At 35.8% G+C, this 72089-nt stretch overlaps 1 protein-coding gene across 1 annotated transcript in view; it reads right to left on the bottom strand.

Moving 5' to 3' along the window:
- Positions 1-800, bottom strand: part of LOC141674324 (uncharacterized) — a 1550-nt gene extending 750 nt beyond the window's left edge. The window contains exon 1 of the mRNA XM_074481052.1: positions 129-800. Coding sequence (XP_074337153.1) covers positions 129-800 — 672 coding nt within the window. The remainder of the gene's footprint in view (positions 1-128) is intronic.
- Positions 801-72089: the final 71289 nt, after the last annotated feature.

The following is a 72089-nucleotide window of genomic DNA, read 5'->3' on the forward strand; positions in this document are numbered from 1 at the left end:
GTTTTAAAGGAAAGTATGTCGTCACATTTGCTGGAACCTTACTGATCAACTTGGCCGGATCATTAATAGCAGCCGAGCCTTTTTTTTTCTTGTAAAATCCACCTCGAAACCCCATAAGTATCACAAACTTGTTTATCTTCATTTTCGGCCCAGTATAACATGCAACTATTTGGACATGCATGTATTTTCTTATAATCAAGACCTAGGTCTTTGATTATGTTTTTCGCAGCGTTGAAGGATAATGGCACATTGGCTTCTGGAAAGGCATCTTTTATTAATACTAATAAATCCCCGAAGGCAGACTCGGTAATCCCATGAACGTATTTTAGGTGATAAAGTCTGATCATAAAACTAAGTCGAGAAAATTTTGTGCAGCCCGGATATAGCGATCGCTTTCCCTCTTCGACAAGAAGATAAAACTTTCTAGCCTCCGGATTTGGTCCTTGTTCGACATTTTGAAACCCCCTTCCCGTAGAATCAAACATCGCTCCTAAATTATCTTCGAAACTGGTCCCCGTTTCACAACCCTTAAAATCCGTAGATTTTTTTACTTTGGCTTGTGAAATCTTACAAATCCACTGGACATGTAAGAAAGAAGGCCCTCTGTAAATTAGATGATTGTAAATTACATCTTGACGATGCCACATACGATCATTACAATCTTTGCAGGGGCACTTCATTTCATCACCTTTGGAAAAAAGAGAAAATGCATTTTCTACAAACAATTGCATCCCCTTTTTATACTCTCTGCTGGATCTTGGAAGTCCTATCCAGTTATTCAGATCATTATCGGGTTCCATTTCTAAAACCTAGGCCCTTTCCAAGATTGCACCTATAAAGCCGAATCAATTAAATATATACATCATACCGATATTCATTGTAAAATAGCAATACAAACATAACAAAAAAAATTATATATACAATATTTAACATTGTATTCCTCTTTTTCATGATACATGACATATATATAAACATTATTAAATATTTTTAAAATAGAAATATATAAACATTATTAAAATACACTTATACCACTATATATCCCTAATCATTTACACTACATTTTCAATTTAATTCAATAAATACTATCACTGGTTAAAATATAAGTTTTAAGGTTAGAATTATTATTTAATTTTCTGATTTAGTTAGCAATATAATTCCCTACACAAAATATATATAATTAAGTATGGTTATTGCTCGTAATAAAAAACAAAAAAGTAGACCCGGGCCATTAGATGACCTGTTCTATCTCAAATCGTACAAAATTTAAATAATCGAATTTAGTCTATCTCAAATCGTACAACACACCTATAAGGGTAGACCAGGGCCATTAGATGATCTGCTCTATCTCAAATCGTAATGGTGGTCGTAGTTTATACAATGTACAACGTACACACCTATAAGGGTAGACCAGGGCCATTAGATGACCAGTGCCATTGTAATTCTCAGTTCTCACTTCTCAGTCATCTTAATCCATCTTAACTTTTACTCCAACTTTTACTTGTTTTATGACAGGGTGGACGATACTCCTGAACTCCACGAGATAAGCATGTAATGGTGGTCGTAGTTTATACAACGTACAATTTTCAGATTGCAAAATTAACTGCTAGATTATCACTCAGCATTTTAAATAGACAACAGCTTTTAATTCAGTTATTAAAAAATACTTTTCAGCTCATATTATTTGTAGTATTATTTTAACTCAGTTATTTTTAGCTCTTTTAAATAGATAGAGCCCTAATTTCAGAAATGCCATAATAATCTCAGACTCAGTCCAGACTAGCTAATAACATTGCATCAAAGGTCAAAGTATCAGTTATTTAGTTATTCGGTGGTACTGAAATTAGCATCTCTATGCATCCACTGTACGGATGGGATAGAACTTAGAATTAACATAACAACTTTCTCACATTTAGATATGGTCAACAAAATAACATAACAACTTTCTCACATCAGAACAAGAAGCACATTTTGCAATGTCCTAATTTACCTCATCAGTAGGAGGAATATCAAACAAAACATAGTTATTTGAATTGACATCAAATCGCATTACATTAACATTTTTGACACTTTCATCGAACAATAAAAAAATAACAAAACATACTAAATATCAACTTAACAACAAATAAAAACATAAATCAAGTAAACATATAAATCAATTATGATAAGAAAAATAAACAATACACACATGCATGCGACTAAAGACCCAAGTGAATATCAAAACCCAAGTATAAGTACATACCTTACTGAAAGCTTTAACTCCCGACTCTAAATGAGGAAAAGCCCCAATTGGAAAGCCCTAATTGACTAAAAATTCACAATGAAAGAAAACATATTAGTACGGGCAAGTAATATGTTTAAATTGGAGCAATTTAATAATGAAGTATGTTAACAATTACCGGTTAATCGGAGCAAAAACAGAAAGGCCCCAATTTCAAGACCTACAAAAAAATAAAGAAATTAGTGCGGGCCTTTAAATTAGAGCAAAATAATGTGGGTATTCAAATACCAGATCCAAGAGACTGCAATTTTTTCTTCAAGAGACGAAGAAATTTTGTAATTTGTAGGTAATTTGTAGTTTAGATCGAAGAAATTTCAGAGAGAGAGAGAGGGAGAAAGTGAGTGAGTGAGGGATGGTTGTGTTAGTTTTCTGTCTAAGTCCCGACATTATGTGTAATTTGGGGGGAAAACTGCCGCCTCTTTTTTCACCTAAAATATTATCAACTTTTATTTTTTTTTAAAATTTCTATTATTATTTATTAAATAATGAACCACCAAAATTACTTTTTTTATTTATTTACAATAAATTTCATAATTTGTAGGTAATTTAAAGTTACATTCCCGATTAATTAATAATTCAGAATATAGTTTTACTACTACTTTTGTAGTAATATTTCCACTTTAAAATATTTAAAAATTAAAAAGTACCTAATGTAACACCAGGTGCTAGTGTTACATGCTGTGCAACACCAGCATTTCATTGTAACAGTAGATTCATCGCTATTGTAACACTACAAGCGAGGTGTTACAATAGGCCAAAAATCTCTTAGCTAATGTAACACTCCTTGTAACACTTGCATTACAGTAGCCCACTTATGGCGTAGTGTTATGCACTTCCAAGTCACCATATATTACTCGCAAAATATGTTTGTCAATACTTGGTTGTTTGTAAATTGTGTCTTATAATTTGTTGGTTTCGGAATTTTGGAACCGTTCGATTCGATTCGGGTTTGATTTTTATCAAAAGAATTTGGTATAATTTTGATTTTTGTCAAATTCGAACCATACTTATTCATCAATATCTTTAATAGTTTTGAACTGCAATAAATGTTTATATTGATAGACTTTGACCTTTTTTTTATAAGATCAGATTTTTTTATAAAAACAATATAACTTAAAAACTAAGAGGAAATGTCTTAAATGTCCCTATTTTGAGACAAATGACCCTCAATGTCATTTATGAAAAAATGACCCAAAATGTCATTTGTTGTGCAAGAAATGCCTGTACAATAACAAGACTAAGTCAAATTGACAACCCTAAGTAAGTTGTATTGTAATCTTAGTTTGCGTTTTGTATTGTAACATTTAAAGTCTATTTGGAAGAAGATCAAGAAGATCATGCCTCATAATCTTAGCAGACTAGAGTCTTTTCTGTAAAAAGTATCAAGCCTAAAAATTCTATCTGGAAGAAGATCAAGAAGATCATGCCTCAGAAGAATTATGAAGAAGCTTGGAGTTAAATAAATCGGTTCTGAGAAAAATGTTCTAAGTCAAAATCTCTATAAGTCACAGATTTAGTGTTATAGAGAAGTCATTCGAGAACTCCAGAATGACTTATAGATAAGTCAGGAAAGCTACTATAGAACTCAGAGATATCAACAAGGCAAATTGAAGACATGAATATTAGAGATATCGACTAGTCATTTCTTCACAGAGAACTAAGAGATATCAATAAGTCAAAATTCACTAGAGAACTCTGAGATATCGACAAGTCAAATATCACTAGAGAACTCTGAGTTATCGACAAGTCAATTAGTCACTAGAGAACTCAGAGATATTGATAAGCCAAAGTGAAGACATGAAGATGAGAGACCTCGACAAGCTAAATTCTCTTATAGAGAACTCAGAGACCTCTACAAGTCAAAACAACTATAGAGTAAGGAGAGATCTCGATAAGCCATTATACTTATCGAGATGTCAAGTTCTCTATATACCAAACTGGAGATCTCGGGGTAAAACTCAAAATAAAAAGTGCAGACCAGTTCAATATCCAAGATCAACAAAAAATAATAAACAATCCAATCAGTTGGATTGACAAGTCTACAAAAAGCAGTTTGAAGAGTACAAGATCAAATGCCAAGATTAATTGACAGAGTAAAGTCACAGGCGTGAAAGATTAGCAAAGATACACTAAGCCAGAAATAGAAAGATTTGATTATCTAAAAATAGGGTTTACTACATGTTGTTGCATGCTGTGTAATAACCAGTGTTTACTATTCTATAAAGTAAACACTGGATGCTTTGTCAGTAGTAACAATTTAGATATAAAAAATCTTGTATTCTCTCAAGGAAGAAGCTAAGCTCTTTATCAACAAAGAGCCTAGAAATTTTGTAGCAAAACATTCTTAATTTTAATATAAAATTAAGTGAGTTTTGAAAGATTTGTGTTCACTGTTATTGCTTGTTTAATTTCAGTATTAACACATCTCACTACAAGATTTAATTTACTTTGTTCATAACCATAAACACTTCAAGAAAATCATAAAAATACAAAAACACATTCACCCCCCTGTGTGTAATTCATTACCTAACAAGTGGTATCAGAGCAAAATCTGAAAGTAAACAGATTCAAGATCTTGAAAGAATGAATACACAGGAAATCAGTAACATCAGAATCCCTACTTTTGATAAAACTAAATGTGCTGTTTATCAGGATGGCCAATCCATTATATATTAAGATTCTCAAAAAATGGGCCTTTCACTCCTATGGTTAGAGTTGTGGAATTTACAGATGAAGACGTGGTCATCCCAAATTATTATGCTCCTAAAGATCCTTCTGAGTATACTGAGCCTGAAAAAGAAAAAATTACCCTAGATAGTGGCTTACAGCTGATCTTGATAGAGTCACTTGATAATGTAATGTACAATAATATTGTCAACTGTGACACTGCTAAGCAGATCTGGAAAAAGATTGAAATACTCTGCGAAGGAACTAAGGAAGTTAGATCTAATCAAAGAGGGATACTGATTTCATAGTATGAGGGTTTTATGGCTAAGCCAAAAGAAAGTATCACTGATGTGTTTGAAAGGTTTAACAAGCTGATAAATGACTTGCAGTTGCATGACAAATACTATAAAGCTGAAGAAGTAATGTTAGGTCACACACACTGTAGAAGGGGGTTGAATATAGTGTTTATCACAATCAAATCGAATTAAAGAACACAAGTAACAGAAAACAAGCTTTATTAAACTCTGTTACAATATAGAACTGTCCTCTCTCAGTGATGAATAATTTATCACGAGAGCTGCTAGGGTTACAATAAATAATAACTTCGATTATGATAACACATATAGTGTAAACCCTATGTCTGTGTTTATATACTACACAGTTACAAGATAATCTCTAATTGATATGGAATATAATTCTGCTTCTTAAAATATATCAACTAGTTATGTTTTCTTCCAAGTATTCTATTCTTCATAGAATTCCTTCTTCATGCATATCTCTTCTTGTGTTTATCTTGATCTTCTTTCCTTTCAATCAACCGCCTTCCTTATCTGAAAGTCTCCTTAAGTCCTGATATTATCTCCTGATAAATATCTCCTGATAACTTAAGTTCTAACTTCAGTATAAGTGCTGATTTCCAGTTAAGTACTGATTTGTCCTGTTTAAGTAAGATCTGAAAACTAAACACAAATCATATTAGACATGATATTATCAAATATATCTAACAATCTCCCCCAACTTGTAAATTAGCATAATATACAAGTTTAACTGATGTTTGATGATGTCAAAAACATTAAGTACAAATGCATGAGAATTTGACTAGATAACTACAACTTACAATCCTTGTAGCTTTACCATCTTTAACTTCTGATAACAGCTTCAGTCTGTATACACATCAGAATTTGAGCAGTTGTAGATCTTGACTTGGCTTCAATTACTGATCTCTTTGATGTCAGGAGTTGTTCTGAGATAGTTCTTTAATAAACATCTCTTAGCATATTTAAGTTCATCAATCATCCTCCTTTTAGCATTCTTCAATTCAACTATAACTTCACCAATTTGAAAGATAGCAGCCCTGAGATCATTTATTCTAGCTTTTCTTATATCCTGATCTAGTCTGATCAAATATGCCTTGTCAGACTCAAGATTGAATTCCACATCTTTATAACCCAAAAATGTAGTTATAATCTTAGCAGAGTTAGGCTTCATCTCGACAATATCACCCTTGTGATCTCTGTACTTGGGACAGTATGTGCTGTCAGACTTTACAGAATAAAGCTTCTTCTGTCTCTGAATTTAAGTCTTCAAATAATTTGCAGCACTATCTGTTAATCTGTTCTTCACTTGAAGTAAAAATTGAACATGTTCTAGTTCCTCATAATACTTCAGTGGTATAGCATTCTGCCTAATATGGTATACCCTTCCATCTGTCATAAAGTATAACAAGATGTGTTCTTTCGAGAATGTATGGTAAACCATCTGTACAGATTCAAGCCGATTCAATCTTTCAGGAGTTGCTTCAACACCTGGTTCACTTAAAGAAGTTGGATCATTGGTTGTGTTCTGTATTCTTCTTTCATCAGCACTACCCAATCCAGATTTATCTCTTGCTTCTTTTCCTGTAACAACTCTTGCTTCAAAACCACTTGTTGCAGTCTTCAAAGATTGAGTCTGTTTAGCTTTGATGAATCCTGGTAGGAGTAACTTTGAAGGTTTAACATGAGCAATGTCAGAGGTTTCCTTTTCCTTATCTTCTGATATCAAGCCAACTTGAGCTATGTCAGAGGTTGCTTGCTTCAGTGTCATATCAGAACTTACTATATCTTGACTCTGAACAACTTGAGCCATGTCAGAGGTTGTTTGAGAAATTTTCCTTGAAATCAGAGTAAGATTAGCATCTTCATCAGATATTTCTTCATCAATAGCAGGCACATAAACCTTTACAGGTTCACCAACTTTTTCTTTGCCCTTGGACCTTGGATCTATCTCCATTTGTGATTTGGCCTTAGTTGCTTCAGGATTTATCCTTTCTTTTATCACAATGCCTTTCGCCTTAGGAATTTCCTTTTCAACAACAGTAGCTTCAAATTTGGAGTTGACTTTTTCTAACTTAAGTCTAGCTTCTTCTTCCTTTAGACTCTCAAAGTCCATTCCTGGATTTTCTTTCAGAAATAACTGTCTTGAAATTTCCTCATCAAGTTCCAGATGTTCATCAGAACTTATCCTTTTACCAGTATCAGAAGTTATTCTTCTCCCAGTATCAGAACTTGTTCTTTGACTTGTAGTTCCAGCTTTACTTGATAAAAAACCTTTACTTTGACCATGACCTCCACCCATTCAAGAGTTTCCCTGGTCATCTTTTTCATCATCCTTTCCCTTCAGTGACTTAACAGTTTTGCATTTGGACTTAATTACTTTCTCCCCCTTTTTGGCATCAGCAGGTAAAAGAAGAGAGAGAAATAATTCCACTGAGGATTGGATCTCATTGAGTTGATTTTGATGAGAAGTTTGATTCTTCAAAATATCATCAATCTGAGCCTGTTGCTTCTCCTGAGTTTTTTCAATGTACTCAATTCTGTCAAAGGTAGGTTTGAAAAACCTTTTCTTGTCCAGCTTGGCAACCATATCTTGCTGATTTAAGGATTCTTGAATCGTGTCTACCTTAGCTTGAATTACAGATTGTTGACTTTGAAGATGTCTCGTACTGAGTGCAGTAACCTTAAGCTGTATCTTGAAATCATCATTGACTAGCATCTCATCAGCCTTTGCCAAGTGCTCAGCAAGTATGTTTGAAGTAGGAACGAAATCAACTTTGTTCCATTCCTTGGTCCACTCCCTTCCTCTAGGAGTTTCACTCCAAGGTACTGGTGCATCTCCTCTAACAAATTTTTTAACAAGATCAGCTTTTGAAGGAGCTTGTAGAGGTGTATGCCCAGTTGGACTAGCTACATCAGCATTTACAGTGGCAGCAGCTTCACCAGTAACTTAATCATTAGCAGCATCAGAACTTATAAAATCAGCATCATCAGCTTCTTCTGATAAAAGAATAGTATGAGTGGCTATTGAGGCTTCAACATCATCCTCTAAGTGCTGATCTCCAACTAAGTTCTGATCAACAGCCAAATCTTGATGCCCACCTAAAACCTGATTTTCATCATCTAGATTCAGAATAGGTTTAGTAGGAATATCTTCATTAAAATCAGCATCCAGAATTGGGGTTGTTGGTGGAGTGATTCGAGCTGGTGGAGCTTCCAAGTACAGAACCTCATGCACAATCAGGTTGTGAATATCAATCTCAGCACTTGTGCCTAGGTCTTCAGTATGTACTGGTTCATTTACAGGAGACACAGGAGGAGTAGGCAGTCTGTCTTGAGTAGTTTCTGGTTGTGCTGAAGGAAGTAATTCAACAACAATTGATTCTGTTGGGATCAGAGATTCCTGACCCCCTTCCTTAGCTCCTTCTTCCAGAGTTTCTTCAGAATGTGATGATACACTGACAGCCCTCTTGGCTCTTTGCTTTTTATGTCTCTTTACAGAATTAGAGACTTTGGGAGCTTTATCAGAATTTAGCTTTCTAAGCCTTTTTAGGGGCCTAGAACTCCCAATTTCAACATCCTTCTGAGAAGAGACCTTCTCAGCTTCTACAACAACAGGTTCTGATACTGGAACCTGTTCCTCACTGTTTGACTCATCCCTCAGAACAATCCTCCTTCTCTTCTGTTTTGTCTGAGGTACAGTCTTTGTCCTCTTAGGTTTGGAAGATGAAGGCCTCACAGGATGTGCTGATGGTGAAGGTTGAGATGTCTGTGATGGTTTAAAATATGTCCTGATGGAGGGTTGAGTAGGTTGAGGTTGGGAAGTTTGAGGTGTAGGTGTGGTATGTTCTGATGGTTGGTGTGGTGGCTGGGATGTGCTGGTGGGTTGAACATCAGGGTAAACAGATGTGTAGGTTTGAGGATCAACATTTACAGGAATCTGTTTTACAGACTGAGGTATCTGTAAGGGTCTAACCACTTTCTTCTTAATGTCAGCATTTAACAAATCATTAAAAGCCCTTTTTGCAAGCTTAAAGGGTGGAATTAAATCAGTGGTAGGTTAGGGTTCATCAGCACAACAAAAAATATATATAAGCTGACAGAATCTAGCAAAGTATATGACATTCCTATCCTCTGTCATCCTATCCCCTATAAATCCTAGCACATCACTTGTAAAATCAAAGTGAGTTTGATGAATAAGAGCATACCCGATTTGCTGACTCATAATTGGAATGGCATCAAAGTTGGAGCACTTATTGGTGAATGCCTTAGTGATAAAATCGAAGAAAAAGCTCCATTCCTTTCTGATATTTTCCCTTTTCAACTGTCCAAGCTTGCCCAAACTTTTCTCATAGCCCAAACTGGCCATGAGTTGCTGAAGAACAGGGTCCTCCACTATTGAGAATATACAGCCTTCTGGTAAGTGAAGAGCTTTACGAACGGCTCCAGGAGTGACCACATGTTCAACATCATTGACTTCAAATACGATGCTTGGAGTACCAGTAGAACCACCATCATAAAAAATCCCAGTTCGCCAAAACGTCAGTACTCGTTGGCTTGAAATGGCTTGAGGTTGGGTCAAAGCATATCCAATCTCACTATTTGCTAAGAAATCTTGCACAAAGTGCAAATCTGATGGAACTTCAGCCTTGTTCAGGATTGCAGCATAGTTGTTTGGTACAAACTTGGCTCCATCAATAATTAAATCCTTCGGTGCCATGAGAAATAAGTGAGAAATAAAATTGCCTTTAAGGTGTTTGATAAAATGTCTGTAAAGAAGCCGTCAGTAAAAAGTGAGAGATAATAAGAAAAGAGAGAGAGTAGAACAAAACTGAAAATAAAAGATTTAAAAGTCTTTTATCTCTTTTACTTAGACACCCCACGTGACAGCAGTTAAAAAGTAGTGGAACAGACCTTTACACCTGTCAAACATGCAGCAGTTAAGGCAAAAATTAATGGGCACGGTAAATAAGCAATTATTACTTATTACATGCAGTTTTTCAAGGAGAAAAACCGTCCCACTAACCAAGTAATCCCATTAAATAAATGATTATTACTGCTTTATCTCTCATAAACCAATATTCAAAAAAAAATAAGACCGTTGGGGTAATGACCAAGAATAAACCAAGTAAATAAATACCGCCACGTTAACATCAGAACTTGATTATTATCAGAATTTAAAAGGTCATCAGAACTTGATTATTATTAGAATTTAACAGGGCATCAGAATATGTGAAAGGCATATGGCATAGCCTATTTGTATATTCGAGGATTTAACTCAACTCAAATAAGAATGTAATAAGTAAATAGTGGATCTATCGTCAGAGAGATCTCACAAAGTAACATCTGTCAAAGGGTTAAGAAACATTATTTATCTACAGACTTGAAGACTTAATTCACTGGAAGAAGCTCAAGAAATTGATCAAGCCTTAGTGATATAAATCAAGATTGTGGATTTAATCAAGTGACAGAGATCTCGTCAGGGTATCAATTAATTACAAGGATTTAGTCTGAAGAAAATCAAGAGTATCAAGGTCAAGGCTTGAAGAAACGTCACGGAAGTTAGTCACTCATGAATCAGACAGTACATCGAGTGTCAATATTGAAGTGGTGGAATTGATTCATACTTGACAGTAATTTTCAGAAGATTTTCAGAAGAATGGTTGCTGCTCAAGATTAATATTAATTCTCTATTAATTAATTAAGTCATATAATTTAATTAAGAAAATAAATTATATCTGTAAAGATTAATTTATTGATTAATTGAATTAATTGATTAATTAATTCAGAATTAATATTAAGGATTTTCAGAATTATTATTAGATTAAAATCTATTAATAATTCAGTAAGACAATTTGATTTGAACTACTATGATAATCAGTATGACAATTGATAGTCATACCGAAAGTCTTGCTAGTTCATTCTGATTGTCTTGCTAGCTATTGGGATTGTCTTACTAGTTCAAAAGGATAGTCTCACCGAAAGTCCTACCAGTTCAAATGGATTGTCATGCCAGTTCATTTGATTGTCTTGCCGAAAGTCTTGCTGATTCAACTGGATTGTTTTGTTTACTTAAACAACAAAACACAGCAGAAATTATTCATGCAATTATTCAACATACAGAACACACAAGTCAAGAGAAAAAGAAGCAGAAAACAAAGGAAAAAAATTTTCATTTTTCATCTGCTTTCTTCAAGATTAAATTTCTAGATTGTAAAGTTAAATCCAATCAACTAGAAATCTTTATCTTGTTCTTGTGTATCAATCTAGCGGATTAAAATCCCTAGAACTTAATCTCAAATCGCATTTAGCATTTGATCTTTTAATTGGAAAAATAGAAAAAGTTCATGTCGAATTTATTCTAGATTTGTAATAATTGATTTGAGATTAATCCCTTGTAACCGATACCGTAGTTGTAACACCTTTCAAGTTTAATAAAAGTTTTATTTAACTTGAATTTTGTTTCACTTTTTTATTCCGCATTTTATTCGCTTAAACGGTATTGTTTGCATTCAACCCCCCTTCTACAAACAAATTGGGACCTAACAATTGGTATCAGAGCCTTCTGATTAACGTACAAATCTAGATCCTAGACTTTTGTGTTTCTTTCACTTCTTGAATTTTTTATTCACTCAAAAATTCATAATGACTACACAAAAAGTTGGAACCATTAAAATTCCACTTTTCGATAAAGAAAATTATGTTATGTGGAAGAAGAAGATGCTACTGTTTTTACAGGTTGCTAATCCCAAATATTTGCAAGTGTTAAAGAAGGGTCCAAAAATTCCTATGGTTATTGAACCAGAGGTAATAGAAAATGATGTGGTGATCACCAAAGCGAGAACTTATGTGAAGGATCCTGAGGACTTCTCTCCTGCTGAAATAGAAGAAGCCTCCCTGGATGCTAGCCTTCAATTAATCTTAGTAGATTCCCTTAATCCCTTGATGAATAGACATGTGATGAATTGTAAAGATTCCAAACATATCTGGGAAACTATTGAGATTATTAATGAAGGCACAGAGGAAGTTAGGGAGAACAAACTAGAAATCCTAACCTCTGAGTATGAATACTTTAAATCCAATCCAGGGGAAGGAATCACTGAAGTGTTTGAGAGGTACAATGCATTGATCAACAACCTGAACATTAATGGTAAATACTATTCCATCAGGGAGGTCAACAAAAAGTTCCTTTTAACACTGCCAACTCATCTCGAACATAGAATCACTGCCATAAGAGAAGCAAGAGATCTGAGTGAGATTTCTTTGGAAAGGCTCTATGGTGTGTTAAAGACTTATGAGTTGGAGCAGATTCAGCAGAAGGAAGTTTACGGGAAAGGAAGAGTGGTCAGCACGTCTACTGCTCTAGTAGCTGATGAACAACAACAACAACCACAATATCAACAACAATCTCAACAGTCAGAAAGAATGGTACAGTCTTCCAAGGTTGAAGATAATGTGATAGTAGCAGAATTTGATTCTCCTACTACAAATCAATCAGGAGATGATTATTATTCCTTGGAAGAACTGGAGCAATTGGAGGATGAGTCAATGGCCCTGATTGTCAAGAGATTCTCAAATGTCAGATTCAAAAGGAATCCCAAGTTCAAGTACAAGTCCAACTACAACAGATTCCAGAAAGGTGGATCTTCATCCTCTAAAACCAGCAGTGGTGGGTATAAAATAGGGATGGTTGATCGAAGCACCATTCGATGTTTCAACTGCAATGAGTTGGGACACTTTGCCACAGAATGCAGGAAGCCAAAACAAGCTAGGAAGAACTCTTACGATTCTAATCAGAAGAGTAAATCTGAAAGGGCTTACCTGGCAAAGGGAAGAAGCTGGGATGATACTGACAGTGAAGATGAAGAAGTTGGGAATCTTGCTCTCATGGCTAGTGATGCAAGCACCTCATCGTCAAGAAAAGAGGTAAAATTTACTGATGCTAAATTAGTTTATCATCTAGAAGGTTCCTTAGATTGTGCTCGTCGTGATAATGAATTGTTAAATCAACAAATCAAAGACTTTGAGAAAGAGGTCAATGAATTAAGACTTGTACACATTAATCAAGATAAATTAAAAGATCAAGTGTCTTTTCTAGAGAATAGAGTTGACTGTTATAGAAAACTTGAAACTATTCTTAAAGACAAGATCACTGGTCTTGAGGCTAAGGTTAAAGCTTACTTTAATTCTTGTTCGAAGTCCAAAGAGTTTTACAATAAGCAAGCTGTTAATCAAACATCTGGTATAGGTTATGATTACAATACTGCTATTGGAAAATTAGGCATAAACTCCCCTCCTCATGTCTGTGCTAAAGGCAGAGAAGTACCACATGTGCTTAAGGGTGTTGATGAACCCCTCTATAAAGAATCAATTGCTGAACCATTTGATGAGACCTCTTTTATTATTCAAGAAGAAATCCGTGCTGAAGATAATGCTAATGAGAAAGCCGTCTCCAAGTCAAGTGTGTCAAAAGTTCCAGTCAAGGTTGTGAAAGCAACTGAGACTAACTCAGACACACATGAGTTGGATAACACAAATGCCATGTCTACCATGCATAAGTTGCCTATTGTTAATCCTTCTCATAAAGCATGCGGTGTTCCTGATTGTATGTCTTGTGCTTTTAATCTGATGTTTGCTTATTTTAATGGTAAGCATGTTTCTAATGATAAGACTACTCCTCGTCAGCATGTGAATAATAGAAAGCATGATAGGTCTAAGACTGCTAGTCCTCCTAAAGCTAGAAAGGAGACATTTGTGCCTAAGCCTAAACAGAAATTTGTCAAGGCTGTTCACAAGGTCAAATGTTCAGTCATTGAGAACGTTGAGAATATTAAAATTAAGAATGTTGTTTTGCCTGATAAAGGCCAATTTTACAAGTATGGCGGACCCAGCCAAGCTTGGGTTCCGAAGAAGGTCTAATCCATTTGTATTGCAGGGCATTAAACAGGTACAACCGGTAGTGTGGATTCTTGACAGCGGATCGTCAAGACATATGACCGGAGATAGAGCCCTGCTATCAAATGTGGTTGAGAAAGCTGGCCCAATGGTTACCTTTGGAGATAACAGCAAAGGTTTAACGGAGGGATATGGCTGTTTGCTAGCTGGAAATGTTATCATTGAAAATGTATATGTTGTGCAAGGACTTGAACACAATCTGCTTAGCATTAGTCAGTTCTGTGACAACGGCTACAATGTTTTATTCGACAAGCTGAAGTGTCAGATTCTGCACAAGAAAAGTGAAAAATCCTCCTTAATGGGAATCCGGAAAGGAAATCTGTTCGTAGCTGACATGAACTCTGGAAGCAATCCTGAAGTCAATTATTTCTATGCAAAGGCATCGTCAGATGAGAGTTGGCTATGGCACAAGAGACTTTCTCATCTCAATTTTAAAATAATGAATTCTCTTGTAAAAAGAGAATTGGTAAGAGGTCTGCCTCAGCTGGAATTCTCTCCAGAAGGACTATGTGAGGCTTGCCAGAAAGGAAAGTCAAAGAAAGCAAGTCACAGAGGCACTAACACATCTTCCATAACTGGTGTTCTGCAATTATTGCACATGGATTTATTTGGACCAGTTAATGTCCTTTCGATGTCAAAGAAGTGTTACTGTCTTGTGATAGTTGATGACTATTCCAAGTATACGTGGGTTTTATTTCTTCACTCTAAGGATGAAACACCACAAGTTGTGATTGATCATATCAAGATGATTGAGTTAGATTCTAACGTCCCTGTTAGAGCAATAAGGTCAGATAATGGGACAGAATTCAAGAATGCACTTCTCAATGAATTCTGTATAGACAAAGGGATTACCAGACAATTTTCAGCTCCTAGAACCCCTCAGCAAAATGGAGTGGTAGAAAGGAAGAATCGTACATTGATTGAAGCTGCAAGAACGATGTTAAGTGAATCCGGTCTTCCAATGTACTTTTGGGCTGAAGCTGTCAATACTGCATGTTATACTCAGAATCGAACTCTAATCAACAAAGACTTCATGAAAACTCCTTATGAGATTTTGAATGAACAGAAACCTTCTATCAAATACTTTCATGTATTTGGTGCCAGATGCTTCGTGCTCAAGGATGGAGATGAGCGTCGTGGTAAATTCGAGGCAAAGGCATATGAGGGTATTTTTGTTGGATATGGAAGAAGATCATACAGAGTGTATATCATTGATCAACACAAAGTAACTGAAAGTGTCAATGTTACATTTGATGACACTAAACTCCCTAGTATCCAAACTGAAGATCCTTCTGAGAAACTGAAGTTTGATGATATGTCAGATTCAGAATCAGAACATGGTCAAGAACCTGAGGTTGTTGCTGGTGAAGAACCTGTTAATCTTGATGATACTCAAGGTAATAGTGATGGAAACTTTGGCAACAATGTAGATACCACTGCTACTGATGGAGAATCTTCAAGTCAACATGGCAACAACTCAGGGGGAGATGCTGAAGGATCATCTAGTAGGACACAACATCACAATGAATTTCAAGGCAAATCATCAAGATCAAATCTTCCAAGACAGACTGTCTGGAATAAAGCTCACCCTTTTGAGTTGATTATTGGTGATCCAGATGTTGGAGTCAGAACTAGACGTGCTACTCAAAATGAGTGTCTGTTCTCAGGATTTCTTTCTGAGATGGAACCTAAGAAGATTGAAGAAGCACTAACTGATCCAGATTGGGTGATTGCTATGCAAGATGAGCTCAATCAGTTTGAAATTCAACAAGTCTGGAAACTAGTACCTAGACCTACACACAAGAAAGCTGTTGGTACTAGGTGGGTATTCAGGAATAAACTAGATGAAGATGGTGTGGTTACAAGAAACAAGGTAAGACTGGTAGCAAAAGGGTATTCTCAAGCTGAAGGCATTGATTATGATGAAACCTATGCTCCAGTGGCTAGACTTAAGGCCATCAGGATATTTCTGGCATTCGCAGCATTCTCAAACTTTAAAGTTTATCAAATGGATGTCAAGAGCGCCTTTCTGAATGGAAAGTTGGATGAAGAGGTATATGTAGAGCAACCTCCTGGTTTTGAAGATCCAGATCATTTGGATTTTGTCTTCTTTCTTTTCAAGGCTATCTATGGGCTCAAACAGTCTCCAAGAAAATGGTATGACACTCTCTCTGAATTTCTTATTGAAAATAGCTTTATTAGAGGTGTCATAGACAAAACTCTCTTTTCTAAAAAAACATAAGAATGATACTATATTAGTCCAAGTCTATGTGGATGATATAATATTTGGGTCTACTAATGATAATCTCTGTAAGAGATTTGCTAAGTTAATGCACAGCAAGTTTGAAATGAGCATGATGGGAGAGCTGAAGTTCTTTCTTGGATTACAAGTAAATCAAAGGTTAGATGGAACATTTATTTGTCAATCCAAGTATCTCAAGGAACTCCTCAAAAAGTACAATCTAGAGGATTCTGCATCAGCAAGGACTCCATCAACTACAGCTGTCAAGCTTGGACCATGTGAAAACTCCATTAAGGTAGATGTCACAAGCTACAGAGGTATGATTGGCTCGTTACTCTATCTTACTGCAAGTAGACCAGATATTATGTATGCTACATGCTTATGTGCAAGGTTCCAAGCGGATCCTAGAGATATTCATCTCGTTGCTATTAAACGAATCTTAAGATATCTTAAGGGAACACCAAATCTAGGTATTTGGTACCCTAAAGAATCTGGTTTTAACCTTGTTGGATATACAGATTCCGATTACGCAGGAAGTGTTGTTGATAGGAAAAGCACCTCAGGAAGTTGTCAATTCCTAGGAAGCAGGCTAGTCTCATGGTACAGCAAGAAACAGCAAACAGTTTCCAACTCAACGGGCGAGGCTGAATATATTGCTGCTGGAAGCTGCTGTGCTCAGATCTTGTGGATTAGGAACCAGCTATGGGACTATGGCTCTGTATTGAACAAAATTCCTATTTTATGTGACAATATAAGTGCAATAGCCATCACCAACAACCCTGTGCAGCACTCGAGGACAAAGCACATTGACATCAGGTATCATTTTATTAGAGAGCACGTCATGAATGGTATTGTTGAACTATTCTTTGTTCCAACAGAAGAACAAATAGCAGATATTTTCACTAAACCACTTGATGAATCCACATTTACCAGATTAGTTGGTAAATTGGGCATGTTGAATAGTTTTAGTGATTAATTTAGTTAATATCTGAGATCTGTTCTTGAATGAATTTACAAATGAATTTTTCATAAATAAAAAATTCATTTGCAAATTTGTTTTATCATTCTATCATATTTCTTGCTTATTTCTATGAAATTTTTATTATCTTATCTGTTTTATTTACTCGACTTGTTAACTTCAAATATCTCAGAATATTTTATTTTCTCTAAAAATATTTTTCTATGAATTTTATTTGCTAAAATTCAACAGAAATCTATTTTTGAATAAAAATAATTAATTCTGAAATATTGTCTTTGTTTTTGTCAATATTTTCTGAATTTTTACTATTAATATAAGACTTTACTTCAGTTTTCCATATTTGTTAATATATTCTGTAAATAATATATATAGTCTTTCTACTGGAATGACAATCGGCAAGACAATTAAAATTGTCTTGCTGAAAATCATTTCAGTACACATGTATATATAAATCTGTTAATACTTATTTTTTCTTATTCTAGAATGACAATCGGCAAGACAATTGAAATTGTCTTGCTGAAAGTCATTTTAGTAATAATGATTGGTTATTTTAAAATCAGATTAATTTTATAACTGGCAAGACAATCGGTATGACTATTGATTGTCATGCCAGTAATAAAATTAATATCAGAATTATATTGTTTTATTTTGTACTGGTATGACAATCGGTATGATTATCAGATTGTCATACCAGTTATTTATTTTTATTTGTTTTGTTTTATTTGTTTTTTTCTGTCTTTAAGCTGGTGTGACAATCGGTAAGACAATCGGTATGACAATCCGATTGTCATACCAGTTATACTACTTAACATGTTTTTGTGTGTGTTTTTAGGTTCATCAGTTCATTTTCTTCAGTTTAAAAAAAAAAAAATTTCAACAGTTTTTTTTCTCTCTTCTCTCTCTTCGATCAAAAACAATTTCAACTACCTTTGATTCTCCTTTGCTCGAGTCTTTACTCAGCAATCTAAATCATCACTCCTGTAATATATACTTACATATATATACATACAGGAGTGCTGCCAAAATTTTTTTCAAATTTTTTTTTAATCATTGTGTTTGTTGATTTTGGGTATTTTTGATTTAAATTTTAATTTCTGTTTTGTGTCTTTTGGCTTTTCAAATCTGCGTTTGTGAGTTAAGAATTTTAACGAGATACATTTCTGTCTAAATTTTTCGATTATAATTAATTTAATTAATTCAAATTTTTTTAATATTATTCTTAAAATTCGGAAAGTGTGTGTCTTATTATTATTTTAAATGGCTCTCAATTTCCAAATTATCGCGCATAATCAGGTTGGTTATTTTAATCCGGAAAAATGTGATGTGGAAAAATTTAAGCCTTGGATTAGATTTTTAAATGACCATTCGATTGTTAGCTCTGCTATTAAATCAAATGTGATTTTTAATGTCGATCTGCTTAGACTGATTTGCACAACCTCTACTGTGGCCGATGATTCAAAATCTTTTTCATTCACCGTGGCAAACACACAGTATGTGGTTGATGAAACAGTAGTCAATCAGGCGTTAAATTTTCCATTGGACAATTTCTGTAATTTACCCTCTGAAAATGATATCACAAACTTTTTCCATGCTATTCACTATCAGGGGGTGATCAATTTAACCAAACTTTCAAAATCCAATTTGGTGTCTGAATGGGATATTTTCTTCGATACACTTTCTAAAGTGTTTGCCAACTGCACTAAATCCAACTTTCACAACATCACTTCCACTCTGCAGTATATTGGTCTTGCGGTTGTTTTCAATCAAAGGATCAATTTTGGCAAACTACTTTTTCCCATTCTCTTGAGACGTCTCACTACTGCTTTACGTGATTATTCTACAAATCGTAGGGTATCATGTTACTATGCTCGTTTTCTCATGCTTATAGCAGATTATCTTCTCACACCTGAGCACAAAGCCCTTTTTGCTAACTCCGCAGTAACCGAACCCTCTCCGGTAAGCAAAAAGATTTACACCCGCCAAGACACAACCTTCAAATTCATACAAGTTCCAGTACTTGTATCTGCTTTCATGGCCACCTATATTCCTTTACCTATTTTCAATCTTCCCGGTCATGAACAGCAACCTCAACCTCCAGTGGTTCAAGCCACCCAGGCTCCTCCAACATCAGATGCTCTTCCATTACAGGTAGTAATTCCTCACCCTCACTCCACTCCTACTTCTGTTGAAAGACCCCCAGTGGTTGATAGGGCTGACCATGAAGTTGTAGAACCACAGCTTCAATCCCAGGTCATAGAGCCAAACACAGAGTCACATTCTATCTCAACCTCTCCCCCACTGTCTAAAATGTTACCCAGAAGATTAATAGGAAGTAGTGCATTGTTAAATATGAGTGAACCCTCAGCTCTGCCTCCTCCAAAGAAAAGAAGAACTTATACTGAGGCATCTAAAAGCCCATCCTTGTCCTCCCAACAGGATATGGACTTTGAAATGGCCAATGAACAGTTACTAGAGACATTCTCTCAACAGGATGAATCTATTGAAATTCGCCATAGGGCCATGGCATCTTGTACTGAGTCAAGCACAATTCCATTACTCACAATGGAACCATACATACCCACCGAATGATACTCAGGACACAGAGCGAGGAGCGCACATAGAGTCTGTTATAGTGCCTGCCATAGTTACGGCAGAAGAGCAGTCACATGCTTCTGAGGGAAAATCTGACTCTCAGCCACCCTTAATAGAATCATTTTCTCCCCTCCCAGATCAAACACCTCTGGCTCCCTCAAGGGATTCTCCACTCGCAGATTTATCTGGAGAAAGTGGAGGGCAACTCGGTCAATCTATCCCTGAAGCAATTCAGACATCTATATCACAAGAAATGATAGGTTTGACTGAGGATCGGGACTCGCGAATTCCCATTGCACCACCACTGACCTCTCTTGAAGAGGCTAGGGTGATTTTAACTGCAGGTACAGAAGAACAGCAACAGGAAGACTCCTCACGAGCAATTATATTGAGAGAAACACAAGCACGTGAGGCGAGTGAACCAAACACGAGTGAAATTCAGGTGAGAGCACACATAGACACTGATACTGTAAACCTGTTAGCTCAAATTGCTGCTCTAAAAGAAGAACTTGCTAAAAGTCAAGCTGAAGCTCAAGCATTCAAAGCACAAGTGGTTGAACGGTCTTCTTCTTCCACCTCTGTCAACAATCAGCTGGCACTCATAAGGAATGATATCTCAGATCTCAAGAACACTGTCACACCAAAGCTCAATTCCATTCAGGAAACTCCAACTTTATCATCTGATGACATTTCTGACTTCTGCTCTCTACATACAAGGATGACTTCTCTTAAAGATTTGGTTGAAATGAATCATTCACTGGATTCCTCTAGATTTCTGAAGATAGAGACAGGTATGGAACATCTGAATGAAGGGATGAAGCACCTGTACTACATGATCAAAAATTCTCACTATCCCAATGAAGAACAAAGGACTTACTTTGAAGGGCCGTCTGGTGGAGGCTTAGGCTCGGGAGGTGATGGAGGTCATGGAGGATCTAAGGGAAAATCAGTAGAGGATCCCTCAACTACGGGGGAGAAGAAAGGGAGTAGTGGAAAGGGGAAAGAAAAAGATACCTCTGCTGGGGACAAAGGAAAGGCTGATGATGTCTATTACAGTGGAGAACATGATGACTTTGATATTTTTGACATTCCCACTGAACCAGTCTTGGAAGATAAAGATGGTTTATTTGAAGCTGAAGAGGAAAGTGATTTTGGAGAATGGGAAGAGGAAGCTACAGTGGATCCTATCTTTGAGAAAGAGTTTCAGCAGCAGCAGTCAGAGATGAAAAGAAAAGAAGCTGAACTCAAAAAGGTCTCCCAGATCATTGACAAGAGGAAAAACATACAAAGAACAGAAACTCTTCAAAAGCAACGTCTTCATGACATTAAGGCTCAAGAAAGGAGAAGAGATGTCAGACTGAAGATTGGTGAAAAATGGGATGAAGCTAGGAGAGTACTTGATATGCCTCAGCTGAGCACTAACAATGATAGACAGTTCCTACATCTTCTTGACAAGATGGAAATCTCAAATCCTAACAATGACATGTACATGAATGCTATCAAGACTGAAGTCTCAAGGATCACAGCTGCTTTTGATAGATCCCTAAATGAGATGAGCATTTTTGTATATTGTCAGAGTGAAGGATCTTTCAAGGTGTCACTTCATCTGTTTGAGAATCGTTCTTTGTCAGAGATTTGGGTTCTTCTCAACAAGGTAAAAAGAAGCTCAGAATTGAATGAAGTTCTTCGAGAAAGGCTTAAAGAGTTTGCCAGCAGGGCTAGTCCTCAAGTGGTCAACAATCCTCATCAGGTGAGATTCTTTAAGTCTGATTGTCTTCAAATCTGTCAGCTAGATGTACAATCTCTTAAAGACTACTCAGCTAAGCATCTGGTCTGGATGGAACATCATTTAAGAACTGCTGGATACTCATCCATGTTGAAGACTCAAGCTGCTGATTTGATTCAAGCTTATTGTGAAAAGAATATTAAAAGGTACAATCAGATCAAGAATAAGCTGAAGTCAGTTGGAGTTCAACCAGTCAGACCAACAAGCTTCACTTCAGAAAAGGATCGTGTCTTTGACAAAGTGTTGCTTCAAGATTTAGAAGAAGGTGAAGTCAGAAGAGAAGACAAATGAAATCAATTAGCTCAAAACTCAATGTAATATGATTAGAGCTTTATGAATCAAGATAGTCTAATGTAGTTATATGTTCAGGCTAGAGGAACATCTATCTTGTATTCACTTGTAAATTTCTTTTGGAATCTGGAAAATGTTAAATATAATCCAGAACTTTTCTGCTATTTACTTTGTATTTCTGTTTATATCTTTTTCTTATTTGTTAGTTGAGTTATCCTCTAGGTATTTGTTGTTAATGTCTAACAAGCAAATAGGGGGAGATTGAAAGGCATATGGCATAGCCTATTTATATATTCGAGGATTTAACTCAACTCAAATAAGAATGTAATAAGTAAATAGTGGATCTATCGTCAGAGAGATCTCACAAAGTAACATCTGTCAAAGGGTTAAGAAACATTATTCATCTACAGACATGAAGACTTAATTCACTGGAAGAAGCTCAAGAAATTGATCAAGCCTCAGTGATATAAATCAAGATTGTGGATTTAATCAAGTGACAGAGATCTCGTCAGGGTATCAATTAATTACAAGGATTTAGTCTGAAGAAAATCAAGAGTATCAAGGTCAAGGCTTGGAGAAACGTCACGGAAGTTAGTCATTCATGAACCAGACAGTACATCAAGTGTCAACATTGAAGTGGTGGAATTGATTCATACTTGACAGTAATTTTCAGAAGATTTTCAGAAGAATGGTTGCTGCTCAAGATTAATATTAATTATCTATTAATTAATTAAGTCATATAATTTAATTAAGAAAATAAATTATATCTGCAAAGATTAATTTATTGATTAATTGAATTAATTGATTAATTAATTTAGAATTAAAATTAAGGATTTTCAGAATTATTATTAGATTAAAATCTATTAATAATTCAGTAAGACAATTTGATTTGAACTACTATGACAATCGGTATGACAATTGATAGTCATACCGAAAGTCTTGCTAGTTCATTCTGATTGTCTTGCTAGCTATTGGGATTGTCTTACTAGTTTAAAAGGATAGTCTCACCGAAAGTCCTACCAGTTCAAATGGATTGTCATGCCAGTTCATTTGATTGTCTTGCCGAAAGTCTTGCTGATTCAACTGGATTGTTTTGTTTACTTAAACAACAAAACACAGCAGAAATTATTCATGCAATTATTCAACATACAGAACACACAAGTCAAGAGAAAAAGAAGCAGAAAACAAAGGAAAAACATTTTCATTTTTCATCTGCTTTCTTCAAGATTAAATTTCTAGATTGTAAAGTTAAATCCAATCAACTAGAAATCTTTATCTTGTTCTTGTGTATCAATCTAGCGGATTAAAATCCCTAGAACTTAATCTTAAATTGCATTTAGCATTTGATCTTTTAATTGCAAAAATAGAAAAAGTTCATGTCGAATTTATTCTAGATTTGTAATAATTGATTTGAGATTAATCCCTTGTAACCGATACCGTAGTTGTAACACCTTTCACGTTTAATAAAAGTTTTATTTAACTTGAATTTTATTTCACTTTTTTATTCCGCATTTTATTCGCTTAAATGATATTGTTTGCATTCAACCCCCTTCTACAAACAAATTGGGACCTAACAATATGAAACGACTCAGAGATAAAATCTTGCAATAAAGTAAAATTTCATTAATATATCAAATGAATACATTTCATGAAACTTAAATTACATGCATAAAATTACAAGATTTCCCTAGTCTAAAATCTCTAACATCAACAGCCTTAGTCCTAGTCTAAAAGACTGACAAAGCTGACAGTTAAGAGAAACAGGAGGATTGCAATTAATCCTTCTTCTTCCCATCTTCAATAGAAAGAATAGCAACACGAATGATTCTCTCCTGCCGATGAAGAGAACGGAGATGAAGATTTCTTTGGACAGTCAACAAGTCATTTTTAATGATTTCTGGAAATTGAATCCAGAGATTAGAAGGAATGTTGTTTATGGGATAACGAGTTGGAACTCCATTGTTCCAGATGGTCACCTTGTCTGAGCCATAGAAGTAAAACCAACCAAACTGAGTCATTGTTTGAGAAAAAAATTGATTTGTACTGAAGGATTATTGGTCAGTTATATAGACAAGGGAAGACCAAGGGATGCATGGAATGTGAAACGAAAAGAAGTAAAGCCTCGTCTCCCTAGACCGATGAGTAATAATGACAACCATTGGAAGCTTAAAACAGGAGTTAATGAGAACATGAAACAAGTAAAAATTACTGTGCATATACGAGTACCACTAACCCAAATTATGTTGACTGTTTATATCTCACCCAAACATATTCTGATTTTAAATATGACTGTTTCAGATTGAACCATAAATAAGTCAAGTAAAGAATCAGGATTTAATATCAGAACTTAGACTTATATCAGAACTTAACAGTCATCAGAACATGACTCCTTAACTCGAAAAGTGAATGCCTATTTATGTAATTCTTCACACAAATACTGATTTCGTTTCTTCAGAACTTAATCATCAGAATTTCCATCATAACTTGTCCTCAGAATTTATGCAACTAACACTTAACCTGTTCATCTAAAATAACATTTATCACCACAGTAATTGTCATTATTCATATGGAGTGTATGTGTGTGCAGTAAGTTAAATATCAGATAAAGATTAAAGTCTGGTTCACTTCAGTACATCTTAGAAATAAGGCATAACTAAGAACTTTGCTCAAAATCTGTCATTATTCTGAAGTCTACTATAGAATGAGTTCATGCATGAGTCCACCTCAACTGTTTTGTACTCATTTTATGCATCCTTTTGAAATTCCATTTTACAACCAGCCTTGTACCAAAGAATCACAATCAAATCTAGTCTTTTCCCTCAATTCTGATTCACACACACTGTAGAAGGGGTTGAATACAGTGTTTATCACAATCAAATCGAATTAAAGAACACAAGTAACAGAAAACAAGCTTTATTAAACTCTGTTAAAATATAGAACTGTCCTCTCTCAGTGATGAACAATTTATCACGAGAGCTGCTAGGGTTACAATAAATGACAACTTCGATTATGATAACACATATAGTGTAAACCCTATGTCTGTGTTTATATACTACACAGTTACAAGATAATCTCTAATTGATATGGAATATAATTCTGCTTCCTAAAATATATCAACTAGTTATCTTTTCTTCCAAGTATTCTATTCTTCATAGAATTTCTTCTTCATGCATATCTCTTCTTGCGTTTATCTTGATCTTCTTTCCTTTCAATCAGCCGCCTTCCTTATCTGAAAGTCTTCTAAAGTCATGATATTATCTCCTGATAAATATCTCCTAATAACTTAAGTTCTGACAACTTAAGTTCTCACTTCAGTATAAGTGCTGATTTCCAGTTAAGTATTGATTTGTCCTGTTTAAGTAAGATCTGAAAACTAAACACAAATCATATTAGACATGACATTATCAAATATATCTAACAATCTCCCCCAACTTGTAAATTAGCATAATATACAAATTTAACTGATATTTGATGATGTCAAAAATATTAAGTACAAATGCATGAGAATTTGACTAGATAACTACAACTTACAGTCCTTGTAGCTTTACCATCTTTAAATTCTGATAACAACTTCAGTCTGTATACACATCAGAATTTGAGCAGTTGTAGATCTTGACTTGGCTTCAATTACTGATCTCTTTGATGTCAAGAGTTGTTCTGAGATAGTTCTTTAACAAACATCTCTCAGCATATTTAAGTTCATCAATTTTCCTCCTTTTAGCATTCTTCAATTCAACTGTATTTTCACCAATTTGAAAGATAGCAGCCCTGAGATCATTTATTCTAGCTTTTCTTATGTCCTGATCTAGTCTGATCAAATATGCCATGTCAGACTCAAGATTGAATTCCACATCTTTATAACCCAAAAAGGTAGTTATAATCTTAGCAGAGTTAGGCTTCATCTCAACAATATCACCCTTGTGATTTCTGTACTTGGGACAGTATGTGGTGTCAGACTTTACAGAATAAAGCTTCTTCTGTCTCTGAATTTGAGTCTTCAAATAATTTGCAACACTATCTGTTAATCTGTTCTTCACTTGAAGTAAGAATAGAACATGTTCTAGTTCCTCATAATACTTCAGTGGTATAGCATTCTTCCTAATATGGTAAACCCTTCCATCTGTCATAAATTATAACAAGATGCGTTCTTTCAAGAATGTATGGTACACCATCTGTACAGATTCAAGCTGATTCAATCTTTCAGGAGTTGCTCCGACACCTGGTTCACTTAAAGAAGTTGGATCATTGGTTGTGTTCTATATTCTTCTTTCATCAGCACTACCCAATCCAGATTTATCTCTTGCTTCTTTTCCTGTAACAACTCTTGCTTCAAAACCACTTGTTGCAGTCTTCAAAGATTGAGTCTGTTTAGCTTTGATGAATCCTGGTAGGAGTAACTTTGAAGGTTTAACATGAGCAATATCAGAGGTTTCCTTTTCCTTATCTTCTGATATCAAGCCAACTTGAGCTATGTCAGAGGTTGCTTGCTTCAGTGTCATATCAGAACTTACTATATCTTGACTCTGAACAACTTGAGCCATGTCAGAGGTTGTTTGAGAAATCTTCCTTGAAATCAGAGTAAGATTAGCATCTTCATCATATATTTCTTCATCAATAGCAGGCACATAAACCTTTACAGGTTCACCAACTTTTTCTTTGCCCTTGGACCTTGGATCTATCTCCATTTGTGATTTGGCCTTAGTTGCCTCAGGATTTATCCTTTCTTTTATCACAATGCCTTTAGCCTTAGGAATTTCCTTTTCAACAACAGAAGCTTCAGATTTGGAGTTGACTTTTTCTAACTTAAGTCTAGCTTTTTCTTCCTTTAGACTCTCAAAGTCCATTCCTGGATTTTCTTTCAGAAATAACTGTCTTGAAATTTCCTCATCAAGTTCCAGATGTTCATCAGAACTTATCCTTTTACCAGTATCAGAAGTTACTCTTCTCCCAGTATCAGAAATTGTTCTTTGACTTGTAGTTCCAGCTTTACTTGATGAAAAACCTTTACTTTGACCATGACCTCCACCCATTCCAGAGTTTTCATGGTCATCTTTTTCATCATTCTTTCCCTTCAGTGACTTAACAGTTTTATATTTGGACTTAATTACTTTCTCCCCCTTTTTCGCATCAACAGGTAAAAGAAGAGAAAGAAGCAATTCCACTGAGGATTGGATCTCATTGAGTTGATTTTGATGAGAAGTTTGATTCTTCAAAATGTCATCAATCTGAGCCTGTTGCTTCTCCTGAGTTTTCTCAATGTACTCAATTCTGTCAAAGGTAGGTTTGAAAAACCTTTTCTTGTCCAGCTTGGCAACCATATCTTGCTGATTTAAGGATTCTTGAATCTTGTCTACATTGGCTTGAGTTACAGATTGTTGACTTTGAAGATGTCTCTGAAAGGAATATGTCCTAAGTCCAATCATGAATTAGGATTTAGGAATAACTTCCTGTGTAATCTGTTTTGATTTCATTGATATTAATAAAAGACTTGTTTTGTTTTTATTACGGGCTCTATCTATTATGTGCTTAAATAAGATATACCATAGTTTAGAGTAAAGCTTTTTATGGATTATGATGAGATCATAATAGTGAGACCTAAAAGATGATAACTCTAAACTTAAATAGTTCCTGGTCGTAGGATTACTAACTGGTAATTAATAATCCGCAGAGATCGGTACATACTATGCTTGCTTCATTATGAAGGATGTCTATTCTCATAGACATTTATGTGGTGACACTATAGCTAGTATGTAGGTGCTTATTATAGAATAAGTTCATTGAACATGACCCGCACAGCTGAACAACTGATGGAGTTCACTCACGTGTCAGTAGTTGTTCACATAGTGATAGTTGTACAAGTATCCTTAGACTTGAGGTCATCATAGTCATCTTGTGTACACTGAACTATGCTTTGGTTTAGTTCTTAGTCTCCAGGGACAATTATTAGGGCTCTACTGGGTATAGGAATTTGTACACGAAGATAGTGTACGATCAATAAAGTATCTACCCCTTCCAGTGAAGGAAGCGAATGTTCAAGGCTGATCCACTTATGCTAGTTCAGGAATCTCTGGCCAGAGTAAATGAAATTAGAAAGGAGTTTCTAATTTGCATAGAACTACGCATAGTAAATGATAAGCAAGTGATTGAATTAGATAGGCTTGACATGAGATCCATGCCTTGTATTTAATCGGGACATTGTAGGGTAGAAGGAGTTTATTGTACGGTAACTATTCACTGAATAGGTTCTTGGTATTCTAAGCAGTGAATTCATATTATCCGGATAGTCACGATATGCTGAGAAGTATCCCTCACGATGTAGAATAAATATGATTAATTAATTAATCATATTTAATAAATTAGAGAATTTATATAAATAATGATAAAATAGTTTTATTATTATTTATTTCTACTACCGGCTTAATATTGAACCTACAGGGTCACACCATAAAAAGAGAATGATTTAGTGGTGGAGGAATTAATTAATAATGGCTAATAATTATTTTTTTGTGAAATAAATAATTAATTGGCAAATTTAATAATTGATTAAATGAGATTTAATTGATTATAAATTAATTAAGAAAAGTTCTTAATATTATTAATTAAGGATTTAATTTTTGGAAATTAAATCAAGAGAGAGAATTATTTCTAAAGTATTTAGAAAAAGGATTAATAATTAAAAGGTGTTTTAATTATTAATGAGAATAATAAATGGGATAATAATAATAATATTTATGGGAAAATTTCCGCTGAAAATTTTGCCTATAAATATACTATTATAGGCCCTAATTTTATTGGAACCCCAAAAACCCAAAAAGTTTGGAAAACCCAATTCTCTCCACCTCCTTCCTCCTCCTTAACATCGTTTTCTTGGTGGATACCGGTGGAGTGCTTCACACTTGAGGAGCAACTGCTAAGGATCTTTGATCGTTGTCTCCGAATTATTTTAAAGGTTAGATTCGATCCCCTCATTTTTACCACGATTTATATGCTTTTATTTGGATTTTATGTGTGTAAAAGTGTTTTGCCATGCCCCGCTGCGATTAAAATCCAACATTGGTATCAGAGTATAGGTTGTATGCATATAGCTCTGTGGTAAAAATTTCAGAATTTTATGTGCTTGTATGAATTAATTATGATATTTACAAGTTATATCATGGATTAATTTTGTCTGATGAGAAATCATTTCTCAGAATAATTTTGAATGTTGATCTAGGTTCTACAAGTGTTGTAGATCGTCTGGGTATTTTTTTCATAATTTTATGATGTATAGATTTTTTATTATGAATTTTTGAAGTTCTTGTAATTAAAATTCGTAATTAAATAAGTAAATATATGTATATATATATGTTTGTATTGCTTGTCTGCATAATCTTTGATGTTGCACGGAGAAAGACACAGAAAAGGACGGCTGTCAGGCGCTGTCAGGCGCGGAGTTTGAGGCAACGGCGGCTGGTGCAAAAGAAAAAAAAATAGGGGTGTCTCGCATTCCGGAATGCGTTACACACCTGTGGCGCATTCACGGAATGCGTTACACCTTTTAATTGGTTAAAAGGGTTGTAACGCATCACCGGAATGCATTACAGGGCTTGTAACGCGTTCCTGTAATGCGTTACAGCCCGACTGTTTACATTAAAATTGATTTTCTGGGAGTTTCGTAACTCCGTTTTAGGCGTGCAATATACCGTTGGATTCGTTTTTTCCGAGACAGATCTAATGGAGTGATCAATTTTAGTTTATATAAAAGTTTTGAACTGTTTATATTTCTGAAAGTGTTTTAAAGCTGTTTTTAACTGTTTTTAATTGCTTTTAAATGCTTCATGCGATACATAGAGATGTATAATGCTTAGACTAATGTGCTAGATGATATAACATGCCTACCTTGATGTTTATTCATGTTGATATATGTGATATATGCTTATTTTATCATGCGATGATAGATTTAGGGGAACTTAAATGAACATAAGGCGTTTGTTAGACAACCTAGTATAGTGAAATTATTTCATAACCTTAAGAATAATATTATGAATACAATCATGAGATTCTTGTGTTTATGAAACACGTAATTGAATATGAATTTTCGATATGAGAGAAAGGATGATTCTGTTAACAACAGATTTCTATCTGTAAGAAAGGGTTATTAAGTGACGCCTCTTGACAATGCTCCACCCGATCTGGGAATCATCTGATTATTGATTTGAAATATTTAATTTAAAAGGAAGAATCTCTTTATAATATAATTATGATTGTAATGTAATATAATCCCTCTAAAATTAAATAATATCAAATAGTAATTGGCCAATGACACAACGGGCTTGTGTCGGTCATAGCCTTCCAACATGATAGAAAAGTAGTTCTTATTTTTGAATCATTGTCGTTTCGTGCCACAGCCGAGGGCTTTGATTTCGAAATAAGAAATACTTGTCTATTACATAGAGATGTGTACATTGAATAAGAATCTAGAGGTCGTTACGTGCCACAGCCGTGGGCCTTTGGGGACTGATTCAATTGTACGGAATGTTGGATTAGACTTGACTTAGAATATTGAGTTTGTCGTGCCACAGCCGTGACTCAATTATTCAAGAGGCTAAAGTTTGATTAGGGAATAACATTAGATGTAATTGACAAGAGTTGTCTACCTATTGAACATTACATGGCGTTTCGTGCCACAACCGGGGTTGTGTAATGGAATGTAGGATCCCTATTCCCACTAGCATTATGAATGCTTAATTTTTCACGTAGGGGGTGTTGGGTTTCGAAGGCATAAAACGCAGCGGATAAACGTAAATAAAACAAAAATTTTAAAACCCAAAACAGGATCCATGTATAATTATGGGCAGATTATGGAGATAACGAATCATACCTTTCAAGAGCTTAACTTTCACGAACTCAACGGAGATCCTAGCTATCACGCTTTGTGTCTACCTCTCGGAGAAACACCTCTATGGTATCCACACGAGCACCTTCAAGAACGTCTCACGAACTTGACTACGGAATGGATGTACTAGCCTCCTTCTTGACGATCTGAATTGCCTCTGCCTCTCTTTGCTGCTAGGGTTTTTTTCTTAAAAACGTACAAGCCTCTTTAACCTATCATTATCTATTTATAATGGCTGATTAAAAAGGCCCATAATAGCAAAGCCCAACCCTAGTAGGTATTGGATTAAATAATAAAAACGAATTTCTATTATTTAATTAATAACTAAGTCATACTTAATTATTATGGGCAAAAACATTCCTTTTAATTCGAATTTATATTATCTCAATTAAGTCTTACTTAATTATAATAAAATTCAAATAATCATCAATTAATTTAAATCTATAATTTAAATTAACTATTCCATTAAGTGCTCTATTTGTGCGACCCTATAGGCTATTATTTAATTGATAATAATTTTATTCTCTAATAAAATTATAAACAATGAGCGGTATCTAGTAATACATCATTGTTACCCAATTAAACAATAATTAAATCATGATTAGATAAAACCTTTCGTGATTAATATTTTTCGTGTAATATAATCCCTTTAACCATACATATTATAGATTAAACTCGAGGCATGTATTTAGTCACCCTTTTCAACATTTAATCCGGGTTTACTTGATCCATGAGTAGATTATCGAGACAAATCATTATTTGAGCATGGCCATGCTTTTATAATCTCACTCAATCAAGAGGCCAATAATATCTCTCCTAATTATAGGAGGGTTAAATCCTTTATCTATCATTCATATTTCTCATACGACTCATGATATACCCGATGTCCACTTTTATCATCACCCGATCAAAAGTAACTTTTAATGTAGTCAAAGTATATTAATCCTCGTATATAAATATAATGATTTCAAGTCAAAGGATCGTTACACCATTATCACTGTGAGTCTTTCTTATGACTTTATTAAACATGAAGAATCTCACTGTGGGTCTGTCCAGTACCATGTACTCTCACATGTACTTATGTATTGACTTTAGTATCCCCATACTTATAACCAATGAGATGTGGTTATCTTGTCAAACAACATACTAGTCTATCTATGTATTATTATTGTCCTATATAATAATACTCGACTAGGGACCTTTAAGAATATGATATATTATATAATCTCAAGTTCAAGTCATGTACTTAAACTATATAATTTGTATCATGATTCTAAGGACATTTATTATGCTAACAAAATATCGCAGTAATTAAGGTCATAATAAATACATTTATTGAATGATCAACTGACATAAAGATTATAAAAGAATAATGTATTGCCTCTAGGGCACCTACACTAACAATCTCCCACTTGCACTAGAGCCAATCACCCATATATCTAATACCCATGGAACTAGTGTGACCATCGTGCTTCTGCTGCGACAAGCCTTTGGTCAGTGGGTTTGCAATGTTATCATTTGTGTGCACTTTACATATGTGTATATCACCCCTTTCATTAATCTCTCGAATAAGGTGAAATCTCCTGAGTATATGTTTAGCCCAGGAGTGTGATCTAGGTTCTTTAGCCTGTGCAATGGGTCCATTATTATCGCAGTATAGATCAATGGGATCTGCGATCGATGGAACCACTCCCATATCAGAAATGAACTTTCGAATCCAAACGGCCTCCTTAGCTGCTTCACAAGCTGCAATGTACTCAGCCTCCATTATAGAATCAGCTACTGTTTCTTGCTTTGAACTCTTCCAGCTTACAGCACCTCCGTTTAGACAAAACACAAAACGAGACTGTGATACAGTATTATCTCTGTCTGTTTGGAAACTTGCATCGGTGTAACCTTTTACAACGAGTTTCTCTTCTCCTCCATACACCAAGAATGAATCTTTAGTTCTTTTCAGGTACTTAAGAATATTCTTAACTGCCGTCCAATGACCTTCACCCGGATTAGACTGGTATCTGCTCGTCATGCTCAAAGCATACGAGACATCTGGGCGAGTACATACCATTGCATACATGATAGATCCAATTGCTGAAGCATATGGAACTTTATTCATGTGGTCCTTCTCATCCAATGATTTCGGACACTGGTCCTTAGAGATCGTTACCCCTTGAGACACGGGGACATATCCCCTTTTTGCATTTTGCATTCCAAAACGATGCAAAACCTTATCAATGTATGTGCTCTGACTTAGACCGATCATCCTTCTAGATCTTTCTCTATAGATCCTCATTCCTAGAATGTAGGATGCCTCTCCTAAGTCTTTAATGGAGAAATTGCTCCCTAACCAAGTTTTAACAGCCTTTAGAGAAGGTATGTCATTTCCCATTAGTAGTATATCATCAACATATAGTACTATGAATGCCACATAGCTCCCACTAACCTTCTTGTAAACACACGGTTCATCTTCGTTTTGAACAAAGCCATACTCTGTGACTATTTCATCAAAACGGATATTCCATCTCCTAGAGGATTGCTTCAATCCATAAATGGATCGACGCAATTTACATACCTTGCCAGCATTCCTTGGATCGACAAAACCCTCAGGTTGTGTCATGTACACATCCTCTTCAAAGCTTCCATTAAGGAAGGCTGTTTTGACATCCATTTGCCAGATTTCATAATCATGGAATGCTGTAATGGCAAGTAAAATCCTTATAGACTTGACCATAGCCACTGGTGAGAAAGTTTCATCATAGTCAATACCATGAATTTGTTTGAAACCTTTTGCAACCAGCCTAGCTTTATAGGTCTGAACATTTCCATCCATGCCCTTTTTCTTCTTAAAAACCCATTTGTACCCTATGGGTTTTACCCCTTCAGGTGGATCAACCAAAGTCCATACTTGGTTTTCGTACATGGAATCTATCTCGGATTTCATGGCTTCAAGCCATCTCTTAGAGTCTGGACTGTTCATAGCATCTTGGTATGTGAGAAGCTCATCTTCATCTATGAGCATCAAATCACCACACTGAGTCATGAGAAATCCATATCTCTCTGGCTCATGGCGAAATCTACCAGACCTATGAACAACCTGTGTTTGTTGAGCATTATCATTATTCTGCTCTTGTTCCACTTCAGGTTCAATGCTATTTTGCGGTTCTCGATCTTCATCGAGATCTATAGTTCTCCCACTGTTTCTTTTGGAAACAAAATCACTTTCCATGAAGACAGCATCTCGAGCAATAAACACTTTCTGCTCAGAAGGACTATAAAAATAATACGCCTTTGTTTCATTAGGGTATCCTACAAAAATGCACTCTTCGGATTTAGGTCCAAGCTTGTCAGATTCTTGACGTTTCACAAACGCCTTACATCCCCAAACTTTCATAAAGTTCATGCCTGACCGTTTCTCCTTCCATATCTCATATGGAGTCTTTTGAACCTTCTTAGTAGGAACACGGTTAAGTGTGAAAGCCGCTGTTTCTAGAGCGTAACCCCAGAAACTAATTGAAAGATCTGCATGACTCATCATCGATCGCACCATGTCCAACAAGGTGCGATTTCTCCTCTCTGAAACTCCATTCCATTGAGGTGTTCCTGGCGAAGTGAGTTGTGATACAATACCACACTCTTTCAAATACTCTCTAAATTCGGTGCTTAAGTATTCACCCCCACGATCGGATCGTAAGATCTTAATACTTGCATCTCCGCCAATTTGCTTCTCTACTTCAACCTTGTATTCTTTAAATTTTTCAAAAGAATCGGATTTGTTCTTCATAAGATATACATATCCATATCTACTGAAATCATCAGTAAATGTTATGAAGTAGTAGTAGCCTCCTCTAGACATTACACGCATTGGGCCACATACATCACTATGTATTAGCTCCAGACGTTTAGTGGCCCTTTGAACCTTACCAGTGAAAGGGGCTTTAGTCATCTTACCAAGCAAACAAGATTCGCATTCTTGGTATGATTCAAAATCAAACTTATCCAAGTATCCATCCTTATGTAATTTGGATATGCGTTTCTCATTTATGTGGCCTAGACGACAATGCCAGAGGTATGTTTGATTTGAGTCATTCATTTTAAGTCGTTTGTTTTCTATATTACAGACAGGGTTATCTAAATCAAGAACATATAAACCATTAAATAAATGCGCAACACCATAGGCTAAATCATTCAAAGCAAAAGAGTAACTGTTGTTCTTTATTGTAAACGAAAAACCTTTCTTGTCCAAACAAGAAACAGAAATAATGTTTCTGCGAATCGCAGGCACGTAAAAACAGTCTTCTAGTTCTAAAACAAGCCCAGAGGGCATAGATAAATAATAAGTCCCTACAGCTAAAGCAGCAACTTTTGCTCCATTGCCTACTCTTAGGTCCACTTCTCCCTTAGCCAAAGTTCTACTTCTCTGCAGGCCCTACACATTTATACAAATATGAGAAGCACATCCAGTATCAAATACCCAAGATGTAGAAATAGACAAATTGACTTCTATAACATAAATACCTGATCCAGAAATCTGAACTGCTTTCTTTTTCTTCAGATCATCCAAGTAAATTGGACAGTTTCTCTTCCAGTGACCATCTTTCTTACAGTAGTGACATTCACCCTTGGCCACACCACCTTTAGGCTTTAAAGCCTGTTTGGGACCTGACTTTGGCTTGGGTGTAGAATCAGATCCAATCTTCTTCTTACCCTTCCATTTTCCCTTCCCTTTGGCCTTACCTTTATTTCCCACCATCAGTATGGGAGCAGGTTCAGCTGTCTTCATGTTGGTCTCATATGTTCTCAACATATGCAACAATTCAGTAGGTGTTTTGTCAAATTCATTCATATTGTAGTTCACAACAAACTGAGTGAATTTGTTGTTCAAAGAATTCATGATTAGGTCAATACCAGTTTCCGGACCAATCGGGAAACCCAAAGTTTCAAGGTACTCAATGTAACCAATCATCTTCAGAACATGTGGGCCAACTGGTTCACTCGCCCCTTGTTTGCAATTAAAAAGTGACTTACTCGTGTTGAAACTTTCTTGACGAGTTTGGCTTGCAAACATGCTTTGCAAGTGCTCATTGATAGTATATGCATCCATATGCACATGTTGTCTTTGAAGCTCAGCACTCATAGTTGCCAACATAAGACATGCAACATCATTTGCATCATTCTCATCCCTTGTGCGTGCTGCTCGTTCATCAGCAGTAGCACCCTCAGGAAGGGGGCCTGGAGGAGGAATATCAATGACATGAAGCTTGCGCTCCTGCCTGAGGACAATCCTCAAATTCCTCTGCCAGTCTAGGAAGTTGTTTCCTCCTGTCATCTTGTCCTTCTCAAGGACTGAACGTACGGACAGTGTGTTTGTGTTGTTTGCCATTACTCAGTATCTACAATAATAAAAGCGCAAAATAAACATTAGATTGTCTGAGTTAAAATTTTATGTTCATATGATTATGATATATTCATAATATATCTCCCACTATTTTTTATCAAATTAATAGCCCTAACTATTAATTCGGAAAGTATATCCCATAAATCTTTCTAGTGAGCCAAGATCCATATTTCGTCATGTTCTAAGTCAACCACTGGTATCCTTAAAACATGATTATTTAGGTAGACAACAGTTGTCAATTATATCATATATAATTCTTGGATAATTTGGTGAACAACAATTGATCTTATCTATCTAATAGATTTTTAACCAAACTCTATGCTTCTAAGTTCATAATAGTTGAATATAACCGTTTATATTCACCTTATTATGATGACTCAGTTAAGTTAGACCCAATGATACAACGTCCGAATATAACCGTTTATATTCGTCGCATTTCACCATGATAGATAGGAGTCCCCTGCCACTGACAGCCCTTCCCCTTATCGATCTAGGATTTAATGAGTGTTCATTCATTGGAAAGCATCTTATTAAAACTTAATATTTTTACTTAGGGATTTTTAATTTAGAACGATCATGATCCCATCATAAAGAGATTCCCAATTTTTCCTTGAATAAAATACTTCAAATCAATACTCGTCAATGGTTTGATTTCCAGGTAGTGGAGGAGTCACATCGGTCTCGCTTAAAACCCACAGCCTTACAAGTTCTATGAACCCGTTGTTGACAAAATCGCCCCATGTCAGAAATAAAGAAAATTTGTATTTTATTCCGTGTTTCATAAACACGAGAATCTCATGATCGTTTGTTAATTTTAAATCTTGAGTCGTTACAGATTTTAACTTGTTTAAAGGCATGGCATGGGTGATGTATCTAATACATACATGCATCATTAATCTAATTAGAACATGCATTTTCTACTCTACACATACTATTTATACATCATATGAAAAGTGCGTAAAGTAAACGTGCAATAGTTATGGCCCAATCCTATGTGATCTTTTCAGGCTAATGAAAAGATCAAGGTCAGTCTATGGTGTAAAAAATAACTATTACATATGTCTTCTCTATTGCTTCCATTGTCTCCTTGGCCTCCATAGGATGCCTCCTCTTTCCCTTGTCCTTCTTGGATGTTACATTAAGAATTATACTAATGAACTTACAAAAGAACTCGAGTTACATTCGAGATAGAACAACTACAAATAGAAAATGACATGCAAGTCGTATTTATTACAAACCAAAAGAATAAACCATTACAACTAAGGTCTTAAGGCCATAACTATGCACCATGCTCAAGTAACCATTAAAGAACATGATAGATCATATAAAGATGACATACTATTTATCACTTATCATGATCCAATCAAGAATAATAAATAAGTAAAGCATATGTCATAAGCATAAATTAAAAACAAAACCCTAAGCACGCGGATCGACCTCCGCAGTGAGGTCCCTGGAGGGGTTCGGGGGGGGCAGCGAGCCCCCCGATGGCGGAAATTTTTACAAAATCAAGTATCAGAATACTAGCAAAACATGTATCAGAATACTATTCCAGAAGCATGTATCAGTATACACACGATCCATATCCCAGTTACCAAAAACATGTATCAGTATACATATTTTAAGAGATCGCATACATATGAGTTATGGCAGATCTTAAACATACTAGTATCATCATATAGATCATTAACAGATTCATCATATCATTCATATAACATAACTGTTATCATGGCAGACTCATATAACATAACTGTTATCATGGCAGACTCATCACACATGCATACTTGTAAAAATACAGTAAACACGTAACCAAATCAGCCCCTTATACACGTAGCTCTGATGCCATTGTTGGGTTCCGAAGGCATAAAACGCAGCGGATAAACGTAAATAAAACAAAAATTTCGAAACCCAAAACAGGATCCATGTATAATTATGGGCAGATTATGGAGATAACGAATCATATCTTTCAAGAGCTTAACTTTCACGAACTCAACGGAGATCCTAGCTATCACGCTTTGTGTCTACCTCTCGGAGAAACACCTCTATGGTATCCACACGAGCACCTTCAAGAACGTCTCACGAACTTGACTACGGAATGGATGTACTAGCCTCCTTCTTGACGATCTGAATTGCCTCTGCCTCTCTTTGCTGCTAGGGTTTTTTTCTTAAAAACATACAAGCCTCTTTAACCTATCATTATCTATTTATAATGGCTGATTAAAAAGGCCCATAATAGCAAAGCCCAACCCTAGTAGGTATTGGATTAAATAATAAAAACGAATTTCTATTATTTAATTAATAACTAAGTCATATTTAATTATTATGGGCAAAAACATTCCTTTTAATTCGAATTTATATTATCTCAATTAAGTCTTACTTAATTATAATAAAATTCAAATAATCATCAATTAATTTAAATCTATAATTTAAATTAACTATTCCATTAAGTGCTCTATTTGTGCGACCCTATAGGCTATTATTTAATTGACAATAATTTTATTCTCTAATAAAATTATAAACAATGAGCGGTATCTAGTAATACATCATTGTTACCCAATTAAACAATAATTAAATCGTGATTAGCTAAAACCTTTCGTGATTAATATTTTTCGTGTAATATAATCCCTTTAACCATACATATTATAGATTAAACTCGAGGCATGTATTTAGTCATCCTCTTCAGCATTTAATCCGGGTTTACTTGATCCATGAGTAGATTATCGAGACAAATCATTATTTGAGCATGACCATGCTTTTATAATCTCACTCAATCAAGAGGCCAATAATATCTCTCCTAATTATAGGAGGGTTAAATCATTTATCTATCATTCATATTTCTCATACGACTCATGATATACCCAATGTCCACTTTTATCATCACCCGATCAAAAGTAACTTTTAATGTAGTCAAAGTATATTAATCCTCGTATAGAAATATAATGATTTCAAGTCAAAGGATCATTACACCATTATCACTGTGAGTCTTTCTTATGACTTTATTAAACATGAAGAATCTCACTGTGGGTCTGTCCAGTACCATGTACTATCACATGTACCTATGTATTGACTTTAGTATCCCCATACTTATAACCAATGAGATGTGGTTATCTTGTCAAACAACATACTAGTCTATCTATGTATTATTATTGTCCTATATAATAATACTCGACTAGGGACCTTTAAGAATATGATATATTATATAATCTCAAGTTCAAGTCATGTACTTAAACTATACAATTTGTATCATGATTCTAAGGACATTTATTATGCTAACAAAATATCGCAGTAATTAAGGTCATAATAAATACATTTATTGAATGATCAACTGACATAAAGATTATAAAAGAATAATGTATTGCCTCTAGGGCACCTACACTAACAGGGGGTTGAATAAATTAGATAAACTAGTGGGAGCCACTTATGAATAAAGACCCGATTTATATAGTGTTTTGAAATGAAATCGAATATTTGCTAAGTGTTGTTATGTGTTTATCATTTACAGATTTACTTTGTACGTTATGTCTTCTGCACTATCACTCAGGAGCATACTAGATGCTCACAAATTGACTGGTCCTAATTATGCTGTCTGGCTTCGAAACTTGAGAATTGTTCTCAGGATTGAGAAGCTGGAATACGTGATTGACTCACCTAGGCCTACTGAACCTGCTAGTGATGCACATAATGATGAACATGTTGTGTATCGTAAGTGGATAGATGATGCAAATGTTGCTCAATGCATCATGCTAGCTTCCATGAACATTGAGCTACAGAAGCAACATGAGCATATGGATGCTCACACTATCCTCATGCATCTACAAGAGTTGTATGATGTGGCGGGGAGGACAGCTTGATATGAGATATCGAAGGAGTTGTTCGGTTGTAGGATGTCTGAGGGATCATCTGTGAATGACCATGTACTTAAGATGATCAATTTGATTGAATGTCTTGGACAACTTGGTTTTGCCATGGATGGGGAGCTGAGCTAAGACTTGGTCTTGCAATCGCTTCCGAGTTCGTTCTCGCAGTTTGTTGTGAACTTTCACATGAATAAGTTGGATGTCAGCCTGCCTGAACTCCACAACATGTTGAAGACCGCGGAATCGAATTTTCCCCCTAAGAAGAGTTCTGTTCTTCTAATTGGTGAAGGTTCCAATCCTAAGAAAAGGAAGAGGAACCCTTCCAAGAAGAAGAAAGTAGGTGAAAAAATGCCGGTTCCACCAAAAGCTGAAGACCCCAAGAGCAAAGTTGTTTGTTTTCACTGTAATAAGGTGGGGCACTGGAAGAGGAACTGCAAGGTTTACCTTGCAGAATTGAAGAAGAAGAAGGGTAGTGAGACTACCGCTTCTGATTCAGGTATGTTCATGATAGAAGTGAATATGTCATTAAATCAAATTTCTACTTGGGTATTAGATACCGCCTGTGGTTCTCAAATCTGCAATTTGTTGCAGGGACCAAGGAGAAGTAGGACTCTTGAGGAAGAGGAGGTGATTCTACTGATGGGAAATGGAGCAAGAGTTGCTGCTGTAGATGTAGAATCATTTCATTTACATAGGCCTACGGGCAAGACTATTGTTTGAAATAATTGTTATTTTGTTCCCTCGATTGTGAGGAATATTATTCCCATGTTAGACTTGGCTGGATTTTCATTTATTATTGAGAATAATGAATGTTCTATTCTTAGAGATAATATTCTTTATGGACGTGGTACTTTAAATAATGGTCTGTATATATGTGACATAATTTACTTCAGATTGAACAAACTAATAAAAGAAAAGGGATGATGAAAATCTCACTTTATAGTGGCACTGCAGTCTCCATTTAGTAGACATGGAGAGAGGACTGCAAATTTGCTAGGAATGGTACACACAGATGTATGTGGACCAATATCTAAGCAAGCCATGGGTGGATTTTCATACTTCATTACTTTCATAGATGATCGATCTAGATTCGGATATGTGTTTGATGAAACACAAGTCTGAAGCCTTTGAAAAGTTCAAAGAGTATAAGTATGAAGTGGAGAAACAAACCAAACATAGTATTATAATTCTTCGATCAGATCGAGGTGGTGAATATTTTAATGGAGTGTTTCTGGATTATCTCAAAGTAAATGGTATAGTCTCCCAGTGGACTCCTCCAGATTAGTATCTGAAAGGAGAAATCGAACTTTGTTAGACATAGTTCGGTCCATGATGAGCTATGCAAATCTTCCAGTATTCCTATGGGGTTATGTATTGGAAACCTCAGCATATTTACTGAATAAGGTGCTTTCCAAAATCTGTTCCTCAAACTTCGTATGAGATATGGAAAGAAAGGAAACCGAGTCTTAAACACGTTAAGATTTGGGGATGTCCAGCTTATGTCAAGAAAGTTAACCCAGATAAGCTGGAATATCGATCCGTAAAATGTAGTTTTGTGGGATATCCTAAAGAGACTTTAGGGTATTATTTTTACACCGATCATCGGGTGTTTGTCTCCAGACATGCTACCTTCTTGGAAAAGGAGTTTATCCTTGAAGGAAACAGTGGGAGCAAAATTGAACTTGATGAAGTTCAAGAAGCACAAACTACTACAGATCGAGTGGAAACACCTGTTCTGACTGAACAACCTTTTGTGGAACAGCCCATTCATAGATCAGGGAGAGTGTCTCGCCAACCTGAGAGGTATTATGACCTTGTCATTGAGAATGACAATGAGTTGTCGATCATTGATGATGATGACCCTGTGACCTATAATGAGGCTATGAGTAGTGTTGACTCAGAGAAATGGCATAGTGCCATGAAATCCGGAATGGAATCTATGTATACGGTATACAAAAGATAGATTATAGCAGATGGCCAGATGGAGACCTTTAAGGCCAGGCTTTTGGCAAAAGGATTCAAACAAAGGCAATGGATTGACTTTGATGAAACTTTTTACCTATAGCCCTGTTAAAATCAGTTCGGATTTTGCTTGCGATTGCTGCTTACTACGACTATGAGATATGGCATATAGCTAGATGGTTTTCTTTCCAAGGGAAATGAAAGCCTAGTGTGTAAGCTACTGCGAACCATATGTGGTTTAAAGCAAGCTTCTCGAAAGATGGAACATTCGTTTTGATGAGACAATCAAAGAGTTTGATTTTATCAAAAACGTAGATGAACCATGCGTCTACAAAAGGGTTAGTGGGAGCGCGGTAACATTTCTTATATTGTATTGAATTAGAGTTGACACACATAACAACATAGCAGACCCACTCACAAAGCTACTTTATGAAAGTCACTTTGATCGTCATAAAGATAAGATGGGTATTAGATACCAGAGTGATTGGCTTTAGTACAAGTGGGAGATTGAAAGGAATATGTTCTAAGTCCAATCATGAATTAGGATTTAGGAATAACTTCCTGTGTAATCTGTTTTGATTTCATTGATATTAATAAAAGACTTGTTTTGTTTTTATTACGGGCTCTATCTATTTAAGTGTTTAAATAAGATATACCATAGTTTAGAGTAAAGCTTTTTATGGATTATGATGAGATCATAATAGTGAGACCTAAAAGATGATAACTCTAAACTTAAATAGTTCCTGGTTGTAGGATTACTAACTGGTAATTAATAATCCGCAGAGATCGGTACATACTATGCTTGCTTCATTATGAAGGATATCTGTTCTCATAGACATTTGTGTGGTGACACTATAGCTAGTATGTAGGTGCTTATTATAGAATAAGTTCACTGAACATGACTCGCACAGCTGAACAACTTATGGAGTTCACTCACGTGTCAGCAGTTGTTCACATAGTGATAGTTGTACAAGTATCCTTAGACTTGAGGTCATCATAGTCATCTTGTGTACACTGAACTATGCTTTTTGGTTTAGTTCATAGTCTCCAGGGACAATTATTAGGGCTCTACTGGGTATAGGAATTTGTACACGAAGATAGTGTATGATCAATAAAGGATCTACCCCTTCCAGTGAAGGAAGCGAATGTTCAAGGCTGATCCACTTATGCTAGTTCAGGAATCTCTGGCCAGAGTAAATGAAATTAGAAAGGAGTTTCTAATTTTCATAGAACTACACATAGTAAATGGTAAGCAAGTGATTGAATTAGATAGGCTTGACACGAGATCCATGCCTTGCATTTAATCGGGACATTGTAGGGTAGAAGGAGTTTATTGTATGGTAACTATTCACTGAATAGGTTCTTGGTATTCTAAGCAGTGAATTCATATTATCCGGATAGTCGCGATATGCTGAGAAGTATCCCTCACGATGTAGAATAAATATGATTAATTAATTAATCATATTTAGTAAATTAGAGAATTTATATAAATAATGATAAAATAGTTTTATTATTATTTATTTCTACTACCGGCTTAATATTGAACCTACAGGGTCACACCATAAAAAAAGAATGATTTAATGGTGGAGGAATTAATTAATAATGGCTAATAATTATTTATTTGTGAAATAAATAATTAATTGGCAAATTTAATAATTGATTAAATGAGATTTAAGTGATTATAAATTAATTAAGAAAAGTTCTTAATATTATTAATTAAGGATTTAATTTTTGGAAATTAAATCAAGAGAGAGAATTATTTCTAAAGTGTTTAGAAAAAGGATGAATAATTAAAAGGTGTTTTAATTATTAATGAGAATAATAAATGGGATAATAATAATAATATTTATGAGAAAATTTCAGCTGAAAATTTTGCCTATAAATATACTATTATAGACCCTAATTTTATTGGAACCCCAAAACCCCAAAAAGTTTGGAAAACCCAATTCTCTCAACCTCCTTCCTACTCCTTAACATCGTTTTCTTGGTGGATACCGGTGGAGTGCTTCACACTTGAGGAGCAACTGCTAAGGATCTCTGATCGTTGTCTCCGAATTATTTTAAAGGTTAGATTCGATCCCCTCGTTTTTACCACGATTTATATACTTTTATTTGGATTTTATGTGTGTAAAAGTGTTTTGCGATGCCCCGCTGCGATTAAAATCCAACAGTCTCGTACTGAGTGCAGTAACCCTGAGCTGTATCTTGAAATCATCATTGACTAGCATCTCATCAGCCTTTGCCAAGTGCTCAGCAAGTATGTTTGAAGTAGGAACGAAATCAACTTTTTTCCATTCCTTGGTCCACTCCCTTCCTCTAGGAGTTTCACTCCAAGGTACTGGTGCATCTCCTCTAACAAACTTTTTAACAAGATTAGCTTTTGAAGGAGCTTGTAGAGGTGCATGCCCAGATGGACCAGCTACATCAGCATTTACAGTGGCAGTAACTTCACCAGTAACTTTATCATTAGCAGCATCAGAACTTATAAAATCAGCTTCTTCTGATAAAAGAATAGTATGAGTGGCTATTGAGGCTTCAACATCATCCTCTAAGTGCTGATCTCCAACTAAGTTCTGATCAACAGACAAATCTTGATGCCCACCTAAAACCTGATTTTCATCATCCAGATTCAGAATATGTGTAGTAGGAATATCTTCATTAAAATCAGCATCCGGAATTGGGGTTGTTGGTGGAGTGATTCGAGCTGGTGGAGCTTCCAAGTACAGAACCTCATGCACAATCAGGTTGTGAATATCAATCTCAGCACTTGTGCCTAGGTCTTCAGTATGTACTGGTTCATTTACAAGAGACACAGGAGGAGTAGACAGTCTGTCTTGAGTAGTTTCTGGTTGTGCTGAAGGAAGTAATTCAACAACAATTGATTCTGTTGGGATCAGAGATTCCCGACCCCCTTCCTTAGCTCCTTCTTCCAGAGTTTCTTCAGAATGTGATGATACACTGACAGCCCTCTTGGCTCTTTGCTTTTTATGTCTCTTTGCAGAATTAAAATCAGCATCCAGAATTGGGGTTGTTAGTGGAGTGATTCGAGTTAAAAAGTAGTGGAACAGACCTTTACACCTGTCAAACATGCAGCAGTTAAGGCAAAAATTAATGGGCACGGTAGATAAGCAATTATTACTTATTACATGCAGTTTTTGAAGGAGAAAAACCGTCCCACTAACCAAGTAATCCCATTAAATAAATGATTATTGCTGCTTTATCTCTCATAAACCAATATTCAAAAAAAATATGACCGTTGGGGTAATGACCAAGAATAAACCAAGTAAATAAATACTGCCACGTTAGCATCAGAACTTGATTATTATCAGAATTTAAAAGGTCATCAGAACTTGATTATTATCAGAATTTAACAGGGCATCAGAATATGAAACGACTCAAAGACATAATCTTGCAATAAAGTAAAATTTCATTAATATATCAAATGAATACATTTCATGAAACTTAAATTACATGCATAAAATTACAAGATTGCCCTAGTCTAAAATCTCTAACATCAACAGCTTTAGTCTTAGTCTAAAAGACTGACAAAGCTGACAGTGAAGAGAAACAGGAGGATTGCAATTAATCCTTCTTCTTCCTATCTTCAATAAAAAGAATAGCAAGATGAATGATTCTCTCCTGCTGAATCACAATCAAATTTGAGAGAATTGCATCTTTTGTGCTCAATTCCCTCCTGTTGAGAATATCCTTTTGCAACCAGCCTTGCTTTATGTTATGTCACACACATTGTAGAAGGGGGTTGAATACAGTGTATAGCACAATCAAATCGAATACAAGTAACAGAAAACAGACTTTATTCAATGCAATAAACTCTGTTACAATATGGAACTGTCCTCTCTCAGTGATGAACAAATATCATGAGAGCTGCTAGGGTTACAATGAATAATATTCTCGATAACGATAACACTTATAGTGTAAACCCTATGTCTATATTTATATATCACACAGTTACAAGATAATCGCTAATTGATATGGAATATAATTCTGCTTCCTAAAATATATCAATCAGATATCTTTTCTTCCAAGTATTCCATTCTTCATAGAATTCCTTCTTCATGCATATCTCTTCTTACGTTTGTCTCGATCTTCTTTCCTTTCAATCATCCGCCTTCCTTATCTGAAAGTTTCCTTTAAGTTCTGATATTATCTCCTGATAAATATCTCCTGAACCTTAAGTACTGATCACTTAAGTTCTGACTTCAGTATAAGTGCTGATTTCAGTTAAGTACTGATTTGTCCTGTTTAAGTAAGATCTGAAAACTAAACATAAATCATATTAGTCATGACATTATCAAATATATCTAACAATCTCCCCCAACTTGTAAATTAGCATAATATACAAGTTTAACAAATATTTGATGATGTCAAAAACATTAAGTACAAATGCATGAGAAATGGACTAGATATCTATAACTTACAGTCCTTAAAGCTTTACCAACTTTAACTTCTGATAACAACTATATATATCAAAATTTGAGCAGTTGTAGATCTTGACTTGTCTTCATTTTCTGATCTCTTTGATGTTAGGAGTTGTTCTGAGATAGTTCTTTAACGAACATCTCTCAGCATATCTGAGTTCATCAATCATCCTCCTTTTAGTATCTTTGAGTTCTGCAGAATCTTCACCAGTTTGGAAGATAGCAGCCCTGAGATCATTTATTCTAGCTTTCCTTATGTCCTGATCCAGTCTGATTAAATATGCCTTGTCAGACTCAAGATTGAATTCTACATCCTTATAACCCAGAAAGGTAGTTATAATCTTAGCAGAGTTAGACTTCATCTCAACAATATCACCCTTGTGATCTCTATACTTTGGACAGTATGTGCTGTCAGACTTTACAGAATAAAGCCTTTTTTGTCTCTGAATTTGAGTCTTCAAATAGTTTGCAACACTTTCTGTTATTCTGTCATTCACTTGAAGTAAGAATAAAACATGTTCTAGTTCTTCAAAATACTTCAGTGGTATAGCATTTTCCCTTATATGGTAAACCCTACCATCTATCATAAAATATAACAAGATGTGTTCTTTCAAGTAGGTATGGTAGACCATCTGTACAGATTCTAGTTGATTCAATCTTTCAGGAGTTGCTCCAACACCTGGTTCACTTAAGGAAGTTGGATCATTGGTTGTGTTCTGCACTCTTCTTTCATCAGCACTACCCAATCCAGATTTATCTCTTGCTTCCTTTCCAGTAACCACTCTTGCTTCAAAACCACTTGTTGCAGTCTTCAAAGGTTGAGTCTGTTTGGCTTTAGTGAATCCTGGTAGGAGTAACTTTGAGGATTTAACATGAGCAATGTCAGAGGTTTCCTTTGATTTATCTTCTGATATTAAGTCAACTTGAGCTATGTCAGAGGTTGCTTGCTTTACTGTTATATCAGAACTAACTATATCTTGACTCTGAACAACTTGAGCCATGTCAGAGGTTGTCTTAGAAATCTTCCTTGAAGTCAGAGTAAGATCAGCATCTTCAACAGAAATTTCTTCATCCATAGGAGGCACATAAACCTTTATAGGTTCACCAACTTTTTCTTTGCCCTTGGACCTTGGATCTATCTGCAATTGTGATTTGGCCTTAGTTGCCGCAGGATTTGTCCTTTCTTTTATCACAATGCCTTTAGCCGTAGGAAGTTTCTTTTTACCAACAGAAGCTTCAGATTTGGAGTTGACTTTTTCTGACTTAAGTCTAGCTTCTTCTTCCATTAGACTCTCAAAGTCCATTCCTGGATTTTCTTTCAGAAATAACTGTCTTGAAATTTCTTCATCAAGATCCAAAAGTTTATCAGAACTTATCCTTTTACCAGTATCAGAAGTTATTTTTCTCCCAGTATCAGAACTTGTTCTATGACTTGTAGTTCCAGCTCTTCTTGATGAGAGACCTCTACCTTGACCATGACCTCCACCCATTCCAGAGTTTCCCGGGTGATCTTTTCCATCATCCTTTCCCTTTAGTGTCTTGATAGTTTTGCATTTAGACTTAATTACTTTCTCCCCCTTTTTGGCATCAACAGGTAAAAGAAGAGAGAAGCAATTCCACTGAGAATTGGATTTCATCGAGTTGAGATTGCTGAGAAGCTTGATTTTTCAAAATTTCATCAATCTGAGATTGTTGCTTCTCTTGGGTTTTCTCAATGTAGGCAACTCTGTCAAAGGTAGGTTGGAAAAAACTTTTCTATTCAAGTTTCATAGTCATTTCTTGCTTGAGTAAAGCTTCTTGAATTTTATGCACCTCGGCATGAGTTGTTGAGTGTTGACCTTGAAGGTGTCTAGTACTCAATGCAGTAACTCTCAGCTGTGTCTTGAAATCATCATTAACTAGCATCTCATCAGCTTTTGCCAAGTGCTCAGCAAGAATTCTTTTATTTGGAACAAAGGTAACTGTGTTCCACTCCTTAGTCCACTCCTGTCCTCTAGGAGTTTCAATCCAAGGTACTGGTGCATCTCCTCTAACAAACTTTTTAACTAGTTCAGCTTTTGAAGGAGCTTGTAGAGGTGCATGGCCAGAAGGACCAGCTTCATCAGCATCTGCATTTGTAGCAACATCACCAATATCATCAGCATTTGCAGCATCAGAACTTACAGAGTCAACATCCTCTGATAAAAGAACAGTATGGGAGCCTATTGAGGCTTCAATATCAACATCATCCTTTAAGTGCTGATCTGCTTCCAAGTTCTGATCAACAACCATATTCTGATGCTCACCTATAGTCTGATCTTCAATGTCTAGATGCAGAGAAGGTGTTGTAGACAATTCTGAAATTTCATTAGCATCAGGAATTGGTGGTGTTGATGGATTGATTGGAGCTGGTGGAGCTTCTAAGTAGAGAACCTCAGGCACAATTAGGTTGTGAATATGAATCTCAGCACTTGTGCCTGGGTCTTCAGTAGATACTGGTTCATTTACAGGAGACACAGGTGGTTGTTATTCCCAAGGAACTAACAATGAGATTTACAGAAGGGGGGTTGAATGTATATCTCAAAACTTTTTCAAGTTTTGACCAGTTTCAAAGGCTAAGTGTTTTGATGAACCGTTGTGTGTGAATTGCTTTGAGCAGGTGCAGACAGATATATATTCAAGACACAAATGTAAAGAACACAAAGGCTTTAAATTTTTTTTGGTGGATTTGTTGTTCCACCAGAGATGTGTATTTCAGAAAATCTGTGATTCAAAGAATTGATCACAGCTGCGTCCTAGTACAAACTAGATGATTTTCTCTCCGGATTTTTTCTAAACAACTCTGGAAAAATTCACACTCTAATTACTAGCTGCAACTTGGTTTATATATCACCAAGTTTACAAGTGAAGACAAAAATAAAATACAATTTTTAAAATAGTTATTCACATGTTTCTTCTTCATTTCTCTATCCAATGCAATCTAGGATAATCTGTGAATCTTTGAATACTTCCTTGTTTGCACCAGAATGGAAATGTTGTATTTTCTTGATTCCTCCAAGAGGCTACCACATTCCAATTGTCTCTGTCAACCCATGTGCATCTGTCAGCTTATGAATTGTCACTGTCAACTACTATTGAACTGAGCATCCGTTGAAGCTTTCATCCGTTAATGACTTTATCCGTTGATGCTTTATCAGTTGAAGCTTTATCCGTTGATGCATTAGCAGTTGAAGCTTTATCCGTTGATGCACTCATCCATTGATGGATGTTATCCGTTGAAGCTTTAGAGACATCCGTTGAAGCTTTGTTTCTCATCCGTTGAAGGCCTTTAATTTATCAGTTGATACTACTTCATTTATACAAAATTACAAGGCATGAAATATTTACAATTAGCCCTCCTATTTGCATATCCACTAGTAGTCAACATGACTTATAATTTCCCACAACTTCTAAGAATTATAACTTAAATACAGAAACTGAAATGTGCTACAATACTAAACTTATTTCTAAGTAAAGCTACTCCATCAACAGATAGCCAGAATGGTCTTATCCGTTGAGGCTACAAATACTAGATTTCTACTTAAGTGTTTTGTTTAACTTATCATCAAACTAATACACATATTCCAAACAATCTCCCCCTATTTATGTCTACTAGAATTATAGGCATAAATTTGGGTTTAACTTGATGATAACAAAACACTTAACAAATATATGAACTGAAATCAAGTAGAAATTCAAAAGTGCTGCAAAAGGTATGTACTGAGATAGAATTGAAGAATTACATTGTTTCCAAGGATGCTCCTTTAAACTGAGCAAATTATTTTCTTTTCCTTTGATCCCTTGTTTTCTTCCCTAGCCTCCTGTCATTTTCCTCTACTTGGAGTTGGAGTTGTCTGTAGAATTCAGCTTCATCTTCTTCACTGATATCCAACTTAGATTGCATGTCCTTGAGAGTTTCATTACTGGCAATTTTAAGCTGGTCTTCAAGTCTGAAAAATCTTCTGACTTCTTTATTGTCCCTGAACTCCATCAGCCAATGAGGTGATTTATGAACTGTAATTCCATGCTCAGGGATGAGTAATGTTCTAGGCAAGGAATTAGACTCCCACCAAGTTTTCCTTATGCTGGCAATCTTGTTGAAAATCTCAGTTTTGGCAGTCCTGGTAAAGCCAGAATCCCTTTTGATAGCTGAGTAGACTCTAACCAAGGTAGAATAGCCTTCATTCAGAATTCTTTGAAGAGGCCAAGTCCTTTCCTCACTTCCTTTATACTTGAACACTAGCCTTTCTGGGAGCTGTTTGTATGCACTTATTCCCCTTACTTCCTCCAGCTCATCCAGACAGAGTTCAATATCTGTAAACTCTTTTATGTCACAAATATGAACATAATCATCCTGCGAGGCTTGTGGCTTAGGCTTAGGTTTATATTTCTGAGTGAATTTACTTGAGGTTGGGGGAGGTGTTGATTTGGGTTATCTTTTCAGTTTCTTTAGTGGTGGAGAGGTGGTTAGGAAGGTAAGCAAGTTGATGGTGTCCCAATCAATAGGTTCCTCTTTAGGGATGATTGGTTCACCATGGACATTTATATTAGGATCAGCAACAAAAGGTTCAGGAATGGAAGGTAGTGGTTTAGATTTTGATTAGATTTCCACAGTGTCATCTTCACTCTTCCTTTTTGCATTGGCCTTCTTTCTGTTTCCTTTATGCCATTCCTTTCTTCTTTCCTCCACACTCTCATCTACCACATTCCCCATATCCACATTTCTGCTTTCAATCTTGTCTTCTTCACTCTTGTCTTCAATCTTCTTCTTTTCTTCAGTCTGACTTGACTTTAGCTGTTTTTCAAGCTTTGCTTGTGCTCTTTTGTCAGCCTTCAGTTTTTTAGCTTCTTCCTTTAACCTCATGGTTTCTTCCCTCTTGGCTTTTGAGAATTTTGGATGTCCTTGCATCACACAGATACTCTTTCCCTCTCTATAAATGATAGCCATATTAATTCTTTCCACTACATCATTGGTCTCTTTGTGCTTTATGATGCTACCACCCAAAACTTTGTCTTCATCAGGTTTTGGAAGAGGAAAATCCACTTCTTTTAGTTGACCAAAGTTTAGAGGGTTCTTTGTAGAGTCCCTGTTGGATCTAGTGGATGGCTTGAGTACCATGGGTTTCAAATTCTTGAAAGAAATTTCTCCAACCTTATTCCTCCTTACTGTCTTGTGCTCCATAATGATTGGCTCAACTTTTATGCCATGTTTCATAGATAATGATTTTGAAGTTGTAGAGCCAAACACCTGTTGCATCCTTTCATCAATTTTTCTCCTTTGCTCCTTCACCTTCATCTCAGCTGTTGCTAGCTGGATTAGATCAATTCCATCAAGCTTTCCTTTGATTTAAAGTGTTGGAGAAGTAGTCATGGTAGGAACTAGCACTTTGGATATCTGAACGTTTGTAGATGGCTCCCCTCCCCCTTCCACTTTATTCTCCCCCTTTTTGTTATCATCAAGGAGAGGAGTCAAGCCTTGTGCTTTAGCCAGTTGTATTAGAAGACTTGTTTGAGACTGTTGATTTTGAAGAATGGTGACCACAGAGTTTTCAATAACTTGAACTCTGTCCTCCAATTTATCCAGCTTCTTTTCAGCATCTGATTCTCTTCTCAGTCTCAGTAACAAGTCCTGCATGGTATCATAGGCATGATTGAATCCAGCTTCTCAGAATTGTAGGACTTCAAGTCAGCTATATCCTTCTTGAGTTCATCCACACTCAGATTCTGTCTTAATTGATGTAGCTTCATGAGATGTAGAGAATCTAGGTGGGCTTGAAGAATAGCCTTGGCACCAGCATTTGAGGTGGTCTGAATGGCCTTTTGGATACTCATGACTTGTTTGACTAAGAATACATTGAATTGTCCTGGTGTAGACTCCTTTGTCAATGCCCATTCAGGTAAATCTGGAATAGAACTTGGGCCTTCATCTCCCCCTAAGTTCATGCTTCCATCAAATGAAACAGAGTCATCATCATTAGAATTTACTCCAAATTCTTCAGATGGCTCACCAGCTGTAGAAGGCATCAAGTTGACAACAGCTTTATCCCTTTGTAGAGATTCTGAAGTATGTACTAGATTTAAAGTTTTTTCTGCCTCCTCATTGCCCTGAGTAGCCAAAAATTGATAGGCTGATACAGGATGAGTAAAAGTGTCAGCATCCAAGGAAATGTTATCAATTACAGCTTTGTAATGTTGCTGAAATTGTCTTTCCTTTTTAGCATCATCCACAATCATTGACTCATTAGCAATGGCTGGATCCACCCTTATACCTTTTGTACCTGCTTTTCTCTCAATTTCTCTCTTTTCTTTCATCAGGGGCTCCCCCTGGCTCACACTTCTCACACCCTCACCTTCACCTACTAAGGTAGCACTCCTCTCACTTTCTTTTGCCATGCTGGAAGAAATAACATGCATATTTAGACTCTCAAGCTCTCCTTTTGCCTGGGAGTAACCCAGCCTCTCACTCAAATTTTCACTCTCTTCCCTCAATCCTAGAAGTGATTGTACAGTAACCATGTCTTCTACACTTGGAATTGAGTCAGTTGTTTGTGTAGATACTATCAACGGATAGGGAGTATCCGTTGAAGTAGAAACTGATGGTATCAACGGATAACTGCTGTTAAGCTTATCCATCGAAGAACAACCACTAGTCAACGGATGAGGAATATCCGTTGAAGAAGGAAAAGAAGTAGAAATTGAAAGTGACATAATTGTTGAATCTGTGTGGATTGATTTTAATTTAGGTGACACAGATTCTTCAACTAAGTCTGAAAGAATTGGCTGATGATCCAACAAATCATCTAAAAGATGATGATCATCAGTATTTGAGTGGGGCTCCTCCCTGAGTTGTAAAGAGGGAGAATCAGGAATTGATGTGAATATCATGTCCATATCCAGAGATGGTGATGGAGAATTTGGTGATTGATGTGTGTCAATTTTGAGAGAATGGGGCTGTGACTCCACATTTGTTGGAGTCACATCAAGCTGAATTTGAGAAGGCATAGATACAGGTGGGTGTATCTGTGCAGTGTGTGCACCCTGTGTTGAAACTAGGGTTCTGACCCTCTTTCTTCTTGTAAAGGCTTTTACAGGTGAGTGTGTGGCTTCAGTGTCCCTCCCTCTTTTGTTCTGTGTCCCTGGTTGGGGACTATTTTCAATAGCTGCACCCTTTTGGGAGAATGTAACTAGGGATGAGTTTGAATCCTTTTCAACCACCACAGTCTTTTGAGAAACTGTGGCTTGGCTAGCTGGGGTACCACTCACCTATCCTACCTTATCCTGGGGGGTTTCTTGATGTTCACCCCTCCCCACACCACTCACACCCTGTTCACTCCCCTCAGGGTTTATGGTAGTTGTTACAACTGTTGTCTTTTAAGAAATAACAGAGGTGGCTTTCTTTGACTATGGTTTTGAAACTTTAGGTTTGGTGGCCTTGGTAGGAATCTGTTGGGACAAAGACACAGATTCCATGGCCACACTTGAAGTGTAATAACCCCAATTTTTGGAATTTTTTTGAAACCCTTATGAATAGTGATTTTGCTGATTATGCTGAATAAGAAAACTTTTCATACCACACTTTGTAGAGGTTCTTTTATTGTTATTCTGAGTTCTTATTAGTACTCTGTATGGTATATAAGTGTATGTAAAGATCGTCAGAATCCAAATTCAAGGATTTAAATTCAAGGATTATAATAGAGGATCATATAAGAAATATAATATATTGAGAAAGGTTTAGGGGAACCCAAGTAATAAGATCCCGGGTATGATCCCTCAAAGGATAAACGAGAACAAAAATTAAGTGAACCGTATAACAGATAAGCGGTCATTAACCAAACAATTAAGCAAGGATTAGCATAAGAAGATGCTTCCACCACCAAGTGATGACAAGTGGCAAGAGATGAAGTCACCAAGATGATGTCATGCTTAGTCATACTCCACTCACTTTAAACAACCAACAAATCATCCAAATATCCCATTCACTTCATTTTCCACCACAAAAACATTCAACAAAGCAAATACTCTCCCAAGAACACATAGCTCACGGCTTTTTCATTTTTTCAAGGAGAAAAATTCGAAAAATCAAGTTTCTAGCTTTGTTAATTTGCAAGGTAATTACCCAAGGTCCCTTATGATTAGATAAGCATATCCTAGGAGTTTAAGCTTCTATTTCTTCATGAATCTCTTCCAATAAATAAAGGAAGAAGATGATGAATAGTGTTTTCAAGATTACTAACTTTATTTTCTTTGATTTCCTTTAAGATCCAAGCATTCCTAAGCTATCTCAAGGCTTCTCAAGGCTTCTTAAGGCTTCCTAGCTACTCTAATCACTCCAAGGAAGGTATAACACCTCCAAACCCTAACTTTACTTTGAGTATTAAGATGGTTTTGATGGTTATAGTAAATGAGAAGCATGATTCTTGTGTGTTTAGAGTTTGGATTGGATTTGTAGTGATTTGGATGTTGAAATCTTGTTTATAGTTAATGAAACTTAAGTATAGGTAGTAGTTCATGTGTGCGGTTGTATAAATTGGAAAATCTTGAGGTTTGGGGACTGATGTAGTAAGGTTTGGATGAGGGTTGGTTGTATTGTTGGTTGTGAGTTGAATGGTGGTTGTTTGGGGTGGTTTAAAACTTGGTAATCGCGTAAACATAACCGTCGTAATGCCCGATTTACTTTAGACTGTTTTTGTTCTTAACATCAGGACCCGTGAACTCAATGTTAGGTTTTTACCATTTCCATGATTAAATAGTTCATGTTACGACCTTCGTTTTGATATGTGGTTCGTTTGAATCCGATGTACAGTTTAGGAGAAACGACCGTTTTAAGTAACGGCGCTTCGCGACCGAACCATTACCCCTCGCCTTACTTTGAAACCTTGGTTAAGGACTTTAAATGACTAATTGGGGTATGAAGCAATTATGTTAAGTGGATTAGGCAGTTGGTAAGGTTCTCGCGAAAGAATCGCCTTAAAACTCTTAATGGTTAATTTATTAAAAATGGTGGAGTCGAGGGTACTCGAGCGACTTAAGTGAATCGTTAAGCACGAAAGCGAACGTTAGGGGTCTAATTGGTTAAAGTCTAGTTTCTTAAGTGACCGGGGATTAATTCCGACTTATGTTGTTGTTCATAGGTTATCGGACCCACTCTAAGCCTAAGTCTATCCGGGAACACTCAAGCAAGTTTTCTACCCGTTATACTGTTGTTGTGATGTATATATGTATATGCATTATCTTGTGATAAGTGCATGATTGTTATTAGCAAAACTTGCGATATATTGGAGCATGTGATATGATATTTATATGCATGCTTGTTTCGTAATCTTGATATCTAATTGTTAATTCAAAGCTTATAAGTTGCATAATACCTATGCTAGAGATAAGCGGTAGTTGCGTATACCCTTAGTATATGGGACCCAAAGCTGAATATATTGCTAAACCGGGAGTCGATGTTCCCGAGTATAATATATATATATATCTATATATATATATAGATATAGTTTTCAAAACTATTAATCAAATAAGGTTTATTCGATAACTTTATTTTATTTAATGAATATTATTATGAATATTCATTTGAGGACTTATGACTTCGCTTACTTTATTTAATGAATATTATTTTGAATATTCATTCGAGGACTTATGACCCCGCTTACTTTATTTAATGAATATTATTTTGAATATTCATTTGAGGACTTATGACTCAGTTTATTTTATTTAATGAATATTAATTTGAATATTCATTCGAGGACTTATGACTCGCTTTATTTTATTTAATGAATATTATTTTGAATATTCATTTGAGGACTTGTGACTCCGCTTATTTATTAAATAATATTCTTTATTTTATTAAAGAATAATGTTTCGATAATCAAACTTATTTTCGATTATTCAAATAAAGATCATACTTTCGTATAAGTATATCTTTGGTTATTTAATATCCATTTCAAGTATGAGTTTTAAAACTTTTACTTCAATTATTTTTATAAGGATTATCCTTATGGGAATATTATTTAAATAATAATATTCAGATATTTTCTAATATATCGGGACTAATTTATTTCATTAAATCAGCATTACTCCAAACATTCTTAAAAATGTTTTCGAGTCTTCAAAATGATTTTAAAAGTTAGAGCGGATCCCAAAAACTCGTTTTCAGATTTAAGATCTTCCTTTCGAAGGAGACTTGAATATTCGCTCAAAAATCTTAGGGATCCGGCTCTGTGGTGTATTTTATATTCGCAACGAGGTTGTTGTTTTGAGAAAACAATTTGATTACTTGCCCAATGTTCGGGAAGTAAGTCCATCTAATTGAGTCGGCATAAGCGACAGGCCGGGGTACAGTCTATGAAGGTGTAAGAGGCTGGGTGACAGTCCATCCACGCGTGAGTGGCCGGGTAACGGTCTAGCGCGAGGTCCTAATGCGGCCAGGGTGATGACCGGCGAGGAATTCATCCATCTACAGTAGAAAAAGTTACTTATTGGTATCTTTGCCTGATCAGCAAGATATCGGGTTTATGCCAAAATTCTTTTCTTTCCGAATTCATTGGATATTGCAACTCTGTTCATACTTTACATGACAGAGGTTTTCAGGAAATGTATGGGAGATATATATGAATATATATATATATATATATATATATATATCGGGACTTAATGAAGTATCTCGTAACTTCATTTCATTCAATGATATTTCAAAGATTGAATCTATTCAAGTCTTATCTTGTAGTCTCATCAGTGTGATGAACTTTTGAAACTGATGATACCTTGAACGGTGGTAGTTCAAGTAGTGTCCGGAAAAGATATAAGTATATTGGAGTATCTTGTAACTTCATCTTTTCAACTTATATCTGGTTAATGATTATCTTATGCATGACAAAGATTTTCACAAAAACGTTGAGACAAGGCTAGATATATGAGATCACCTTGCAACGATATTTTTATACCGTTATAAATTGGAACTCTGTGTATATTATACATGTCAGAGGATCTCAAAGATTATGAAAAATATATATATATATTCTTATATACTGAATATTTTGCGACTTGGGCGCGTTAAGATATCAACTTAGTTCATTTCTTCTTGACCAAGACTTTCATGAGTACTATGAGAATGCTCATATATTGTTAATTATTATACATATTATTTCGGTGGGCTTGTTGCTCACCCTTGCTTTCTTCTTTCATCACACAACAACAGATAGAAAAGATGAACAGGACCAAGCTTCCAATTCGCAAGCGGTTAGGAAATGTTTCACAGTTTTCTAGAAGCGTTGATGCCGCCGTAGCTGAGGTAGGAGCTACCAATAGGCTAGGTTTCCAACTATTGATGAACCAGACTTATGTATAATATGAATTGTAATAATGGCAAGGAATATGTAAATTATTCAGAAACCCTTTTAAGGTGTAACATTTTATAATTGTGTAATAAAATGACTTGTGTTATTTTTAGTATTCATCTCTGAGACTATAACTTGTGGTGTGTGTGTATGTATATTGTAGGGTCACAGTACTCAGTAGTTGGTTGACTGTTAAGATTAAGTATTGATAAGGGAAATGGAACTCATGACAACCCGAATCCCCGACCCTGGATTCGGGGGTGTTACAGAAATGGTATCAGAGCGAAGCGTTATAAACCTCAGAGATGATGTGACGTTAAGATAATAAGTTCACTAAGATAATAAGAACTCTTGCCAAGTTCATAGTCGGGCTATCTAACGTAGTACTGACAATTAAAACCCTTATGGGAACCCTTATAAATATCGTGATAGAAGCGTAGTTCGTTATCGTATATAGTAGCGGGACTCCGAACCCTGAGGTTGAGGAGCAACAACGCGATGATGTTTTATTACTGATTGGGGATCGGATTGTGGATCCAATGGAACACCCTAATGAGGGACCGGATGATATTCATATTGAGGATGTAGCGGTTGAGGATGTTGTCCCAGAAGGGATTGTTGTTGAGAAGGATCTCGTGGAGGATCCTAACAAGACTGAAGAGATGATCGCTGAGGAATTGATAACCATGGTTAGGGCGACTACCAGAGGTAGGATTGGCCGGTCACTGCCGGAGGTTCGTTCAAGTTTGTAAAGATAGTGGCCCCTTTAACGCGGCTTACTCATCAGACTGAGAAGTTCGAATGGACAGAGAAATACGAGAACAACTTTTAAGAACTGAAGCAAAGGTTGGTGACATCCCCTCTGTTGGCGTTGCCGGATGGAAAATGAGATTTTGTGAAGTGTAGTGACGCTTCGCATAAGGAATTAGGGTGCTTCTTATACAGCACAGCAAGGTAATCGCGTACGCGTCAAGATAATTAAGGTAATATAAAATTCGATATCCCCACCCATGAGCTTGGGCTCGTGGCAATAGTTTTGCCCTAAAGATTGGAGGCACTACTTGTATGGAGAGAAGTGCGAGATTTACACAAGCCATAAGTGCTCTAGTACATTTTCACGCAGAAAGAGCTCAACATGCGCCAAATGAGGTGGTTAGAGCTAATCAAGGATTACGATTATGAGATTCTTTATCATCCAGGGAAAGCCAAAATGGTGGCTAATGCCCTTAGTAGAAAGGAGAAACTCAAGATGATATTGTCTCTAAGAGAGTTGATTAGAGATTTTGAGAAAATGGAAATAGAAGTGAACGCAACCGGAGCCGATACCGAAAAGCAGTTTGAGATCGTTATGCGGTCTGGATTATTGGAAAATATAATATTGTGCCAAGAAAAAGTGATGAATGAAGGCAGAATCAATGACTGGAGAAGAGATTAATACCAAGAAAGATGATAAGGGAATAACAAGGTATTCCTACAGAATTTGGGTTCCAAACGTTTAAGAGCGTAAGGACTGGATCTTAGATGAAATCCATAGCTCGAGGAATAAGATTTAGGGCAAACCCCGAATATGATAGTCAGGGAGGTTGCCATTAAGAAAGAAGGAGCCCAAAATATAATGAAGTGGAAAACAAGGATTTTAATGTATAAGATAACCATAAGTATGGGAGAAGGATGAAACATTTCATACTAAGGAAACAGAAAGTCGAGTAAGGAAAGGAGACCTGAGACGGTACTCCTATACGGCAATTCATGGACCTGTCTAAAAAGAACTTAGACTATTATCCCCAACCACCACCCGGAGGAGACAGTGCGGTGGGAAATTCTTTCAGGACCTTTAAGTCGCTAAGCTCTCAGAGTTCCAAGGAACAAGCAAACCCAGTAGAGGCGAGAGCCTGGCTAAAGGAAATATAGGAATCATTTGAGATTCTAAATGATGGACGAATCACAAAAGTCTGTTTTTGTCACTTACCCTCCTAAGAGAGAGGCCACCCGCTGGTAAAAGGCCAAGGAAGGCACGGAGCCAGAGGTTAGAATAAACTGATTAAAGTTCAGTCAATTGTTTTCGAGAAAGTAATTCCCAAGGTTATGGAGATAGTGTAAAAGCTTTAGAGCCAGAGCAAAGGCGGACGAGTATGATAAATTATGAATCTAAGATTGTAAAAGTTGTCAAGATTTGTTCTGAGGACTAGAATCCCAGAACGACGTGATGTTTGAAGTCAATGATTAGTGGGTTCATGAAATGATTGTAAGAGAAAGGAAAATAAAGAGAAACTGAAGTGGAAAGAAATAAAAAGGCAATACAGTTTGAGGAATGATAAGGGAGTTGGGTATGAGGAAACCCTAAAGACTCGTAGCAATAGAAATAGAAAAGTATGTAATCGTCAGGATGAGGGTGATTCATTATGAGTTAAAGTTGATGGTTGAAGGCATAAGTGATACATATATTTTATCCCCTGTAGGTTGGGAGGATTCGAGGAAACCTTGAGATAGATCGAAGGATAAATAAGGAGACGCCAGGTATGAAAGATATCCCAATATTGAGATGACTGTTGAGATAAACAACAAAAGTAAATGAGGAATTATTAAGAAGAAGTTCACGTTGAACACGACCAATATCTTCCAGAACATCCCTGTTGTCATTACCAAATTAGGAAAGAAAAGCGGGTAACCATTGTTATCTTTTGAAGGCCATATGGGTTGACCTCAGTTTGAATAAAGATACTATTGTGAAATTGGTATAGACTATCTGTGTGGGAATGATTGAATAAGATAATCTATCAAGGACATATGACTTGATTTGTCCATGGAAGGATGCAAGTACCTTTTTAAGGGTGGAATTAAGGATATAACTTCGATAACTTGAGATGAACCATAGGGGAATGCATGAAGGTTGGCATTTCACCCTTAATAGGGACAGTATGAGTTTTGACAGTATGGATGGGAAGGGATTAAGGTAACAACAACCTTTAAGGATCAGTGGAGAATTTTTTTCAGAAGTATATAGACGATGATTCTGGTATTAATAAATGGTATCTTGATATGCCCTGTGCCTAGGGTGTACCTGATGAAGGATTTAAGGATAACCTTAGAGGTTTTACAAGGAGAAAGGTAATATTCAAAGTTCTCAAGAATAGAAATTTTGATGAAGGAAATATGGCGTAATTATAATAATGCCAGGTGGGCACGTGTTGAACCATAAGAAGTATAGATTGAACCAATGAAGGTCAGAATTGTTAAAGCAAGAAGGGCCCAAGATAAAAGACGTCCTAAGTATGATCGAGAGTCAGCCATGATAATGTTTACATTTAAAGACTAAGGCAGTGACTTATGGAAAATGGTGATTTTTTTTTATCACAAGGACTTAAGAAAAGCATTTTCACATAAGTAGTGATTGAAATGAGGTAGAAAATTTAGTTGAAGGTGGTTAAAAAAAAATTGATTATAAGAAACTATTACTATCGGGAAAGGCCAATGAGGTGGCTGACACTCTAAGTGCAAGAGAGCAATTATAGGCGCTCGTGCCAGAGGGATGCAGTGATAATGGTTGAATCCGTGAAGGTTGTATTATGGTTTGGAAGATTGACATTCCTTCTGATGACTGTGCAATACCCAACCGTAATAGTAGTTTGGTAAAGGTTTAATTCGTGTAATCGCCATGAGCGGGCTATCTATCTTAGAAGGAATTATCTTGAGAATAAGCCAGGACCATGTTTCAAAAAGGAGTAAATGGACCTTTGAGCTTCATGTCTCCTAATATAGACATATGATTAAGAATGGTATTAACCTACTATCGTTGCTTTCATTAAAACTCTTCTGCATTTTATCTACTTCATGTCATGAATGTACGTCAGGATCAGGAGTGTTCTTCATGAATCATGAACGGTGATCATGTTACCTCCTTAGAAGAATTCGATACGATATGTATGGACTCCGTATGGTTAGCTATTAAGACTTCATGGAAAGTGAATGACTACAGTAGGTCAGTGGTGGGCCATAGTAATGCTCCAATGAGTCTATGAATAATGAGACAATGACAACTGTGAGAGTTGTATTGTAATGAATGTTGAGATTGAGTACCACTAATCGGGTCGTGGTGATGTATAAGTTATCATTGAATAGACTAATTAAGTAGACTATTTACCTATTGAATATTTATTCCTTCTTATGAATAGAGAGTCGTATTACTATACGAGGAAGGTTGCAGTGCAAGCATAGAATTCTAGTAACGATGATGTCTAAAATGAAATCCCAGATTCGATTTTCGATGTCGAGGGAGTTTCAACGGTGATTGTTTATAAGCTCGAGCAAGAACATGGGTCCATAGAATGATGGACGGAATAGTGAAAGATTCAGGAACATGAATCGCGATGCTATAATACTTGATGTTGATATCTATATATGATTTGTTCTCCTATGACAAACTTCTATAGTTCAGAGGTAGATTCCAAGCCAGATATTTTATGGCAATATTTTTTACATATATACAATTCTCTTCAGTTCGTTCTTTTCTCTTCTTTTCATTTCATGTAAGCTGAGAAGAACAACCCTTCCAGAAGGGGAGGTATTGCCGAATGACTATCTATCTGTGTGATAGAAACCTAGTAGGATACCACATGTTATTTAATTGCTTGTCAAGTACTGAAGGCTGGCCACCTTCTGTACTAACTATGCGATATAACAAGTGTTCATGATCATAGTGATCTCTCAATAAATTCTTTTACTTCTATACGATGGATCAAGCTTTCAAAGATAGAAGCAGCTAGAAAGGAGTAGTATCAGTGCGGTGGTATTCCGAATCTAACGCGTTCGTGATACTAAGGTTGACGCAATTATTAAAAGGTTATAGAATGCTAACGAGCAAAAGTGTAACCAGTATAGTATTATGTACGGAAGATAGTAATGACTACAAACTGGAAAAGAATGGGTATTGAGAAGCAAAAGCAGTAATTCTAGAAGCTATGATGAGAGTCTGTGCAATAGACTTGAAAGAATTTGAAATGGTCACTTAACACAGATTGAGTTTTCTTACGACAATAGATCATATGTCATTATCGAGATGTCGCCTTATAAGATTCTTGAGGGAAGACAATGTCGATCTCCCTTATGATATGATGATGTTGCAGAGCGCAAGATGCTTATACCAACAGTGGTCCAAAAGATCAAGGATATAATAGATTTAATCAGAGGACGGCTGGTAGTAGCCCAAGATGGGCACACGAAGTATGTTGATTTGACACGAAAGGACAAGGAATAGGAAGTAGGGAACCTAGTGCTGTTATAGGTATTCCCTTGGAAAGGATGGATGAGGTTCCGAAAGAAAGGAAAGCTAAGCCCACGAATTGTTGGACCCTTTGAGGTATTAAGACGTATTGGGAAGTTAGCATATGAGCTAGCCCTACCCCCGAACATGTAGCAAGTTCATAACGTGTTCCACGTATCAATATTAAGGAAGTATAATTCGGATGCCGGACAAATAGGGGCATATGAGCGCATAGACATGCAACCCGACGTAACCTATATGGAGCAACCAGGAAGGGTTATAGATTGAAAAGGAACAAGTGCTTAGGAGAAGGGTTATCAAACTAGGCAGAGTTTGATGGTAGGACCACAATGTGGGAAAATTTACTCGAGAGTTATAAAGTGCAATGCTAAGAGAGTATCCCTATTCATTTTCTATCTGATTCCGGGACGGAATCCTTTTAAGGAGGGGAGACTGTAATAACCCCAATTTTTGGAATTTTTTTGAAACCCTTATGAATAGTGATTTTGCTGATTATGCTGAATAAGAAAACTTTTCATACCACACTTTGTAGAGGTTCTTTTATTGTTATTCTGAGATCTTATTAGTACTCTGTATGGCATATAAGTGTATGTAAAGATCGTCAGAATCCAAATTCGAACACTTTGATTTTTCCCGAAAATCCACCAGATACCGAAAGAATTGAGTATAAGGTAACATGATAAAAAGGATTTAAATTCAAGGATTATAAGAGAGGATCATATAAGAAATATAATATATTGAGAAAGGTTTAGGGGAACCCAAGTAATAAGATCCCGGGTATGATCCCTCAAACGATAAACGAGAACGAAAATTAAGTGAACCGTATAACAGATAAGCGGTCATTAACCAAACAATTAAGTAAGGATTAGCATAAGAAGATGCTTCCACCACCAAGTGATGACAAGTGGCAAGAGATGAAGTCACCAAGATGATGTCATGCTTAGTCATACTCCACTCACTTTAAACAACCAACAAATCATCCAAATATCCCATTCACTTCATTTTCCACCACAAAAACATTCAACAAAGCAAATACTCTCCCAAGAACACATAGCTCACGGCTTTTTCATTTTTTCAAGGAGAAAAATTCCAAAAATCAAGTTTCTAGCTTTGTTAATTTGCAAGGTAATTACCCAAGGTCCCTTATGATTAGATAAGCATATCCTAGGAGTTTAAGCTTCTATTTCTTCATGAATCTCTTCCAATAAATCAAGGAAGAAGATGATGAATAGTGTTTTCAAGATTACTAACTTTATTTTCTTTGATTTCCTTTAAGATCCAAGCATTCCTAAGCTATCTCAAGGCTTCTCAAGGCTTCTTAAGGCTTCCTAGCTACTCTAATCACTCCAAGGAAGGTATAACACCTCCAAACCCTAACTTTACTTTGAGTATTAAGATGGTTTTGATGGTTATAGTAAATGAGAAGCATGATTCTTGTGTGTTTAGAGTTTGGATTGGATTTGTAGTGATTTGGATGTTGAAATCTTGTTTATAGTTAATGAAACTTAAGTATAGGTAGTAGTTCATGTGTGCGGTTGTATAAATTGGAAAATCTTGAGGTTTGGGGACTGATGTAGTAAGGTTTGGATGAGGGTTGGTTGTATTGTTGGTTGTGAGTTGAATGGTGGTTGTTTGGGGTGGTTTAAAACTTGGTAATCGCGTAAACATAACCGTCGTAATGCCCGATTTACTTTAGACTGTTTTTGTTCTTAACATCAGGACCCGTGAACTCAATGTTAGGTTTTTACCATTGCCATGATTAAATAGTTCATGTTACGACCTTCGTTTTGATATGTGGTTCGTTTGAATCCGATGTACAGTTTAGGAGAAACGACCGTTTTAAGTAACGGCGCTTCGCGACCGAACCATTACCCCTCGCCTTACTTTGAAACCTTGGTTAAGGACTTTAAATGACTAATTGGGGTATGAAGCAATTATGTTAAGTGGATTAGGCAGTTGGTAAGGTTCTCGCGAAATAATCGCCTTAAAACTCTTAATGGTTAATTTATTAAAAATGGTGGAGTCGAGGGTACTCGAGCGACTTAAGTGAATCGTTAAGCACGAAAGCGAACGTTAGGGGTCTAATTGGTTAAAGTCTAGTTTCTTAAGTGACCGGGGATTAATTCCGACTTATGTTGTTGTTCATAGGTTATCGGACCCACTCTAAGCCTAAGTCTATCCGGGAACACTCAAGCAAGTTTTCTACCCGTTATACTGTTGTTGTGATGTATATATGTATATGCATTATCTTGTGATAAGTGCATGATTGTTATTAGCAAAACTTGCGATATATTGGAGCATGTGATATGATATTTATATGCATGCTTGTTTCGTAATCTTGATATCTAATTGTTAATTCAAAGCTATAATTCTAGAAGCTATGATGAGAGTCTGTGCAATAGACTTGAAAGAATTTGAAATGGTCACTTAACACAGATTGAGTTTTCTTACGACAATAGATCATATGTCATTATCGAGATGTCGCCTTATAAGATTCTTGAGGGAAGACAATGTCGATCTCCCTTATGATATGATGATGTTGCAGAGCGCAAGATGCTTATACCAACAGTGGTCCAAAGGATCAAGGATATAATAGATTTAATCAGAGGACGGCTGGTAGTAGCCCAAGATGGGCACACGAAGTATGTTGATTTGACACGAAAGGACAAGGAATAGGAAGTAGGGAACCTAGTGCTGTTATAGGTATTCCCTTGGAAAGGATGGATGAGGTTCGGAAAGAAAGGAAAGCTAAGCCCACGAATTGTTGGACCCTTTGAGGTATTAAGACGTATTGGGAAGTTAGCATATGAGCTAGCCCTACCCCCGAACATGTAGCAAGTTCATAACGTGTTCCACGTATCAATATTAAGGAAGTATAATTCGGATGCCGGACAAATAGGGGCATATGAGCGCATAGACATGCAACCCGACGTAACCTATATTGAGCAACCAGGAAGGGTTATAAATTGAAAAGGAACAAGTGCTTAGGAGAAGGGTTATCAAACTAGGCAGAGTTTGATGGTAGGACCACAATGTGGGAAAATTTACTCGAGAGTTATAAAGTGCAATGCTAAGAGAGTATCCCTATTCATTTTCTATCTGATTCCGGGACGGAATCCTTTTAAGGAGGGGAGACTGTAATAACCCCAATTTTTGGAATTTTTTTGAAACCCTTATGAATAGTGATTTTGCTGATTATGCTGAATAAGAAAACTTTTCATACCACACTTTGTAGAGGTTCTTTTATTGTTATTCTGAGATCTTATTAGTACTCTGTATGGCATATAAGTGTATGTAAAGATCGTCAGAATCCAAATTCGAACACTTTGATTTTTCCCGAAAATCCACCAGATACCGAAAGAATTGAGTATAAGGTAACATGATAAAAAGGATTTAAATTCAAGGATTATAAGAGAGGATCATATAAGAAATATAATATATTGAGAAAGGTTTAGGGGAACCCAAGTAATAAGATCCCGGGTATGATCCCTCAAACGATAAACGAGAACGAAAATTAAGTGAACCGTATAACAGATAAGCGGTCATTAACCAAACAATTAAGTAAGGATTAGCATAAGAAGATGCTTCCACCACCAAGTGATGACAAGTGGCAAGAGATGAAGTCACCAAGATGATGTCATGCTTAGTCATACTCCACTCACTTTAAACAACCAACAAATCATCCAAATATCCCATTCACTTCATTTTCCACCACAAAAACTTCAACAAAGCAAATACTCTCCCAAGAACACATAGCTCACGGCTTTTTCATTTTTTCAAGGAGAAAAATTCCAAAAATCAAGTTTCTAGCTTTGTTAATTTGCAAGGTAATTACCCAAGGTCCCTTATGATTAGATAAGCATATCCTAGGAGTTTAAGCTTCTATTTCTTCATGAATCTCTTCCAATAAATCAAGGAAGAAGATGATGAATAGTGTTTTCAAGATTACTAACTTTATTTTCTTTGATTTCCTTTAAGATCCAAGCATTCCTAAGCTATCTCAAGGCTTCTTAAGGCTTCCTAGCTACTCTAATCACTCCAAGGAAGGTATAACACCTCCAAACCCTAACTTTACTTTTTGTATTAAGATGGTTTTGATGGTTATAGTAAATTAGAAGCATGATGCTTGTGTGTTTAGAGCTTGGATTGGATTTGTAGTGATTTGGATGTTGAAATCTTGTTTATAGTTAATGAAACTTAAGTAGCTAGTAGTTCATGTTTGGGGTTGTATAAATTGGAAAATATTGAGGTTTGGGGACTGATGTAGTAAGGTTGGATGAGGGTTGGTTGTATTGTTGGTTGTGAGTTGAATGGTGGTTGTTTGGGGTGGTTTAAAACTTGGTAATCGCGTAAACATAGCCGTCGTAATGCCCGATTTACTTTAGACTGTTTTTGTTCTTAACATCAGGACCCGTGAACTCAATGTTAGGTTTTTACCATTGCTATGATTAGATAGTTCATGTTACGAGCTTCGTTTTGATATGTGGTTCGTTTAAATCCGATGTACAGTTTAGGAGAAACGACCGTTTTAAGTAACGGCGCTTCGCGACCGAACCATTACCCCTCGCCTTACTTTGAAACCTTGGTTAAGGACTTTAAATGACTAATTGGGGTATGAAGCAATTATGTTAAGTGGATTAGGCAGTTGGTAAGGTACTCGCGAAATAATCACCTTAAAACTCTTAATGGTTAATTTATTAAAAATGGTGGAGCCGAGGGTACTCGAGCGACTTAAGTGAATCGTTAAGCGCGAAAGCGAAGGTTAGGGGTCTAATTGGTTAAATTCTAGTTTCTTAAGCGACCGGGGATTAATTCCGACTTATGTTGTAGTTCATAGGTTATCGGACCCACTCTAAGCTTAAGTCTATCCGGGAACACTCAGGCAAGTTTTCTACCCGTTATACTGTTATTGTGATGTATATATGTATATGCATTATCTTGTGATAAGTGCATGATTGTTATTAGAAAAACTTGCGATATATTGGAGCATGTGATATGATATTTATATGCATGCTTGTTTCGTAATCTTGATATCTAATTGTTGATTCAAAGCTTATAAGTTGCATAATACCTATGCTAGAGATAAGCGGTAGTTGCGTATACCCTTAGTATAGGGGACCCAAAGGTGAACATATTGCTAAACCGGGAGTCGATGTTCCGGAGTATAATATATATATATATATCTATATATATAGATATAGTTTTCAAAACTATTAATCAAATAAGGTTTATTCGATAACTTTATTTTATTTAATGAATATTATTCTGAATATTCATTCGAGGACTTATGACTCCGCTTACTTTATTTAATGAATATTATTTTGAATATTCATTCGAGGACTTATGACTCCGCTTACTTTATTTAATGATTATTATTTTGAATATTCATTCGAGGACTTATGACTCGGTTTATTTTATTTAATGAATATTAATTTGAATATTCATTCGAGGACTTATGACTCGCTTTATTTTATTTAATGAATATTATTTTGAATATTCATTTGAGGACTTGTGACTCCGCTTATTTATTAAATAATATTCTTTATTTTATTAAAGAATAATGCTTCGATAATCAAACTTATTTTCGATTATTCAAATAAAGATCATACTTTCGTATAAGTATATCTTTGGTTATTTAATATCCATTTCAAGTATAAGTTTTAAAACTTTTACTTCAATTATTTTTATAAGGATTATCCTTATGGGAATATTATTTAAATAATAATATTCAGATATTTTCTAATATATCGGGACTGATTTATTTCATTAAATCAGCATTACTCCAAACATTCTTAAAAATGTTTTTGAGTCTTCAAAATGATTTTAAAAGTTAGAGCGGATCCCAAAAACTCATTTTCAGATTTAAGATCTTCCTTTCGAAGGAGACTTGAATATTCACTCAAAAATCTTAGGGATCCGGCTCTGTGGTGTATTTTATATTCGCAACGAGGTTGCTATTTTGAGAAAACAATTTGATTACTTGCCCAATGTTCGGGAAGTAAGTCCATCTAATTGAGTCGGCATAAGCGACAGGCCGGGGTACGGTCTATGAAGGTGTAAGAGGCTGGGTGACAGTCCATCCATGCATGAGTGGCTGGGTAACGGTCTAGCGCGAGGTCCTAATGCGGCCAGGGTGATGACCGGCGAGGAATTCATCCATCTACAGTAGAAAAGGTTACTTATTGGTATCTTTGCCTGATCAGCAAGATATCGGGTTTATGCCAAAATTCTTTTCTTTCCGAATTCATTGGATATTACAACTCTGTTCATACTTTACATGACAGAGGTTTTCAGGAAATGTATGGGAGATATATATGAATATATATATATATATCGGGACTTAATGAAGTATCTCGTAACTTCATTTCATTCAATGATATTTCAAAGATTGAATTTATTCAAGTCTTATCTTGTAGTCTCATCAGTGTGATGAACTTTTGAAACTGATAATACCTTGAACGGTGGTAGTTCAAGTAGTATCCGGAAAAGATATAAGTATATTGGAGTATCTTGTAACTTCATCTTTTCAACTTATATCTGGTTAATGATTATCTTATGCATGACAAAGATTTTCACAAAAATGTTGAGACAAGGCTAGATATATGAGATCACCTTGCAACGATATTTTTATACAGTTATAAACTGGAACTATGTATATATTATACATGTCAGAGGATTTCAAAGATTATGAAAAGTATATATACTTATATACTGAATATTTTGCGACTTGGTCGCGTTAAGATATCAACTTGGTTTATTTCTTCTTGACCAAGACTTTCATGAGTACTATGAGAATGCTCATATATTGTTAATTATTATACATATTATTTCGGTGGGCTTGTTGCTCACCCTTGCTTTCTTCTTTCATCACACAACAACAGATAGAAAAGATGAACAGGACCAAGCTTCCAATTCGCAAGCGGTTAGGAAATGTTCCGCAGTTTTCTGGAAGCGTTGATGCCGCCGTAGCTGAGGTAGGAGCTACCAATAGGCTAGGTTTCCAACTATTGATGAACCAGACTTATGTATAATATGAATTGTAATAATGGCAAGGAATATGTAAATTATTCAGAAACCCTTTTAAGGTGTAACGGTTTATAATTATGGAATAAAATGACTTGTGTTATTTTTGGTATTCATCTCTGAGACTATAACTTGTGGTGGTGTGTGTGTGTGTATATTGTAGGGTCACAGTACTCAGTAGTTGGTTGACTGTTAAGATTAAGTATTGATAAGGGAAATGGAACTCGTGACAACCCGAATCCCCGACCCCGGATTTGGGGGTGTTACATGAAGGAAAAGAAATAATGGGGTTGGAAGTAATAGGAGTTGAAGAAGTATTTACCTCACTTACCTGAGGTACTTTCATGATTGGTAAATATACCAATGGTACCTGATTGTTGAGGTTAATTCTCAAAAGGTCTGCAAGGACCCTTTTCTCTTATGCCCAACACTTGAGTTTATTACTCTCATTGGTTATGACCAAACCTTCAGCAACATGGTTAGCCAATAAGAATCTAGCATAGTAGATGTTATGAGGTCTATTAGCTTTGTTACCTAACTTGGTACCCAATTCTAGCATAACATAGTTGCTAAAATTAAAATACCTATCAAAAACTAGCATATAGAGCATATTAACAAGAGATGAAGTTATTGCATCAAAATTAGTAATTTTCCCAGAGAAAACCTTGATAAAGGCATCACCAAGAAAACTCCATTCTTTCCTAAGGCCTTTTCTTCTAATACTCCCTAAACTAGCAGAATCAAAAGAATAGCCTATGGAATCTAACATGCTAGATACATCATTATCAGTGTGTGGTGTCATGGCATTGTTCTCAGGTAGTTTGAAACATGACTGTATATCAGCACAGTTAATACAGTAATCTTTACCTTTGAGAGAGAAAGTGATGGTCATATCAGTGGGGTTGAACTCTGTAGTTGTCCAAATCTCCTCAATTACCTCACAGTAAATAGTTGGGGCTTCCAGCATTGCATAGCTTAGTTTGCAGTTCTTGATGAAGTCCATCATCTTGTGATAATCTAAGTGGGCTTCATTCTTTTCCACCAAAGCTACGAAATTGTTTTTCTCATAGACAAATCCAGACTGGGACATTATCTTTACTACTGGTGCCATTGTAGTAGGTAGAGGTTGCAGATAAAAGTTGAGAGTTTTGGGAGAGAAAGAGAGTAAAAGCTTTTGAAAAATTGCAAGAAAGCGTAAAGTGAAAATAAGAATTCAAAGGGCTTTTATACTTTCTTAAATTAAAACACAAAGAGAATGATTAAACACTATTTTTAAGTAAATTACAGCCGTTTGAGAATAAAGAAAACTGTATGAATTCTAAAAACTGCCTTTAATACAAATACATACAACTGTGTGTATATATATATATATATCAACGGTTAAGTAAAAGAATCAACGGCTGTGACTTACTTAAAACAACTGATGTCACACTTCAACGGATGAGGTAAACAGTTATCCGTTGAAGATTAACACAGTTTTATCCGTTGAAGGATAAAATTACCAGAAATGTATTTGTCTTTCAACGGATAATGAGCATCCGTTGATAGAACAATTTTGGCTTTCAACGAATAGGGAATATCCATTGATAGAATAAACTTTACTTAAAGCCAACTTTGTTCTTGCAACAAATTCATTTCAGGCTACAAAACAAATTACAATAAGGACATGAATTTATGAATAATTAAGCATACCTAGTTCACTTACTAATCTTGTAAATGTTGATTCATCAAGTGGCTTGGTAAATATATCTGCAATCTGTTTTTCACTTGGAACAAAATGAAGTTCCACTGTACCATTCATC

This window comes from Apium graveolens, chromosome 7 (genome assembly GCF_009905375.1).
Source record: "Apium graveolens cultivar Ventura chromosome 7, ASM990537v1, whole genome shotgun sequence".
NCBI classification, from domain to species: Eukaryota; Viridiplantae; Streptophyta; class Magnoliopsida; order Apiales; family Apiaceae; genus Apium; species Apium graveolens.